Source organism: Dipteris shenzhenensis, chromosome 8, assembly GCF_047967505.1.
Source record: "Dipteris shenzhenensis isolate YYH24624 ecotype China chromosome 8, Dip_SZ_1.0, whole genome shotgun sequence".
Taxonomy (NCBI): domain Eukaryota; kingdom Viridiplantae; phylum Streptophyta; class Polypodiopsida; order Gleicheniales; family Dipteridaceae; genus Dipteris; species Dipteris shenzhenensis.
Window position 1 is genome coordinate 8115592 of NC_141603.1, and position 72089 is coordinate 8187680.

The 72089-nt window shown below is 42.1% G+C and overlaps 1 protein-coding gene across 2 annotated transcripts; it reads left to right on the forward strand.

The window, feature by feature from the left end:
* Window positions 1-3284: 3284 nt before the first annotated feature.
* LOC147899052 (uncharacterized) lies at window positions 3285-35507 on the forward strand. 2 transcript variants are annotated; one of them, XR_015541409.1, is made up of 6 exons: window positions 3285-3467; window positions 31691-32139; window positions 33715-34243; window positions 34374-34597; window positions 34860-35337; window positions 35383-35507. XR_015541409.1 is itself a non-coding variant. In XM_087377986.1 (5 exons), the coding sequence occupies exons 2-5, from the start codon at window positions 31807-31809 to the stop codon at window positions 35229-35231; spliced, it is 1458 nt and encodes a 485-aa protein (XP_087234112.1). In that variant the 5' UTR covers window positions 3285-3467; window positions 31691-31806; the 3' UTR covers window positions 35232-35507. The 2 variants fall into 2 exon arrangements, 1 of the variants encoding a protein (XP_087234112.1); XM_087377986.1 differs by having other exon boundaries at window positions 34860-35507.
* The last annotated feature ends 36582 nt before the right edge of the window (window positions 35508-72089 follow it).

Below are 72089 nucleotides of genomic sequence, written 5' to 3' on the forward strand. Positions count from 1 at the left end.
CCGTGCTTACCCACTAGCTCGCAAATCTACATTCTTAGCTTTTTTTGCTCTCTCTATCTTCCCGATTGCCCATCCTACTACCTATTTAATGCAACTCCTTCTATCCTACCCACCTCATCACTACTTTTGGTGACCTTCCCAATCTCTATCCCTGCTCTCCCTACCTCTATGCTAGATCTATAGTGCCCAAACCTCCTCTGTTTTACCCGCACGCTCTCTTGCCGTGCCTTAGTACTACAACTACTCTGTGCCTCAAACTCTGGCTCCCCGCTGGCCCGCTTACAATCTGCTTGATTTGCCTTCCCTCCACTCACCAGCTCCGTCAGCTCCCATGCTCCTTGTGCCTCTACTCTATTCTAAGCTCCTTTTTCACTACCTACAGCGGACCTTTGCCCACTATATTCTGTTTTGGTTGCAGTACTACGGCTGCGGCGTCGCCCATTGCCCTAGCTATGCGTGCCTCCTGTGATCTCTACCTCGTGCGATCTCATACACCTCTCTAGCTCCATGATTCTCGCCACTTTGGATTCACAAGTGTTTTATTTATACACCCCTCTTCAAAAACCCCTCTTTATACCTTTATTTAAAACAACCCCCCACCCCCCCTTTTTTAATCTAACCCTCCCCCCTTTCTTTTTATCACCACCCCCCCTTTTTTTCCCCCATCTTCAATTTGTTTCTCTTTATCTCCCCTCTTATGTCTATATTTTTATTATTTCCCTTTTTTAATCTGTGTAATTAAACACTCTCATTGTCACTTTTATCTCCCTTATTACCCTACACTTTCCAAATTTTATTCTTAACCCTTCTTAAAATTTTATTTGATTATCCAAAAAAGTTGTTTCTTATAGTCCTTATTCCATCAAAGACCTTACCCCCTCCCCCCCCCCTTTTTTTTCCATTTTTTAAACCTAATATTTTAAATCATTTCATCATCTTTAATTTTTTCTTCTCAGATTACCTTTACTTAGATTTTTTTTTTCTAACCCATTCCTTAACCCTCCTTTCCCCATTATTTCCATTAATTTGTGTTAAAATTCCCCCCTTTTTTTCAAAGGTTCATTATTTTGTCTCCTTAACCTCTAGACTGATCATGCTACGCAAATAATTCTTATATTTACATTTAGCTTGATAAGTGTATGTCCAAGCGTTGATTTTTATTGTGACTCCGATAACAAGGGAGGGGTGTTATGACACCTGTCTTCCCAACTAAAGTTAAAATTGGTTCTCACTATTTTGCTTGTTGGATAGTGGCAGCAGGTACGCAGATTCCCCTCTTCAATAAAAATGATGCTACCAATGACTTATCAAAGCTCAACTCCTCACATTTCCTTTTTAAAAAAATGTTCACCCTCTAGTGATGCTACTTCATTCATAGTGGATTTTCTAATTATTTTAAAGTTTGTCAATAATACATTTCTCATTCCTACTCTAAATTGTCTTCTCTTCACTATGCAAAGGGGTGTTGTAATGTCTTCTACACCCCCCCCCCCCCCCCCACTTGACTAACATGTACACATATGTGTGTGTGTGCGCGTGAGTGCATGCATGTGTGTGTGTGCGCGAGTGCGTGCACTCATGCATGCATGTATATATGTGTGTATGTAGGTATGTGTGTATGCATGTATGCATGTACGCATGTATCTATCTATGTATCTAGCAAAATGCCACAAATGTTTGCTTACTCTCTAGATCATGTTGTTTTGCAACAACATCTTGATTGTTGATCCAATGTCCATCTTTTGAGATCATTGAAAGGAAATCGGTGGGTGTATTTAAAAATAGGCATTGCCGAATTGAAAGTGTATAATTCGAGCCTAGAAGAAGCTTTACCATTAGGTGCATTGCAGAAAGTATAGAGACCCTTAAGAAACCAGAAATGCTCTCAATCACATGAAGAATCACTTAAATGACTGTACATGCCAAGTACTACAAGTGAAGGGTAAAGACAACTCAATTACATAGACAACACATATAACAATGATAACCAATTGGTTGATATAGGGGGAAGTATGCTAACAACCTCAAACACCAGAGAGAACCCAAATGAGAGCCAAAGTTCAAAGCCAAGGAAACATCAGTCAAATAATAGATGTAGCTATTGTGGCCTCTGAAGAGCAATTGTATGTTGGAACCTGGCAAGATGGGTAGGCTATTAAAAAACAAGGTAAAAAAGATGAGTCTTGTAATATATGTTGTAGCTTCAATCATCGATGCTCCAGGCCATGATCATTATGGCTTTCTAGGACAACCTAAGATGTAGCTCATCAAAAAAGATGTGCAAGCAACACTTCTCAATCATTTCATCACCTATGAGGCACTATCTTTGCTCAGATTCATCACGTTATTTTATATGCTGCCCAAAGGTACTTACATGATCAACGTTTGCAGGATATTGAAAATAGTCACAATATCACCTTTGTCATCCTCTACGCTAGGATGTGGAGTTAGATGTGAGATGGTTTGATAATGCTATTCTCCATTACTTGAAATCATTGCTCTCATCCTCTTTATTCTTTTGGTGATTAGAAACCAAGTTGAAAAATAAAACAACAACAACAATCCATAGGTGCATACACATTATACACACAACCATCAAGTAGCTAGAAAAACAAGACCCAAACAACAAGGCATGTAAAGACAACCTAAAAGTGCAAAGACAACCTAAAAGACAATGCGTGTAAAGACAACCTAAAAGTGCAAAAAGATCAAACCGCTTCATGCATTCTAGTTCTTAATGCAAGGCAAAGTAAAAACAATAAAACTTATTGTTGGTTAACCAACTTAACCAATCTTTGACCGAAGTCAATTTTAATATAGATCACTCTTTATTTTCTTAGGAGAAGTCCCAAATGGTGACATCCCCTCGGCTTCTAAAGAGTTGTCCTCAACTGAAAAGCTTCTTGATGCAACTGTAAAACTTGAGGATACTCTAAGAAGAATTCCTCATTTCTACCCACTTGGCATCAAGTGCCGAATAATTCTTGAACTAGACAAGGTATCTACGAATAACTCTTCCTCAGGGACCTTTCTTCTCTGTATGATATACAATTTGTTATGGTTGGAGGATCTCCTCCATCTCTTCCGCCTCAGGTGACTCTTCTTGAAAACTGGTTCTCTGGGATTAAAAATTTCGATAAAAATGCTAGGATTCAAGTTCGATTTTGAGTTAGTAATTAGTTACGCGATCCACGGCCTCAGCAAATCTAGTTTTAAAAAAATAAATAAAAATGAGAAGCTAATACTTTGAGTTGATATCCGGACGCCAAAACATTTTATGCAATAGGGTTGAGGAGGAGTTGGGGTTGTGAGCTTGTAGAGTATTTTGTTCTTGGCGTTGTGCAGCTTCGTGCTCAGATTTTGGCGAAGTTGGGGCTATGGCGTCTCCCCTGCTGCCCTTGCTCAATCACGGCTTTCTTGCAAGGCTTCACCTTGATGCTTGACGACTTCCTGGCCTTCGATTTCAGGTTTGTCTCTCCATTTCCCCTACTCGTCCCCCGTTAGGCCTCGCTTCATTTCTTTCTTGGCTCCCTCGTGTCACTGCTTCTTCCCTATCGCGTTCGCCCTAGCATTTTTGACTCTGTTGCCTCTTAGCCCCTTTCTTCTGTTTTTATCAGAGTACTGCGTGTTGCCTGACAGCAGTCTTTCAGTCAAGCACCAAGAGTTTTTTGTTGAGAAGCAAAACTTGCTTCAGCTTATGTTTTCTGCACAGGTTATTGGATGCCTGGTTCGTTTTTCCGACTTGTAGTTTGTGTTTTCCGCCGCATGCTCGAAAGTAGCTGATGAATATTGATCGCAGTACCTGTACTGTTAGCCCTTTCGGCCAGATACCCTTTTCGCAAATGCACTATCCGTGGTTTAAATTGTTCTCGGAGTCCATGATAGTTTTCATTGTCGAAGACCTTGAAATTTGGCGTTCGTAGTCGTTTCTAGTCTCGGACCTTCTGTCCCTATAGCGTGGTAATCTGGAGCCCTTTTGTTGTTTTGCCGTGTCATATCACTAGTGGGAGGTAATGAAGTGAGATTATAGTCAGCCTAAGAAAATCAGGTGACATGTAGGATTTTCTGCCGAGAACTGAGATTATATGGGCAAAGATTCAATTAGTCTTTGTGTAATTTTTAACCCCAAATTTGTGAACTTGGTGAACATTCACTTGATGTATTTAATATATGGCCCCCATACTGTAGTATAGAGTGGTAATTGTATGCTGAATAACTGGATTCTCTGGGCAAAGATTTAACTAGGTTATTGTGTGCATTTTAAGATCAAGTTTGTGAACTTTTTACGTTTTCGTTAAAGGTGTGGCTGTTATATGAAAGTTTTTTAATTGTCAACTTTCTAACCATAAAAACTTTCTATTGAAAATGTGTCTGCCATTCTAAAGTTATAATAGCCTGGGATTAGATTTTTAGTTTGTGGACTTGGCAAACGTTTTACGTTGTCTTCACTGACAATGAGGCTATTGAAACAAGACTACCCTGCATCTTTTACACCAAAATCCCTGAAACAGCAAGAAATAGAGATACAAGGCAAAAGGAAAGAACACTTTTACTTGGTAAGACAGCTCACGTGGGGCTGCCAGCAAAGATGATGGCCAATCGTATGTTGTCCCAACAACTACAGCTTAAGCTCTTTTTATATAATTCAATTGAGAGGTGGACAATCGTATGCCTCAAATGGAAGAGAGCAGTGAGCAACAGAAGCACAGTGGTGCTACTCAAGAGCCAACTTCATTCTTTGAGAATGAGAATGAGGGAGATCCATTTTCCGCTCATCTCACAATGTTTAAGGGAATCACAGATCAATCTGCTGTAACTGATGAGAGAAAGAGAATTAATTCCTCATTACCATAATTTTGAACTCATTGGACCTTCCTACAGCAGCTTCATTTTTAGCTTTAACATGACAGCCTGATTTGTAACGCAAACAATGCATAGAAATGATTGAGCAGGCAGGTCATGATGCACATGCCCTCTAGCTACAAAACTTGTCTACAAGTCTTAATTGAGCTATAAATGGGAACCTATATTATAATGTAGCCCCCCTTTAATAAAGGAGAATGGGTGTCCACAACTTAAGCTGATTGCCCTAAGATTTTCTAATGCGACAGTCTCCTTTTCTTAAAGAACTGGTATGGACAACCAGAATAGCAAGCCGGTGTTACTTATGATAAATCCAGAAGGCGGTTGTTATAGTTACAGAAGAATAGACATCCAACAGAACTCATGTGACAGCTTCCCACAAAACAAATCAAGGTGTTTTGGTCAGGTCTGCATTTCTTGGAATGCAATGCCTCAGTACCAGTGTGGTAGAGAAGGCTATGAAGGCCATGTGACTCAAGAATTTGCAGGATAACTATCCTTTACAGAAAATTGCACGTCGTGTCATAAATCGTTCCAAAAGTTCGGGATGTTCTTTAAGAATCGAGGCTGGCTGCGAAATAGCCTCATCATCTGAACGTCCCTTCCATTTGACGTAGTATTTTTTTTTCCCCATTTGATGTAGTACTTAACCACTAGTGTCCTTAGGATGTACTCTTTGCCTTGACTCATTCATAGCACAACAATGTTCACCTGAGGTCCCACAAGAAACAAAAAAGATAGAAGTGGCAGGTAGCTCCAACCTATGGGCAAGTGTTCCTACCTTCCAAATTACTTCACCATAGAACATGTGAACAAGTTTTGTGTCGGTGTTTCCCCTCAAAGAAGCATACGTATGCCTATGTTAGGTAAACCTTGTCCTGTTCCTTAAAATCCATTTCCCTTCTCTTTTAGTCAATACATTGCTTAGGCTTTTATCATAATACTATCCTTTGCAAGGTGCAGGACTGCATGCATCCTTCTCTAGCACCTTGATTGACCGTATACTTATCCAAAATAATGGATGGTAACTTTACTGGATAGCCATTTACATGACTTTAAAAGGGGATATTCCAATAGAAGTGTTTTTGGCTGAATTATAATAGACTTTTGCTAGACAATCTCATAGGTGTTTGTCATGTGCATGGTGTACCTAGGGTTGGATAGCAGGTGAACATGGGTTACGGGATAGCATAGGGCTGGATGGCTATTTTTAGCCGAGAGTGCTATATATAGAGATTGATTCATATATAGTGCTCGCTTATATGGAGGGAGCTTTTTATAGCATTATGCTATCTATAGCGGGTTTCCTTCTATATAGAGGGAGGGCCAGTGCTATTGTGTAGTTTGGTTGAGTGCTCCTCAATTGGTGGATGGGGCTTGGACCCAAGAGGGGACTCTGGCCATCTACATGGTGGATCATAGGTGGTGTATCGAAGGTCCTTTTGACGGGCTCAGGTGGTATGGGATGCTTGGGTTAGAGCCTTTGGATGAGTCGAGCTGTAGCCCACGTGCTTGGGGGTGGTCGGGAGGATCGAGGCGCTTGCGCTATGATTTTGGTCGGATTGAGGACGAGATTCTAGGTCAGTGATAGAGTTAGATCTTGCGAGGTCATGTCATTTGGTATCAGAGCTGCCCTTTCACGATAGGTAGAGAGGTGAAGTAGCGCATGAGATTTCCAAGTACGGTTTTGAAGTTGCGCAGGAGATTTCCAAGTATGGTTCTCATATCTGCGTAGGATTTTCCATATTCTCTTTTGTTCAAGACGAACATATGGGGTTGGCAGTCGCGTTGGTAACTAGTGAAATCGTTGGATTTCTTTGACTTGTTGGGATTCTTCAGTGATTCGCCTTTAGAGAAGGAATCTGACGCTGGATTATTGTGTATGAGAATTCGGAATCGTTGCTCAGCTAGTTGTTTGAAGAAGGTACCTAACGTAGCAGATTCGATGAGGTTGATGGTTGATGCGATTGCATGAGCGCTTGGTAAGCTCTTGCGATGGGGATGATAAAAGGAGAGGATTAGGCCATATAGGATTGGAGAAGCCGATCCTAAGAATTGGATGATCCTGTGATAGGAGCAGTTTATTGTGCACAAGTTTATACAGGATATCCGATAGTGGATCTTGTTTTAAGAGATTTCGGATTGTCTATTTCCGTAGTCTTTGGATTACATAGGATGTTATTCCTATGATGGTTGACTATATACATGTCTAGAATCGTCCCGTTGGCTGGATATAGCCAATTGAATTTTTACTGATTATCCTCATGTAGGGGCATTCCAAGGATCGATCAGGGGACCATATCTTTGGTCAGAATTTTGCCCATTGATACTTCCATGAAGATTCTTCCATCATGAGTTATGAAGTGATACCTAATTGTTATGTGATGGAAAGTTTGTCATGTATTTCAACCCAAGAATTTGAATTACGAGGGTATTCCGTTGAGGGATTTTTTGAATACTATGTAATTCAAGAAATTAGGGTTGATAGAAATTGCAACCCAGAAATTGACCTCGAGGGGCTCAATTGATGGGGTTGTTCGAACAATGATTCCTCGATCTCAACCTAAGATTTTTGAGTTCAAGGGTATCAGCATGATGAATATTTTTCGCGAATTCCCAGTTAGAACTCAATAGATAAGGTTGATAGAATCATTTACCGTCAGGTACGGATTTTACCATGCTATGTACGGATATGTCAACGGAACTAACTCTGTGATTCAGGAGTTAATTGATTTCTCGAGAGAATACTCAACGATACGTAACCTTGTTTAGATTGAGAGATTTACTTTCCTTGGGTTGGTTATCAAAGATTGTGGCTTTGCCCTTAGATTCTCTTTGATTTGAATCTCATGGAAAGTATAGCTCACTCAAATTGATAGTCAGAGTATAGTTATTGGCATTGGCTCATCTTCACAAAGAGTTTTTAGGCTTTCTAGTGAACTCAGGTGTGAGTTTTTAGAGGAAGGGGAGTATGTCATTTGCATGGTGTACCTAGGGTTGGATAGCAGGTGAACGTGGGTTACAGGATAGCATAGGGCTGGATGGCTATTTTTAACCGAGATTGCTATATATAGAGATTGATTCATATATAGTGCTCGCTTTATATGGCGGGAGCTATTCATAGCATTATGCTATCATAGGTGTATAGAAGGTCCTCTAGATGAGCTCAGGTGGTATGGGATGCCTGGGTTAGATATGGGCCAATGGATGAGTCGAGCTGTAGCCCACGTGCTCGGGGTGGTCGGGAGGATCGAGGCACCTGTGCTATGATTCTGGTTGGATTGAGGACGAGATTCTAGGTCAGTGATAGGGTCAGATCTTGCGGGGTCGTGTCAGTGTTATTCCAGCCCATATGTCCAGTCATATGGGAGCAGTGCATCTCTTCAAGGACAAGCCTCTTGACTGATGAATGGTGAACCAGATAAATTTTCTTCATGTACCACAGGAAACCGTCTTCAAGGTGAAAGATGGATGCTTATCACTATGAGGATCCTGCAAATTCTGAAATATGAAGGTTGTCTCAGGTTTTTCAAGGTGCTCCTCTTGGATGTCATGTATTCCAATCCTTACAAAGTTCTGTAGTAACATCCTCCTTAAAGAGAGTTATTATAGCTGATCCGGGAGAAAGAACATAGATTTAAGAGGCAATGAAGTAAATACCAAAGACAACTAAGAACTTGGTGGCTTCAGTGACAACTTAGGAGAGCATAAAGTAGATTGTGCTCATGAATCATTTCCATATGGAGTGCTCTCTTCCAATCACCCCCTCCTCTCTTTCCCTTCATTCCCCTTCCCATAAAGTCTCCTTTTCCCTTCCATGCTTTCCTGTTGTAGAATATTACCCCCTGTTCTCCTTTCCCCTGCTCTCTCCTTGTAAGTGTATCTCCTCTCTAGCATGTATCCGCCGCGCTCACCCATGTCTATACCCAATTCTTCTCCTTACTTGCAGTGCTCGTAAACAAGCAACCATCACAAACACCAGAAAGTATGATGCAACGCCATGACGGTCTTCCAAAAATCCTTCACAATTTTGTTGTGGCCACTCGGATACGAATCTTCGCAAATGGCGCCATGAATATCTTATGGAGAATGATTCACCCCCTATTTCTTTTCTTTGTAAGTTGTAGATTTGCAAGCTATGGTGCCAATGTCTCTTTTAGATGTTTTCTGAGGAATTAAGCTCCCCCCCCCCCCCCCCCCCCCCCGCCCCCCCCGCGTCCCTCTTTTTTTCCTCTTTTCTATTTTTCCTCCCACTCCCCCCCCTCTCTCTCTCTCTCTCTCTCTCTCTCTCTCTCTCTCTCTCACTCATCCCCCTCTCAATTTCTCTCCCACCTTTCTCCACTCCATGCATTCTCTCTCATCAAGCTCCCTCCTCACTCTCTCCACGCCCCTCTCCCTTCATTGTGTCTCACCCTTATCCACTCCCTTCATTCTCTCTCCTCGTGCTCCCCCCTCACCCTCTCTATCCCCCTGTTTTCCCCACTGTTGCTCAGCAGCCTCCCCCCCTCCCTCTCTTCACTCTATTGAACCCCCTTGCCTATCATGCTTTTTCTCTTTATCGAGCACTCTTGCCTATCATTACCCGTCTTTTCTCCAATCCTTCGTGGCCCCCTCTCTCAGCCAACACCCCTCCATCCCCTCTCTCTGAGCTGCTGGATTGGGTCTGAGAGAGGCCACATGGGCTGATTAGAGATCACATGCAGCCTGCCATGTAGGCAGCATGCAGAGGTGCTGCAGCAGTGTCTGCAGAGGACAGCGCAGGAGTATGGCTGATGTACACCAGCAGGACAGCATGTACATGCCTGTTTACAGGCTGAAAACAGGTTGCAAGCAGCAGGTGCAGGCGTCCCGGCAGGACAGTCCATGGTGGAATGCAGACATCAGTCAGATCTGGGCTGCAGGTGGACGAGAGAGTCAGAGCCTGCCTTATGGTAGCAAGTCAGCTGTGAGCAGTATCAGAGACTGGGTCGGTCCAGTCTCTGGGTCAGGTCGGGTGCATGTACAGCAGATTGCAGCCATGGTCTTAATGGGGGCATGACCAGTTTGGCTGATCAAGGGCAGGACCAAACTGGGTTGGCCCCAGTCTGGTGGGCTGACAGACAGGTTGGCCAGTCTGTAGAACTGGCGGCCAGCTTAGCAGGCCTCTAGCCCCATCCTTACTGTTGTGCCTCATCTTTCGCTGCACACATGAGCAGCAGAAGGCCAGGAATTAGGATGCGTTGTGCCTCACACAGTAGCTGCAGATGAGTCAAGACAGAGAGCAGGGAGGTCAAGGAACAGTATGATATCAGTATGTCACTATAGATTGCATTTCAGAGCAGCAAGGATGTTTGACGGAGCAGTTCCTGAGAAGCCCATTGAAGTTCCATGAACACGCAGATTGACAGAGTTTTGGAGGTGCTATGACGAAGTAGAAGACAGTTCTGAGGTGAGGGGTTCACATCTAGGAGTACCCGATCTGCTAGATGGTGGCACACTGAGCACACCTTTTGTGTTGGAAAGGTCACCTCCCCATCTGTAAGCCCCCATATGAGGAGAGCATGGGGGAGGGAGACCTAGGGCAGTACCCAACAGGAAATGAGAGAAAGGGGCTGCCACATAGACAGCATCATGGCTGGCATGAGGGCAGCACATCTAGGACTGTTAAGGGCAGGACACAGGGCCAGGAAAGTACGGAGTAGAAGCAAGACAGTCTGGGACAGATTGCGGAGGATCTAGGACATGGAGGCGCACTGTTTGCAGAGGCGCAGACATGGCAGGGAGTGCAGGCTCAGATCTGCAGCAAGGAATGTGACTGTCAGTGGGCAGGTGGCAGGCCTTTTATAGGCTGCATATTTGCCTTGAATGGAGGGCCAAAAGCCCTGGAAGTTTGGGCCATAAAAGGCCTGACTTGTGAGCCCTTTAAGGGCGGTTTTTACAGACTGAGTCGGTTTTTACAGACTGAGTCGGTTTTTACAGACTGGTCGGTTTTTTGGTGCAGGCCTTGGGGCCTATATAAAGAGGCCATTTAGCCTATAGATTGCATTTCAGAGCAGCAAGGATGTTTGACGGAGCAGTTCCTGAGAAGCCCATTGAAGTTCCATGAACACGCAGATTGACAGAGTTTTGGAGGTGCTATGACGAAGTAGAAGACAGTTCTGAGGTGAGGGGTTCACATCTAGGAGTACCCGATCTGCTAGATGGTGGCACACTGAGCACACCTTTTGTATGTGGTTTTGTCCATCTTTGGAGCAATACATGTTTACTGTTTCTACTCTACTGTGCATGGTTCAATATCTGTCTGTATCTATAGCTGTGTGCACAAAAGATAGGATTGCAATTTGAGTTTGGGTTATGTCTCTATACACAAGCTTCCACTGCGTGAGTGTCGGATACAGCAAGCAAGCTTCGTCTGTGTTTCATAACATGGTATCAAAGCCCTGAGGTGGTTCAGGATTGAAATTTGCATCTGGGCTTTGTCTCTATACAAGCTTCCGCTGTAGGAGTGTTGGATATGGCAAGCAAGCCTCATCTGTGTTTCCTAACATGGTATCAGAGCCCTGAGGAAGAACCACAAGTGTGAGGCGCTTAGAGGTGAGAACCTTAGGAAGGAGACCTCAGTTCAAGTCCATGGAAATCATCTCCTTCGTCCAGAAGATAGGTACCTTTGCAAGAAGGAAGGTGACCACAAGTTACACAGGTGTGTCTTAGCAAGGAATTGCTTATTTTTGTGTCAGCTGTATGTCTTTAGTTTATTCCAGGAACTTTAGTTTAAATGTACGTGTATACATACATACATATTATATATACATGTGTGTGTTCTTTAAGGCATCTCACAAAAAAAAAGTGTGTTCTTTAAGGCAATCTCTTAATGATTGTCTACATGCACAGGATACAGATTATCCTACTTTCTTGTTTATCTTCTGATGCTTGTAACTGGCTGTCCCTTTTTGCGGGACTGTTCTTTGTAATATAAGGACAAATGGATTCCACAAAAAAAAAGCGTGCGTGCGTGCACGCATACACATCTGTACATACTTTTATGTGTGTAAAAGGCAGTATCTCATTAAGAAAATAGTACATTCAAAGTTGCTCCAGTAAGGAGCAACTACTACTAAAAAATTAAAAACAGTGAAAGAACACTTCTAACTGGACCGTAGGAAGATCTCCTTGAGCATGCGCATCCTGAAGGGTTTGATACAGGAAGGATTGGAAACAATGATAAACATTCACAAAGGAGTGCCCATACAGCTGAGTGTTACGGGCATGATATAAAGACCACAGAGTCTAGTAACGACACCGACTGAAGAAGTAAACATAGTCTAATGTAGAGGCGTATCTCCCAAACGACCAAAACTGTCTACCAAAAGAAATGCTAAGAAAGCAAGCATGAAGGTAAGTCCCCAATCTAGGAGGAAAAATCTTTGGTAGCTGGGCAAGTCCAAAGCAGATGCAAAACCGTCTCTCAGGGATGGGAACAAGAAGGGCTAGCTGAGGAAGCTATATCTTGGCAGACGTTTGTACACACACACACACACACACACATCTAGCATTCAATCCTAACATGAGTATTTAGACCTCGTACAATAGTAAGTGTAGTTTGAACTTTGCGGAGTTGGTCTCGTTTCAACATGCTGAAATCCTTGCCGTAGTTTAGGTGTTGTATCTATTTGGCTTCAACGCTAACATGGGTTAGACAATGGTTAGTGCCTCTCTCTTTCTCTCTCTCTCTCTCTCTCACACACACACACACACACACATACACATGCGCACACACACACAACAGCTGTCAGCACCCCTCCCCTAGGCTCATCAGGTTGTCGTGTCGCTAGCATGGGTCTGCCATAGCTTGGCCGTTGCTCATTCTATCTTGATCAGTGAGTCGCGCCATCGCCCAACCTTGTTTGCAACTTGAAAAAGAAACCAAGTGCCATCGTCTTAGTTTTGCCATATATCATAAAATTAGCTTAAAACTTCCGTGCAGCTTAGAGCCGTGTTGAGACACCTTGTTTTGCATATCAAAGTTCAAAAGCTCAGAGAGTGTGTTGCAGCTCCCCATTGCAACTGAACTCATCCCTATTGCACAAATCAGCTACATTGTGCAGCTCGACCTATGTTTCTCAAGTCTTCAAACCTTTTTAGAGGTACACAACTCTAGCATTAAAGGTTATGATTGGCAAGAGGGTTAAGTCTTTTGCTTACGTGGTGGTGTCTTCTTTCCCCATGCCTTGTATTAGAATGAACACTAAGGCCCTAAACCTGCAACAATAGATTGTGGGCCTTCTGGAGGAAAACAATCAGCTCAAAACACATATGGAAGAGCTTTAGAAGTGTCTGTTTACCTTGGAGAACCAAATTGATAAGTAGCTCAGCTCTGGCTCAGTAAAAGAAGTGGTACGCCAATACTTGACTAATCCCCCCCCCCTCTTGATTGTCATCTCTAATCTTGACATGCTTGATAATTTGATCTAAAGGATGATGTTGAAACAAGCTAGAGAAACAAGAAAGAGAAGCTAATGCATTGAAGAGCAAGGTAGGGGGATTATCTTAGGATTGGTATCAAGCGGATGTGGCATTTGATGAAAGCTATGAAGAGATAGAGATAGCAATACCAAGCATTGAGTGAAGGTTAAGACAGCTAGAAAGTGTTGGAGATATCATAGCCAAAGAGTGTGATGATGTGATGTGTTGGTGTGTAGTACTAGGTGATCTAGTACTAGTCTATGTGTGTGAGTCATGTGTGAGTGCCACGTGTCATCATGGGACTTATCCCATATGCACTAGGTGCTAGTGTGTGAGTGAGTAGCCTATATAAGGCTTGTACTTCACTTGTCTTGTTATACACTTGATGAATGAATGAAAGCCTTTTATCATGTCTTCATTTGAGCATCATTTCCTCACACCCTAACTCTCTCTCTCTCTCTCTCTCTCTCTCTCTCTCTCTCTCTCCACCATGTTTCTAACATGGTATCAGAGACACCTTCCATAGCTGCTGCCACGTCACCCTCGCCCTAACCCTAATTCTGCTCAAGCTCTCAAGCTGCCGCCTCAGTTTTGCTCCAGCCTCTGCATAGCTTCTCCACAGTTCACCGCCTAGGGTTTCCTCTGCTCCAGCCTCTCCTTTGCTGCCTCCTAGGGTTTCTGCCTCATTTCGCCGCCTTCTTCCTGCCATTTGCATCTGCTTTGAGCCCCTGCTGCCTGCCACCTTGCTGCTGCTGCATATTCGACTGCCTTTGCACCTCCATAGCCTTTTATCTGCTGGTTGGCTCAGTTTTCAAGGCGTTTTTACACATGTGTGCCCCCTCGAGGTCATTTCAGAGCTTTCTGTTGCCAAAAATCAGGGTTTCCAGGCTGCTGCAGAATAAGTCGACCATGTGTGGACATTGGTTGCAGAATTTCGAAGCTTTTGAAGGCTTTTTCGACCTGTTTTGGAGCTCCTATTGCACTTTCGAGTCGTTTTAGGGTTGCTGCTGCAGAACCGCCTCAATATTTCAGAGATTTTCAAGGAACCTACAGCACCGACTTGTGAAGATCTCCCTCACCTCGTGATCTGCTACAGCATTTGGAGCTGTCTTGCTGTATTTTGAGGGTATTCTTGGTGCTTTTTCATTAGGGTTTGCCTTTCTGGACACCCTCTTCCTGCGTTTTGATCAGGGTTTACATTTTGGAGCCTCCAAGGCTCTTCTTCGCATTAGGTGACTCTCCGATCGGCACATTGAGAGTCATGACATGATGTCCCTTGGTAGTTGCTCCTATGGCCTTCATCGACACATCATTCGAGGGCATCCTCACTTGTTCTTCACCGACATACCTCTTCGCATCAGGATGTGCACACTCTTGTGCAGTAGCTACTTTGGGATCATGGGTTCTCTGCCGTTGCTATGCATAAAATGAATGAAAATATTTCTATGTTTGAGTTAAAGGTTCTCTTCCTTGAGTAGTCCCTCTAAAATGAATGTTTGAAGAGTCAATAAGAGGTACTCTACCCTGGGTTGTCCCCCAAAAATGAATGTATTGTCTTTTACTTTGGTTGATGGTATTGACCACCCAGTTCAGAGTAAGGGGGGATGACGAGTGATGGTTTGCCCTTGCCGGTCGCAAGCTGATTGAGAAGTGAGTATCACACGAGAGGTGTTGGATAGTTGGACTTGCTCTTTGTAGTATTGCGGTGGAGGGGGGATCGGTCTACTCTTGCGTGTTGGGTGAATTCTCATGAGAGCCTTGCCTTCACGATAAACATCCCCCTTAGCCTTCTTTATGTTAGAAACATGGTGAAGGGGGAGAGAGAGAGAGAGAGAGACTTAGGGTGTGAGGAAATGATGCTCAAATGAAGAAATGACAAAGGCTCTCATTCATTCATCAAGTGTGTAACAAGACAAGTGAAGTACAAGCCTTATATAGGCTACTCACTCACACACTAGCACCTAATGCATATGGGATAAGTCCCATGATGACACGTGGCACTCACACATGACACACACATAGACTAGTACTAGGTCACCTAGTACTACACACCAACACATTACATCACTACACTCTTTGGCTATGATATCTCCAACACCCCCCTTTAGAGCAAAGAGTGTGACTCTCAGTCTATAACTAATGTATGTAAGTAGGGGTGTTTTTGGGAGTGGATGCCTGCTTAGTGGCTTCGTCACGTTTTTTCTAATGTATCTAGTTTTTTTGGTCTCATAGACTTTCAGTCTCTTAAAGACTATAATAGATACTATAATAGTTAGTAGTTAGGATAGAGAGTGACTTAGGCTTTCTTCTTGCTACTACATGCATGCATACACATACACATACACATACACATACACATACACATATACATATTGTAATGAAGGGGGGTGAAAATGGCAATTTAGAGGACCTTTAGAGGCCTCTTAGGTGGGACTTTACAAGTCCCCATCCACCCCTATTTGTGTATCTTTTGATTTGACATCGAATGCTATCTACTCCCACCTCCTTCCTCCTACGTGCTGCCTACACTCTCTTCCCCACTCTCTCCCTATCTCTCTTCCTCTCACTCCTCTCTCTCTTTCTCTCCCTGTACCCTTATATCTCCTATCTCTCTCTCTCTCTCCTCTTCCTCTTCCTCTTGGGTCTGACACCTTTGCTTCCCCTTTCACCTTCATTTTGATGCCCAAGCCAAAGCCAACATTGCCGAACCAGTGCAACCGTAATAATGACAGAAGACTTAACAAGATTTAAACGGAACACCAGCTCCATAACCGGTGGTGTCTCTCTGATGTAGTGCATAGCCCTCTATTGGCTGGCCATACGATGAAGTACCCTCTCTAAGTGACATGGACGAGCTCTGCCTACGAATAGCTAACGTGAATCAAATGTGCAAGCAGAGGTTCGCTGGTGATTGGACGGGTGACTCGTGACTTCAGCCAAAAGTCAAAGGTGTCGTCTACTAGTCTCTTCCCAGTTGAGTAGCTGACTTCGTCTGGCAATTAATCCCGTGTCTGGTTGCTAGGCGGAGCTAAGCGGTGAGGCTAGGCGAAGGGCTAGGTTGAGCGGAGAGGCTAGACGAGCGTTGACCGGAGACGTGTAGGCCATCTTCTGGTGGTTCTAGTGATGCCCTATAGGCCATGGTATGTGCCTTGTAGGCATAAATGTAGGCACTTGTAGTGTTAGTGCCTTTTAGGTCACATAGGACACTTAGTCCTATGTGACACCTAGGACACTTAGTCCTAGGTCTAGGTACAAGTACCTTGTACTTCTATATTTCATTATCCAAGATTTGACGTGATGACTAACTCATCGACTCTTTGCAACTTGCACTCTCTCTTTGCCTATCGATCCTACAGTGGTATTAGAGCAGGGGTTGACTCGTCTCCTGCTCCTCGTACTCGCACCAGCTCCCTTCAACCTATCTGCTCCTCCATCCGTACAGTCCGTACGACTGTACGGACGACCGTACTCAGCCTGCACACAGGACGTACCTTCGTACATAAAGTTCACGTACCAGCTCTGTACGACGCTTCGTACTGCGTCGCACATCTCTTCGTACATGCGTACGGAAGGTCTAGTACATGTTCCGTACTGCATCCAATACTTGCGTCGTCGTACAGCCTGCTCAGTACTACGTTCTGTACCCACTGCGTATCTGCGCCGCCGTACATCATACTGTGTGATACCTGTTCCGTATAGTGTCTCGTAACTGCTCCTTACTGCTATTGTACACATTCCGTACAGCCGTACGTTGTGCTCCGTACTTGCATTGTACTTGCTTTCGTACAGCCTCCGTATTGTGTACTTGTGCAGTACATTGGATTCCGTACAGCGTACATGCATCCATACAGACACGTACTTGCTTCCTTACACTGCACTCAGTACCTACGTCGTACATTGTACCTACATCGTACTTGTTTTGGGATCCCCGTACAAGTTTGGCATGTGTGAAATCTATATACAGGACATTCTCAAAATTTGAAGTCTTATCAAACTATTTCAACAGTTTGGAAAGCCTATTTCTTGAGGTTTATACTTTGGGACAGTTGCATTTTTGCAGTCACATTGTGGACAGCAAGTCCTAATTTTGCAGTTGCAAGCCTTGAGGCTATTTTTTGGGATTTGGTCTGCAATTTCTTGTTTGATTGCAATACATTGGGTTAGATTGGAGAACATTGAGTCACATTTGCAGAACATTGAGTCAAATTTTCAGACATTGACTCTTTTCTGCAGGACATTGAGTCAGATTTTCATATATTGGGTCACATTTGCAAAAAATCTCAGCAAAATTTGGGGCTTTTCTGCATTTGCCTTCTTTTTGGCCCATTTGCCCTCATTAAATTTGGGGCTTTTGCCAGATTTGCTGTTTTTGTAGTGAACATTGCCTGCCACAGTCACATTTGGGTCAGATATGCATTTGCCCTTTGATTTGGGTCAGAAATTTGCAGATATTTGCTGTCATTTTTGGACAGCCAGCTTTTTGCAGTGATAGCCTTGAGGCTTTTGGGTTTTCAGGTCTTTTTCAGGGTATCACATTTGCTATGGCCTTCGTGAAGGTGATAAGTTGGATGGCACCAACTATCCGATGTGGTCTTCTCTCATGAAACATATTCTTGCTGCAAAGCATTTGTGGAATATTGTTTCTGGGACTGATCTGAGGCCAGCCAATGCTACAGTGGTTGCCTCTACTGCTGGTCCTTCTGCAGGGGGTACTCCTCCTGATGCCTCTTCCTCTAGCACACCTGTTGCTGCTCTTCCAACTCAAGAATAGTCAAGATGGAATGCAAGAGATGCAAATGCACATTCATGCAAGAGAATCATTATTCTACACATCCGGTCTTGTAGGACAGCAAAGGATGCTTGGGATAAATTGGCTTCTCTCTATCAGATTCGCAATGAAGTTCATGTTGCATATTTGAGAAGGCAATTACAGGAAGTCAGTATGAATGAAGGTGACTATGGATGCATACCTAACAAAGGTCAAGGACCTCATGGAACAGCTTGCCAACATTGATGAGGTGGTGCCAAATTCACAGCTTGTCAGTGCCACATTGAATGGACTGCCAGATACATATCAAGGGTTTGCTACAACCCTTCGATTAGTGGCCATGGGTAATCTAGACCACTATTCTTTTGATCAGCTAGTTACTTTGCTTTTGCAGGAAGAGCAAAGTAGAGCTAATAGACAAGCCATTATTCCTGATCATGCATTTGCTTCACAGCAGACAGGAAGAGGCAAGGCTTCCAAGCCTATGGGCAAGCCAAAATCTGCGCATAGCAGCTGCAATTCCTCCCATGCATCTAAAAATACAGCAGATAAGTCAAAGAAGAAAAGATGCAACTATTGTCGCAAGCCTGGACATGACATTTCAGAATGCAGGGAGCGCATTGCTTCAGAGAAAAAGAAAGCAGGATTGACAGTTAATGCCTCTCATGCTATTGAATCCCATGAGCCAGAAGATACTTCACATGCGCATGCTCTTTAGGATGATTGGGCATGGGCTGTCCATTGCTCATTTGATCCCTCCAAAGCTGATGCATTCTTTACTGCTAATGATGTTCAGTCCTGGTACTTTGATAGTGGTGCTTCCAAGCATGTCACATCTTGCAGACAGTTGTTTCATTCTTTAGATGATGCACCTCGAGGGGGGACTGTTACATGTGCTAATAATGCTTCATATGCTGTAAAAGGAGTTGGAGATGTGCAGCTCACATCCATTTCAAGCCATCTTGTCACTCTGACAAATGTTCTTTTTGTGCCTGGCATTGAAGTCAACTTGATTTCAATTTCAGCAATTGCTACTTTAGGTTTCAGAGTGATTTTTGATGGCTACAGATGTCTAGTTTATGATCTTCGTGATGACAATGCCATAGTTCTCACTGGCACTTTGCAAAAAGGGCTTTATCACCTTGATCATCATTCAGCTGCACTTTCTATTGAAGCATTGGCTATTTCAGATTCACAGCTTGCTGAAAGTCATCTTTGGCATGAGAGAATGGGCCATCTCAATTATAGAGCTCTTGCAAAGCTACATTCACAGCAGATGGCAAATGATGTACCTCAGACTCTCACAGTTTCCAAACATGTGTGTGAGGGTTGTCTTTTGGGTAAGATGCATCGATTTCCTTTTCAAAAGAATTGTCCAAAACTCTCACAAAGGAAATTCCAGCTAGTACACAGTGATGTCTGTGGCCCAATGAGGACAACTGCCATTGGGGGGTATAAGTATTTCATGACTCTCATTGATGATTTCACAAGATATTGCTGGGTATATCCTTTAAAGGCCAAATCTGAATTTTTCTTAGGCTTTCAGAGATGGCTGAATATGGTTGAGAATGAATCAGGATGCAAGCTTGTCACCCTCAACACAGATAGGGGGGGAGAGTATATGTCAAAGGAGTTTGATGCATTTCTTTCTTCAGGGGGCATTATTCACTCATGCACTCCTTAGCAGAATCCTGTTTCTGAAAGGAAAAACAGGTCCACAATGGAGATGGCCAGATGCATGCTTAAGGCTAAGTCTTTGCTCAATAAATTTTGGCTTGATGCAGTAATGTGTGCCAACTATGTGCTGAATAGATCACCTACACGGGCATTGAAGACTATTACATCTTATGAAGCATGGAAAGGCAGGAAGCCTTCACTTTCACACATGAGAGTTTTTGGGTCTCTTGCATATGTTCATGTACCATCTCAGCTGAGACATAAGCTTGATGACAAGGCAATCAAATGCATATTTATTGGTTACAGCCAAGAGAGTAGAGGGTATCGGTATCGGTTATATCACCCAAATACTGGGAAGATTATTGTCAGTAGAGATGTAATCTTTGCTGAACATTCAGCTTCTCCTCTTGTGGACTGCAAAGCAAAGCCAGATGTTGACATGTTTGATGCCTTTGAATCTTGGTTACCTCTTCCATCATCAGAAGAGGATTTTGACCAGCAACATGAGCCTCCTGCAGGCCCTCCACTAAGCAATAATCAGCCACAACCTCATGCTGATTTGCAGGTTTCTCTTCCGGCACAAAATGATCCCACTACTCATGATGCAGTCATTGAAGAAAGAGCTGTCAATAGACAGTAAAGACAAGTTTCCAGATGGCTTCTTGATACATTGAGGGACAGCAAACAAGATCAGCCTTGTGCTGCCCGGACAAGATCAGGGAATAGACAGCATGGTCACTTTCTTGAGTTTGCACTCCTTGCTACAGCTTGCAATGAAGAGCCTCTGTGCCATAAAGATGCTTTTGACAGCAAAGAGTGGATGGATGCAATGAGAGCTGAGTTACAATCTATTGCCAAAAATGACACATGGGAATTAGTAGATCTCCCTCCCGGCAAGCAAAGGAAATCTGATGGCAGCATAGATCGATACAAAGCCCGTCTTGTTGCAAAAGGGTATGCCCAACAACAAGGCATTGAATTTGAGGAGACAAATTGCAGCTTTCAAGGCTGATTTGCAGCAGATTTTTGACATGTCAGACATGGGCCGGCTGCATTATTATTTGGGCATTCAGTTTGCTCATGTTGAGGGGGGTATCATGATGTCTCAGTCCAAGTATATTGGACAGCTCCTGGATTGTTTTCAGTTTGAGGATTGCAAGCCAATCTCTACTCCAGTGGACCCTAGCTTCAAATTCTCAGCTCATGATGGGAGCCCACCATGTGATATTACTCTTTATCAGCAGGCTGTTCGATGCCTTATTTATTTATGTCACACCAGATCTGACTTGCAGTATGCAGTATCTCAGCTCAGCAGATTCATGCACATGCCCAATTCACAGCATTGGTAGGCAGTGAAGAGAGTCTTCAGATATCTCAGAGGCACTCAGGATTTAGCCCTCTTCTATGATGATCAAGGTTCACTTACCATGCATGCTTACACGGATAGTGACTGGGCAGGATGTTCAGCTCCGTTTGGAGCCATTTAGACTAATTTTTGAAGCCTCTTCATCGATTGTCCTTTCGAGCTTTGCCATTGACTTTTTTTAGAAAGTGGTTCTACACACTATATCAGGTGCTCACTACAGTAGGGTTTCCCTTGTCTGCATTTGAGCTTCTCTCTTCCGGACAACCACCATGCCACCCAAGCGTGCACCTCGGGATACATTGCATGATAGTGATGAGGCTGCTCAGCATGAGCAATTGCCTTCCACAGTGGGTGCATCCACTGGTGGTACATAGATCCCCACAACTCGGTCTCTTTCTCTTGCATCTCGAGAAGCACTGGCAGTGCAAACAAATTTTTGGATACCCTTGCTTCTATGCTCCATGGGGCTTTCTGCCAGATGGGACAGGAGTTCAGCCAACATTTTACCACAGCCATGGCTATGCAGGATACGGCTCTTGCCCTGATGGGACAGCAGCTCGAGAAAAAGATTGGCCAAGCCATGCAGGACATGGGCAAGCAGCCCACACCCTAGCAAAGGGACCACCGAGACAGTCAGGATGTTTTGTATGCTCCACACAGGGGTTTTATGGTAGATGACTGCCATGCCTATGAGTCTTCTGGACCGTTGCATGTACCCCAGCATGGTGATTATTTAGATTTGGATGATGATGCATTCTTTGTGCCGCAGAGCACCTTCTTGCAGGGTGTCCAGCCATCTCTTGGCTCACAGTTCTCTGCATCTATGTAGGCCGAGCCATCTCTTATGGGTAGACCAATTGGTATGCATCCAGCTAGTGCTCCTTTCACCGCACCAGTGAGTATGTCTGGTTTATATGGCAACGCACACTCCTGAGAGAGAGGCCAATCCTCTTCTCAGCCCTTTGGCATGCCATCATTTCGCATAGATGCATTTGGCAGAGAGACCCAGCCAGGGGTTCATGCACCTATCACTCCGTTAGTGAGCACATACAACTAGACGCAGTTAGTGCATGAGATGGCAGCAGCTACTATGCAGTAGGGGGTTAGTGGTGGGCAGCATGACACTTTTGATGAGATGTTGGCAGATTCCTTGCGTTCATATAAGGCCCTACCTAAGGCCATCAAACTTGAGATGTCCTTCTCTGATTATGTGAACCTCAAGCGTGATGGTGCCCGCACTTCCGGAGGTTACACACACATGAATTATGCAGCCAAGGATATCAAGGACACAAGGGGACACTTGCACACCTAATGAGCTGGCAAGATTATTTTCGGTTCTACCCAAAGTAAGATGAGGACCGCATCATCTTTGCAGGTATGCACATGCAGGACTATGTACATACTTGGTGGCGTTATATGAGGGACTCGCCTCAGAGGCCATCCACATGGAAGGAGTTCAAGGAGTTGATGATCACGACATCTGTATCCTCGCTCATACTGGAGCAATATTTGGCTGAATTCTATGCATTGTCATCGTCCAAGAGTACTTGCAGCGCTTTGGGAGGCTTTCCTTGTTTGTAGAGGACGTATCTGATAGAGGGGAGTTGCTATGTTTCATCTAGGGATTGAGTCCTTCTCTCGTTGCAGATGTGAAGGCACATAACCCTTAAGGCTTAAACAACTGAGCGTGGAGCCCAATTGGCAAAGGTGTTTGAGCCCAAATATGCCAGCAAGTATAAGATGGCAGCGAGCAGCTCATATGGGAATGCAAATGAGGCTGAAAAGAAGCCTAAGGTTAGTGATAGGCATGATAGAAAATCAGCAGCAGTACCATTTCCGAGGTTTCCCATTGTTACAGGCAGCAAGATGCCATGTGCTAAGCCATTGAGGATACATCAGCTTTATGCAAAAGCCAACAAATGCACTTTTATGGTAAAGGAAGTTGAGTACTTGGGGCATATTGTGAGTAGACGTAGCATTCGGGTGGATCCTGCAAAGGTGAAATGCATCAAAGATTCGCCACAACCACAAAATCCCATCCAGTTGAGAGGATTTTAGGTCTTGCTTCCTTCTACAGGTACTTTATTCGCAAATTTGCCAAGAGGACATCTCCTCTTAATGGCCTCTTGAAGAAGGATGCTTTTGGGTGGTCAAAGGAAGCTCAAAGCAGCTTTGAAGACCTGAAATTTGCTCTCACTCATGGACCTGTCTTGGTATGTCCTGATGTTTCGCGTTCTTTCATTGCGGAGGCAGATGCAAGTGGCAAAGGGTTGGGGGCTATTCTGAGGCAAGAACACGGGGTAATAGCCTTTGAAAGCAAGAAGTTTGATGCCACATAACTCAATTACCATGTTTATGATCAGGAGATGCTGGCTATCTTGCATGCTTTAAAGAAATGGCACGACTATCTGTATGGGAGTAAAATTAAGGTGAAAATAGATCATAGGCCACTCAGATGCTTCCTCACCGAGCCAAATTTGTCCTGTAAGTAGAAGAGGTGGTTGGCTGCAGTTCAATCCTACAATTTTGACATTGAGTACAGAAAAGGGAAGGAAAATGTGGTTGTAGATGCCTTGTCCAGGATGTGGGCTTGCAATTTGTTTGCTATCTCTACCATATATCAGGAGTGGATTCATGGCATTCAAAAAGAGTAAATGCAGAATTTAAAGGCAGGTCCCATATTTTCAGATTTGCAGAAGCTTTCTAGTCAGGGTCACCCAGAATTCAAATTGCATAATGGGCCATTGTGGTGCCAGGACATGATTTATTTAGTGCGAGACTCAACATATAGACAGCTGGTTTTGCAAGACATGCACTCCTCTCCCATGGCTGGACATACGGGTGTCACTAAAACATTAAAGTGGACAGAAAGTTACCCGTAGGTCTTTTGTAGCCATTACCCATCCCAGAGGGCAAATGGAGGCACATTGCAATGGATTTCATCACATGATTGCCTTCTACAGAGACATGCACTCCTCTCCCATGGTCACTAAAACATACGAAAGAATCAAGCAAAGCTTTACTTGGGAAAGCATGTGGTTAAGGTTTTGCAAGACATGCACTCCTCTCCCATGGCTGGACATACGGGTGTCACTAAAACATACGAAAGAATCAAGCAAAGCTTTACCTGGGAAGGCATGTGGCTAAAAACTTGGCTGAATGCTTGCCTTGCCAACAGAATAAAGTGGAAAGAAAGTTACCCATAGGTCTTTTGCAGCCATTACCCATCCCAGATGATTGCCTTCTACAGAGAGGGGATGGGACATCATCTTTGTTGTGGTGGAGAGGATGACAAAACAAGCCCATTTCATACCCACTAAGACCCGGTATTCAGCATCACAGGTTGCTTGGCAATTCATTGAGCATGTCTTTAAGCATCATGGTTTTCCTCATGAAATTGTCAGTGACAGAGATGCAAAATTTATGGGTCACTTTTGGCAAGAGTTATTTACAGTAGTGGGTATGTTACTCACACCTAGCACTGCTTACCATCCTGAGACTAATGGACAGACGGAAAGGGTGAACAAATGGGTGGAGGAATATTTGAGGCACTTTTGTCATGATACTCAGAAGTCTTGGGATAAATGGCTGGCACTTGCTGAATTTTGCAACAACAGTACCAAGCATCTCTCCATTGGCATGAGCCCGTTTGAGGCAATGTACGGATGCCTTCTTCAACTGCTGACATGGCTGTGAAAAATCAGCAAGCATGGAATGACTAGAGAGGATGGATGCCCTTCTGCAGTTGGCAAAAAAGAACATGCAAGATGCCCAAGCCAAGTAGAAGAAATATGCGAATGAACGCAGGAGATATTTGTCTTTCAAAGAGGGAGATTATGTGCATTTTTGTCTCCATAAGAACCGTTATGCCTTGCTGAAACGTAATACCAACACAAAGCTTGCTCATAGGTATTACGGTCCTTACAGGAGCATCCACAAGGTTGGAGATGTAGCATATCAGTTGGAGCTACCCAGTACCTCCAAGATCCATGATGTTTTCCATGTGTCTTTGCTGAAATGTGGGACAGTATGTCCATGTTCTTCCTGAGTTGCCACCTATGGATGCAGAGGGCCACATCCTCTATGTTCTAGAGCGCATCGTGGGTTTCAGAGACCATGTACTCCGCAACAAGGTCTATATAGAGTATCTTATCAAGTGGCGGGGACTCCTTGAAGATGAATATTCATGGCAGCTAGAAAGCATTGTCCAGGACCATCCCTATCTCCTACCGGGCTGATTAGTAGTTGCTGTTTGTTGCTCTCTTTTTGGACAGCTATGCTGTAAAATTTTGAGGGCAAAATTCTATTGGAAGGGATGGCTGTAATGAAGGGGAAAAAAATAGGGCAATTTTGAGGATCTTTAGGGGATTCTTAGGTGGAAAATGTGGAGGGACTATATAAGTTCCCATCCACCCCTATTTGTGTACCTTTTGATGTGACATCTAATCCTATCTACTCCCACCTCCTCCTTCCTACGTGCTGCCTACACTCTCTCCCACTCTTTCTTCCTCTCATTCCTTCTCTCTCTCTTCCTCTCCCTCTACCCTTATCCCTCCTATCTCTCTCTCTCCCCTCTTCCTCTTCCCTCTCCTCTTTCCCCTTTCTTGCCATCTCTGGCGCTTCACCAATTCAGCCCCGGCCTCTTTCATTACACAGACATAGACATAGACATAGACATAGACATAGACATAGACATAGACATAGACATAGACATAGACATAGACATAGACATAGACATAGACATAGACATAGACATAGACATAGACATAGACATATATATATATATATATATATAGAGAGAGAGAGAGAGAGAGAGAGAGAGAGAGAGAGAGAGATTTTCGTCCTTGGGAGGCCTCACGGGCCTAGGGGACAAAACACACACACTAAAAAGATGAACACCAAAAATCGGTTATAGACGAAGAGTCTCTTGGGAGTGGGTATAGTTCTCTCAAAGTTATTATAGGTTAACTACAGTCTACTATTAAAGATAATCGGCCTACATTACATCAGTTTAATATTGAGGGTGTTTAGGTTTGGATTTGAAATCTCTGATTATTGCTTTTCCAGCCCTGTAAACAGCCCATTTTCCTTCCTTTAGAGCATCCTTCACTTTAGTCATTTCAGTGGCCTTCAGTTTGAGCTGAGTTGGGGTGAGCTCCTCCGCTATCCATATTTTATTACCTTTCAGGTTATTTGTTTGCTTGAGAATCTTGCTTCTTTTCATCTTGTCATGGAAGCATACTTTGGCTGGTGTCCCTGCAAGAGAGCTATTACAGCTTCAGCTTCCCGGGATTCTTTCCATGATATTTTCCAGCATTTGTATGAATCTTGCATTAACCACCCTCTTTTTCTGTTCTTGTACTTCTACATATACATTGGATGTGTTGATTTTAGTGTCCAATGTTGCTATAATTTCCTGTTTCACTGATTGGAGCTGAGTTGTAACCAAGTCTTGGACTGTAGTCACCATCGGTGGTGTGGGTGCTGCTGTATTGTGTATTTGCAATACTTCGTGAAAGATTTCCTACTTTCCTTGTCCGTCCCAAGCATTTGTTTTCCTCTCTAGAGCTGCAAGTCTAAGCTTGAGCTCATGAATTTCTTGTTGTAAATAATAAATATGCTCTTGTGGGTCTATCATGCTCACCATTCTCTTATTTGTAGATAATTCTTTGCATAAGGGGAAGGTGTCTTTGCAAACATGTAAGGGGGGGGGGGACGCAGGGAGGTGGGGGGAAGGGGCGTGTGGTGAGGAGGACCATAGCAGGAGTGGCGAGTGGGGGAGGAGGGGAAGGGGGAGCTCGAGAGGAGGGGGAGGGCATGGGGAGGGGCTCTCTCTCTCTCTCTCTCTCTCGCTCGCTTCCGTGCATCTAGCCCATTGTTTGTGGCACTTTTGAGCCCATTGCATCTAGCTCTCTCCCTACATCTAGGCCGTTGTTTGTGGCACTTTTGAGACAATTTTCTTTGTTTCTTTTTCTTTTTTCCCACCTGGGTCTACTCTCCCTCTGAAGGTGTCACCGAGGGGGTCTGGGGCTCCTACTGCTCCTATCTAGAAGGTTGTTGGACTCTAGGCTGTTGACTCTGCTTGTCGTGCGGGGGTGGATGGGGAGCCCATCCATGACCACGAGATTGCCTATCTATCTGCAAAGAAGACCCCGTCCTAGTAAACTTTAGATCCCCACTCTTTGATGAAGTTTACCCTCCTTGAGGGTCTCAAGGAGGATCAAATATGGGAGGGACGCTCGGCTCTCAACCACCACTCTGTTCCTGGGTACCCCATCGTCTGCTACCACTAAAGTTGCCAAATTTGGTAGGGACTCCACCAGCACCATCAAATGCTCTACCAATGGAGGGAAGGATGGGTCTATGTTCATTTGGAGGCCCCAAGAAGTAGCATCACCAAGAATCGGGTAACATGGTGTGTCGTGTCCATGTGCTCCATTGTGAAGCCATGGTACCAAGGGAAAAGTTACACTAGATGCGTTGTCACAGCGTACAGGAGAGATTAGATGGATGTGAAAGGTGGTCACAGGCTATAGGAGAGCTCAGATGGATGTGAAAGACTCCTCTTACATAGATGGTGACCTCTTGAATGTGGTCTCCTTCTATTGTCAAGCTCGCCTGGATTGACTCTCTCATTTGTCTCGTTGTGGGAGTGAGGCCCACTATTTTACCCACAATTGGCTTGTCTTGAAGTGATTGGAATGTATGCTACACTTGTTGCTTGTCGGTTGGATAAAGGATATCTAAAAGGCTGTGGGATTAGAAGGTGCTTCCATTTAAGCCCTTCTAGCCAGATAAGTGTCACCACCAAGCTTACTTCCTCCACGGCTTACAAGCTAGTTAACCCGAAGCTATGCGGACAGAAAACGAGGGGTTGAAAAAAGGAAAAAGAAGAAAGAATAAAGGAGGACAATCAGGAAACAATGTTGAAGGATGACAAAGCACATGACAATATAAAAGAAAGGCCTTTGGATAGCTGCTGACACAGGAATGTGTGGATCTCTTCCAGCTGATGCCGGTCCAAAAGGGATTGAGGTAGAGATTGGAGGGGTTGCAGCATCCCCTACCACCAATCACATGACAATATAAAAGGAAGGCCTTTGGATAGCTGTTGACACATGAATGTGTGGATCTCTTCCAGCTGATGCCGGTCCAAAAGGGACCGAGGTAGAGATTGGAGGGGTTGCAGCATCCCCTACCACCAATCAAGTAATAAAGCACCTTCAGAGATGCCTTTGAGCATCTTGAGATGGAGACTAAAACCAGTGGTTCTTCTTTAAGGCACGAGGGTGCACAAGGTCCACGAGCTACTAGGCGGCCTGCAGCACACTACTAAGTCTCCCACGGCGGTGCCTGGAGGCTCCATGGCATTGACAAAGTAGGTCGGCTTGCTTTGGCGGTGCCTATGCAATAGCATGGTGGATGGGAGGGTTGAGAGACCAGGTGGTAGCGCCAAGAGACCACAAGGGGGGTAGAGAAGAAACAGAAGGAGCGGGGGAAGAAGTGATGCGGAGAAGAGGAGGAGGAAGAAGGGTGTGAGGGGGAAGAAGATGGCGTGAGGAGGAAGTGGGGGGGAGGAGGTTGTGCAAGAAGGATGGTGGGGGAGGAAGTGGGGGAGAGGAGGTTGTGCAAGAAGGATGGCGGAGGAGAAGGGAAATGTCAAGGGAGGCAGAGGATGAGGGGGAAGGCAAGCGGGTCAAGGGGGCAGCTTCATGAGCAGGGCAATAGCTACGACAGACCAGCTCTGGCTTTACAAAAGTTATGCTTCTTCTTAGAGGAAAAAGAAAGGGATACTAGAGGTAAAGTAGAGTATAACTCGAGGGAAAGTGGAGGAAAATATAGGAAAATAATAGCTTAGAAAGCATGAACTTTGAAAAGAAAGAAAGGAAAGAGACATACATACCTTGAAAGAAAGGGAGCAAGAGGTATGCTACAAGACTTGGAGGTGGAGAGGATGGAGGAGTGGGAGGTGGGGAGGGAGATTTGTTTGTACGGATGGAAAACAAAGTCAAATGGTGGAGGGAAAAATGGGCAAAACAAGTGAAATAGAGTGTGAGGCATCACGGGAGAGAAAAGCACGAGCAAATTTGGGTTTTTTTAATATGTTGGTATATATCGACAGAAATAGGGTTTGGCATCGGTGCACACCGATGGATAGGGGGTTTGGCAACATACCAACAGAAATAGGTTCAGAAGTTGGTATATATGGAAGAAATTGGGAACTTTTCTAGAATTCATGGATTCTTGGGAATGATTTCTAAATGTATTGGGTCCTTACTTCATTTTGAGTTGTGGTTTTGGAGGTGTGCCACATATGAGACATGATGCATGCCCAACGATGCAAATGGTGTAGAAAATAAGAAAATATGCATGTTCAACCATGCAAATGATATTGGATGACATGATACTTTGCAAGTGCCTTAAAGTGAATAATATTAAGGCATGTGCAAATTATCATACCCATACAACAAATAATAAGATTAAGGATTGTGCAAAGTATGGTATATATGGAAGAAATAGGGAACTTTTCTAGAATTCATGGATTCTTGGGAATGATTTCTAAATGTATTGGGTCTTTACTTCGTTTTGAGTTGTGGTTTTGGAGAGGTGCCACATATGAGACATGATGCATGCCCAACGATGCAAATGGTGTAGAAAATAAGAAAATATGCATGTTCAACCATGCAAATGATATTGGATGACATGATACTTTGCATGGGCCTTAAAGTGAATAATATTAAGGCATGTGCAAATTATCATACCCATACAACAAATAATAAGATTAAGGATTGTGCAAAGTATCACACCCATCCAACAAAGGACCATGCGATAGGACTCACATATACGACGTGGTTGAGAATAAGAAAAATATTCATGTTTAACCATGCGAATGGTATCGTATAGGCATGATACTTTGCATACAAATTAAAGTAAATAATATAAAGGTGTGTGCAAAGTATCATACCCATTGGAAAAAGGCAGTGACGGGAGGAAGTAGATGCTTATTTTTTGATATGAGATGCAGTGGAACACAAGAAAATAAGCATGCCCAACCATGCAAATGGTAACAAAATTCTAAATTTGTATGGTTGAATATATTCTAGTCTTACAAAGGTATCTTCTTTAATTAGGCTTTAACATTGGTCATACCTGCATTTGTCCTTTTAATGACCTCAGCTTTTGTACAAGCCTAAGGTTTGCCCTGCAAAATACCAATCTTTGTAATAGTCGTGCGCTCAATCAATTTAATATTTGTACGCATGAGTGAGTAAGCACTCAAGATCCTCTCACAAGCTCCTGCAGAGCAATCCTCCTGTGCACAAATCGACCAAGTATTTACTATTTTACAACGAATCAAGGGGCAAGCCTCTAAGGCTCAGGCCATATTGTGATACCACATGAGCTCAATGGCAAATGCCAAATGCTCACCTGGTAAAGGATGTGGAGTGCAAAGGCCCGGAGTGCTGTGGCCATATGTCTCGCACTCCCCAATGTGCATTGGACTGCTCCTTATCAAATTTCTTTAGCAGTTAAAGGTACAAGCTTCTTTATCACGTAATATAAATATTAGCATTCCATAATCCGCATACCACACCAACAGAGAGGATTCCCTGGCCTCTGACATCCAAATCCCTTTCTCCTCCCATCTGGCTTTTTTGGCACCTTGGGCCGAGGGGCGGAGCTGGCTGTCTGCGATGCCTCCTCCGGGGCTGCGGAGGGGGGTGCAGGGGAGGGGGCTATAAACAGTGAGGAAAAAGGCTTAGCGTTACAAGTGTTAATAGACACACAGTATTCCACCTATCAAAATTCTCCGGTTCAATTATCCCTCGAGCTAGCTGATGGAGGAGAAAGAAACACAATTTGGCTGCTGCTTCATTTTTGTTTTTGAGCTTCTTGACTGTTCCATGATCTGTACAGGAAAGTTACTGGAAATGCTTGTTCCTTCTGGTCTGCATAAAGTTTAATAATGAAGTTGCTAATACAATGTGTGGTCTGCATAAAGTTCTCTTTACATTTCACTCGAGAAGAATGCAGTTGCAATTCATTGTGGTCTACTTAAAGTTCTCTTTACGTTTAACTCAAGAAGAACACAGCTGCTAATTCATTGTGGTCTGCATCAAGCTCTCTTTACATTTATTTCAAGAAGAATGCAGGCTAACTCAGTGTGGTCTGGGTTTAGTGACAAGTAATGGAACTGAGTGTGGCCAGCCATGAAAGTTTGTTACACTGAAAGTTGTAGAAGTGGTTTCCCTGACATTTGTTACAGCTATTTCATGCCATTCTCTGAAAGTTTCCCTGCATTTGTTGATTTCACCTTTCATCCCGACAGATTGTCACCTTTTCCTTTTCGGATATCTTCTGTGAAGTTACCCAACTGGCATCGAATTCTTTATGTTATGTTGAACTTGGTTGCATGCAGAATCCAGATTGGTGAAATATTCTAACCTCGATTTTGCCATTGAGTCTAGGAATTCTTTTATTCATAAATGGCAGCACATGCTGAACAGCATGCACTTACTGATTAGAGCATCCACAGAGGCTTGACAATTTTGAGGGTTTATTGCTTGCAACAGAACACGGTTCTGTACAGAAGCAGTGGCTCAATGATGTAGCACTACTGGTGCTTCTGCAACACTGGCGGGTCAAGTAGTTCTTCAAAGTTAGGAAACAAGTTTCTTGGATTTCATCAATGGCTGATTCAAAGGATGAGGAAAGAGATGAGGAATGGTTTAAGGAGATCTATGGGAAGGAATATACTGGGCCTCCTAGGCCTGCCAATGAACCACCCGCTCGTGAGAACAACAATGTGAAAAAAAGACCAATCGCAGAGGCAAACTCAAGCGCTGTTGAATCTGATGAGGATGATGAGCCTCGTGATCCTAATGCAGTTCCCACTGACTTTACCAGTAGAGAAGCCAAAGTATGGGAGGCCAAGGCTAAAGCCGTAGAGAGAAACTGGAAGAAAAAAAAAGAAGAGGAGCTCATTTGTCGTATTTGTGGCGAGTATGGCCATTTTTCCCAGGTATGTTTAAAATTTTCAGGTAACTCTCTGATCCTTGCTGGCTGCTTCTCCATTGTTCTGGGTTCAATGTGGTGGCGTAAGGATGAGTGCTATGGCTTCCAGGTGCATTTGGAAGTACTGGTCTACCTTCACATGTGCATCCATCAAATGCAATTTCTGCCATTTGAGAAGGGAATCCTGGAAACTCATCTGCTGTGTCGTAGAAGAGACATATTCAATTACCTATTAGAAGAGTCGTAGACACACTTAGTTCACTTCTGTGAAACCAGATTTTAATTGCAGTGGCCTTGCTTTTCAACCTTCATGAATCATTAATTGTAGATATAGTTGGCTGCTATTCCTTCAGTTATAATTTGTAAGGATCACCGACCATTTTCCTTCTTGAGAGATCTCATTTGTGATTGTTTCCTCTTTCTCTTAGATCATCATGATTTGAAACTTGCACCTTTCTCTTTGTTTGGGGGGGGGAAGTTGCAACTACATTGTTCATTCATAAATATTTTGTTCACAAGGGCATAGCCAATCGTCCAAATTCGCTTGTAATAAATCTGCAGTACTGTCAGGTCTTGTTGATACAACCTGCCCTCCCCCCTGGCACACCCACCCAAACCCTAGTGGAGTTCTCAAATAGCCCTTTTTGCAATAATCTGGACTAGTACTCTGGGTTTATTGGGATTAGGTTTTTCTGGGATCGGAACCAGTGGCAAAGGAACAGCAAAGGTGGAAGAAAGGAACATGAAAATTTGAACGGACAATATGCAGTTATATCCATAGAGAATGAGTTATGATGATGGATCATGGACTGATATGGTTTCCACCTCATGGAATGCATGTACTATGCACAATGGGTATGTTTTGACCCTGTAGGTTGTTGCACAATTACAGAATTCTAAGCTTGGCTGAGGATGTCTATACTAACTGGAAGAGAATCAGGCTTTTGCTAAGCAACAATTTTGAGGAGAAGGTCAAGTACCTTTTTAAACTTTATGAAATAGCTCTTGCACAATGACGACCCGATTCTAAGCATCGACGGAGTTTTCAAAATAAAGAAAATGCTCAAAATTTGTACCAGACCTGATCTTTTGTTTGCGACTGTTGATAGTGATATAACTATGACCTTAGTTTATTTTCCTTATAAACCATGGAAGTAGGCTGTTATGAGCTCAATGCTTCATTTGCATTTACTAGCACGAATGGATTGATCTGGTCTAATTGGAGACGAGTTCTATGATAGTACTCAAACAAGGATGCTTATGTATTCACAATGCTCATAACATAATATTGGAGCTGTCTTGCTCAAGTGGAAGATATGATTGTATGTGCCTCCAACAAGAATTGTGAAGTGTGTCAAAGTCTTCAAGGACTTGAGATATCCATTCAGGACCACTGGTTTAATGCTTATGTGTCTGCTTTTTAAAAAGATTCTCTAGTTGAGGCTTCCTACATAATATTGAGATAAAATTTCCACACTAATAGCATAATAAAGTTGTGCCAGACTTCTTTTAGCCCACTTGAGAAACTAAATAAGGATCTTTACATAATGTGTTCCATTAAAATGTTGTGTGTGTTTGACAGGGTTGCCCTACAACATTGGGAGGTAACCGTAAACAAGGTGAGATAATAGAGAGAATTCCTGTAAAAGACAAGCGCCTAAAGCCAAGAATCATAGGAACAGGTGGTGCAACTATACAGGGAATTGAAAAGGACACAGGATGCCGCCTGAGACTAGAGGACAACTTGACAGCAGGAAATGGATCTTTTTTTGTCCGAATTTCTGGCAACAACCGGATTATGGTTGGAAAGGCTGTAGAGGCTGTGCAGAAAGTCTTGGATCAGGTGCAGGATGATCGGAAGCCTCAAAATTCTCGCAGGCCACAAGGTTCTCACAACCGTGGCTCTAACATGAATCCTTTGATAGCTGCACAAATGCAGCACATTGCGAATCAGAGAATGCAACACAACCCAAATATGCCCCCATACCCTGGACAACCTGATGGTCCATTTGGTGAAGATCAGCACAGTATGGAGCAGATTGCAAGGCGCCAGTGGGAAGTTGGCAATCAGAATGGGTCCTTCCCGATGGGTTCTTATGGGCTGAAAGGAGGTGAGATGTTCTATGGCATCTGTGAGAAGCCAAGGCCTTTCTGATATAACTCTTGTTTCAGTCAGCGTATTATGACTTGATTACATCCTAGGCTTTTGTGTAATTTTTGTTTGGTTTCGTGTGAATAAAGGCTCTCATTACATGGCTCAGAATCAAGATGGTAGAGCAAACCAAGAGAAGGGGGCTGGGAATTCCAAGGACCAAGATCATGCACCTGAAATGGAGTCAGGTTATGAGCAGCAGTCCATGCCGCAAACACTGGAAGCTCTTGAACACAGATTTGTCCAGGAGACAATGGAGCTTACAAAGGAGCTGAATGATGCAGAGGACAAGGAGAATGCTAGGCATCGCGAGGTTCTGACTGCTCTTTGTTATGTAATAAGTTTGCTGATTCACTTTAGACTTTGTAAGGCTTGCCTTCCCATTGCGCTGCCTTATAACTTCATCATGACAGCTTTCTTTTTTAGTGAGCTGATGAGTGCTTTAGCTAGCCACGGCTGTAGTATGTGTATCTATGGGCTTGAAAGATCAAGTCATCACTTTCTTTTCCTTTTTTGCTATTCTTTCATCAGAGTGCTAAAGCTTGAATCTGACACTTCTCTTCTTAATGGTCAAGCGCATAAGAGACATTCAAGAGCAGTACCAGCAAAAGATGGTAACTCTCAGAGCTCAACAGGCTAAGCACAGGGAAGAGTTCTTACGGCATGAGGCTCAGCTCAGACAGCATCAATACCAACAGCAAGCAGGATCAAACTACTACAATTACAACATAGGTGGGCCTGGGCCTGGCTTTAACGGTGGTGCACATGATGTGCTTGGCCATGGTATGGGTTCAGCCGAGAGAAATGAAGGATTTGGAGGCTATTCATATAAGGGTGAATCAGGGTATTACAACTCATCCCATCCTTTCAGCAGGAATCCTGGATATGATGCTGGTATGCTGCATCCAGGAAATCAAGCCTACGATTCAGGTCCATATCGTTATTGAGTTATGATTGTCGGGGACTGTTGTGTTATGAAATGAGAAGGCTGTGTGCTGAAAGAATTCCCCCATCTAGTTAGGAGATGTGTTAGGAGTGTCGTGGATGGCTTTCGTACCATTTATGCCTCTCGTTCTTATGATACTGCAGTTTTGGAAGTGGATGAATGTTAACTTTTACCAGCGTAAAGGTTTCATGTTCCTTGAAATTTTCATTTCAAATCATCGCCCTGAAGGTATCTTAGTTATATTTGAAGGATGCAAGATATGAGGGATTATTTGAGATTTCTATGCTGAAGCTTGTTTTAAATTAAAACCTGTACCTCTGCGAGTCTACAGCAAATGTCAATTTGCTGTCTTTCGTAAATGATCAGGACGTCGCAGCAGCTCCACAGCTGCCTCTTTTTAGCTTTCTATGTTTGAAGTTATCTTTTGTTCTCTGCTCCTTGTTAATATCTCAGAGGGGATCCGGGCTATTTTTTCTGATCATCATGTCTCAGTGCTCTGTACGGTGGTGTGTTGACATGAGCTGCAGCTTGAATGATGGTCAGGAATAGCGTGTTAGAAGATGATTCATTGGGTCAAGTTACCATTTTTATAAAAGAATGTCTGAACTTTCTTGGGATGTGAAGAACTTGTATGGAATTGTTGAACAGATAATAATTGAGGAATGAAATTTTGATTTGTAGAGCTAGTTTCGTATTCATGAAATCTTTGCTCTTTGGTTAAAAAGCTTGTGCAACCAGGTTATTGTGTCTTGATTCAGTGATTGGCAGACCTGAATCTTTGAAACATTGGAACGTTAAGGCCCTTTGCTGCACTGAAGAGTTTCAATGGACTTGTGTTAAAGAGAGTTTATTAATGTCTACGAAAGAGACAGGTTCTATGAGACCAAAAAGAAAACAAATACAATGAACCCCGAGGGTGGAGCCATTAAAATGGGCTCCTCTACTGAAGGTTGATGCCTGTAATGAGAAATAAAAGTAGTAACATCGCGCTATCGCTGCCTGAGAAACCCACTAAGGGGGAGCAAGGAGAATCCCTTGGTCTTCCATGTGTGTGTGTTTGTGAGACATATCTTATGTAATATGTAAGTGAAACTTAAATAATATATATTTATATGTATTTGAATGCTTCATATATTTTAGTCATCTCATAAATAAGAGTATATCTGAGATGGTCCATACATTGTATCTTTCATATACGATATGTACATAAAACTTTTGATAATGTGTGCGTGCGTCTCTCTCTCTCTCTCTCTCTCTCTCTCTCTCTCATGCCCGCCCTCCCACATGTACATAGATATACACAGATATGTTTCTGTGTGTGTGTGTGTGTGTGTGTGTGGGGGGGGGGAGGGCGGGCATGAGAGAGAGAGAGAGAGAGAGAGAGAGAGAGTAGTCACCCTTCACACTTCGAAAATTAATATGTGATCATAATGATACCACCATCTGGTCACCATTTGGGGATCTGATGGAGAAGTCATGCTTAAGAAGAGGTGGGCAATGTGATGCTGATGTGGTGGCATAGAATGTATGATGGGACATTGGTGGTTTCAACAGGTGTGGTTCGTTATGATCTCCTAGCAATGGTCTCCGATTTGGTGCGAGTAATGAAGGAAGGTCCTCTTCTCTAATGTATTCTCACCCCATTGGCGAGTTTGACTTGCCTCTTGCTTTGGTTCGTGGATCCGTTCATATATATATATATATATATAGAGAGAGAGAGAGAGAGAGAGAGAGAGGACCAAATGTTTTATGGGTGTAGCCTCACCCTCGACACATGGAAAAAAAATCCATCATCATAATGATCTGAGGAGGTGTGATGAGAAGTCATGCTTAAGAGGATGTGGGCAATGAGGTTGATGTGGCGGCATAAAACGTAGGATGGGATATTGACGGTTTCAACAGGTGCGGTTCACCATGATCTCCTAGCAATGGCCTTGCGAGCAGCCTACGTTGCTATCAAGCCAATTGGTTCGGTCTCCGATTTGGTGAGTAATGAAGAAAGGTCCTCTTGTCTAATTTGTGTATCAACTCCATTGGCGAGTTTGACTTGCCTATTGCTTTGGTCCGGGGGTTCATTGTCTCCTTAAAACATTGTTGATCAATGTTGTGTGGTTGGAAAAACTCAATAATGGTGCTCTAAGTGGAGTTTGGTTGTATGTCTTAATGTTGTCTTTGTCGTGTAAGTAAATGCTCTGTGTTTCGGATGATCTCATGGATGAAATAGGCAGGCGGCTGAACATGTGTCTAAACTCATCCTTGGAGGAGTGATTGAGACATTTGATCTCATAGTACACTCGGCATTTGAAAGTGGAATGCTCCTCGACTCAGTCTATTGATGATCGCTTTGTGGGTATACCCTCTGCTCCTCCACTCTCAATATGAAATTAGTATGATGAGAGATGCATATTCTTAGGGAGTGGGGAGGTGGATCTCTGTGTACCTTGGTGGGTCAATGAAACCCTATGCTTAAATCCGTAGGCAACGTCTTTGTAAAAACCAAGCTTGTGGGATTAATCGGGTCTTGAATGTAATGTAATAGATTCTCTTGGATGGCCTACTTCACCTTGTGCTATGTGAGAGATCAAAGGGGTCTCAATGTTGTATTGGAAGGGATGTAAATTGTCTCTGTAGAGCTCCAGGTCATCAAACCATCTACATGTACGGTGCATGCTAACACCCTCTACTACTAGTGCCATGGATGAGGATAAAGCTTACCATATCTACTTCACCTTTTGCTATGTGAGTGAGATCAAAGGTGTCTCAGTGTTTTATAGGAAGGGAGGTAAATTGTCTACGTAGAGCCCTAGGTTGTCAAACCATCTACATGTACGGTGCATGCTAACACCCTCTGCTTCAAGTGCCATGGATGAGGAGGATAAAGCTTACCAAGTATGGCTTGTGTTGGAGCCATGCTGCTTAATGCGGTAGAGATATGTGATAACTTGAAATGTTGCATCGAATTGTAGTGGGGATGCCTCTAAACTTAGCCAGAACTATTTGATGTAAGATTGAAGGGCTTATTGCAAATCATCTATGAAAGCATGAGAACTTGAAGCCTCTCGATTCGAAACTAATTTCTCTGTTAGGTTTGGCCCCCAACAAGGGTTGCTATACATACTTGTTGGTCGAAACAAAGAGTCAAAGAGAAGAGTCTTGGTTTGGGGATCCTAGAAGTGAGAGTGAAAATACTGCTGCTTGAGTCTGGCCAATGTGTGTGTCCCTTGCTCAGTCGGGCTTGTAATGTTGGTCGCATCGTGAAGATCGAGTTAAAGAAAAGGACCCCCAAGTACGTGTAGGGTGCAATTGCCTCTATTGGAAACCCATCCAAGGTGAAATGCTCTTTGTCCATGGTTGTCCAAGATGTGTTGAAGATCACGACCTTGGTTTTACCAAGGTTGGCCTTCAAGGCTTGTGTCTCATAGAAGGTACGAAGTGCATGCAAGTGTCACTGGAGATGCTCTGCTAAGGAATAGATTAAGATCACATCATTTGTGTACAGGGGAATTTGGAGCAAGGAGTTGCTTAGAGAGCAACCAACATAACCTAGAGTCTCAAGAAAGGTCTCAAGCTCATTTATGTTGTAAAGGTCGAACAAGGTTGGTGATAACAGACAACCTTGACCGCAATGGTCTTCATCATCTCCTCTGTTTAACCATTTTAGTCAATTTTCCTTGAACTCATCCCAATTAATTTTACATTGAAAGCATAGTATCAAAACTTGGCTGTATAAGTCTAGCATGAGCAACAATTTTTATTGTGATCTCGATAACAAGGGAGGGGTGTTTATGGCACCTGTCTTTCCAACTTAGTTAAAATATGGTTCTTATAAAATTTTTTGTTGGATGGTGGCAAGTACACAAACTCTCCTCTTCAATAAAAGTGATGCTTGCTACGACTTATCAAAGCAAAACTTGTTTGTACAGTCATGCATTCTGAAAACCTTTTTCAATTTTGTGCACCTCTTGGTTTGGTTTGTAATGTTTTGCATCACTTTGCTCTTGCGTGTCCTTTTTCAAAATTGTTTTCATTTCACTATGAAATGGGGTTTCTTGAGTCTTTCACACACACACACACACACACACACACACACACACACACACAATTCCCTTTTCACTTTTATCCATGTAAATTACTTTTCTTTCTTTATACCCCTTTGGAAATGCCTTTTTAACCGCCTTTCCCTTCTCTCTCTCCCAATGTTTTTTTTCCCATACTCTCTCTAACCTGTTCTCCTCTCTTTCTCTTATTCCCCCCAAACTTCCTCCCTTTCCAAACTTGTCTCCTATTCTAGCTCCTCATGTCTTGATGTTCTCCCTATTTTCCTCTAATTTTCATAAAAATTTTCCATTCTCCCTAATTTATTGAAGATTTTTTTCTCCCTTATTTCTTCCAGACTTTACTTAATTTTTGCCTAATTTCCAAACTCTCCCTAATTTTTTCATGTTTCTCCCTAGTCTTTCGATATTTTCTAATATTTCCTTTCTAGATTATTTCTAAAATTTCCTATTTCTTTCTAAATGTTTTTCGCTAGCCTCTCTCTCTCTCTCTCTCTCTCTCTCCCTTTTTTTCTCTGTTTACCCTCTCTCCCCCTTCCTTTCAACCCCCCTGATCTCTCTTCTTCCTTCTCTCTCTTCGTTTCTCCCTCCAACCTCCTCTCGATCTAACTAAACCCCACTTCTCTCTAGTCTACTTTACTACACCAACCCCCTTTTGTAACCCTCAAACTTCTTCTCGATTGGTTGCCTCCCTGATTAAACCCCCTCGCCTCCCTAAGCGAGTGTTCCGTCTATTTAAAGGCTTATCCTCCCATTGTACTTTCTCGCTTACGCTTTCTATCCCTTGCTTCGTACTATTATCCTCTTGCTCCCGTATGACTTTGCATCCTTGCTGCCCAGCATGACCCCGCAGCTCTGTCACTACTTCCTACGACTCTGCTCCCCTTGCAGCTAGCTTTACCGCAATGCCACTACACTCTCAGTATCAAAACTAATTGGCTACCTCGTTACCCGGGTGATCTCTGTGCCTCTCCCCCCGTCCCCTGGCTCACCTCTCTCCCCCCTTTCCCGTTTTCTCTTTTGCCTCAAACCGGTTTTATCTCTCCCTCCATCCCCGTTTGCTTTGTCACCTCGGGCTTTGTCTACGTCCTTTCTCGCTATCTACGCCCGTGTCATCTGTAAAACCTTCCCCCCCCACCAGAGTCCACAGGTGCTTCCTCCCTACTTTTGTTACACATAAACCCCCCCCCCCCCCCCTCCTCCCCTTTTTAAATTCTTTATCCCCCCTCATTTCCTTCACTTACCTTCTTTATTCTTTTTCAAAGGTTTGAATTCCCCTCTCTTAAGGTTTACCCCCCCCCCCCCCCTCCCCCCCTCCCCCACCTTTTTTACATTCTTCAAGTGTTCAAAATCCCCCAATTTTTTCACCCCTTATTAACATTAAAAACTCCTTTCTTCCCCCTTCTTTTTCTCCTTATTTTTAATTTAATTTCTTTCTTTAAATTTCTCTATTTACAATCCTTTGTTTAATTTTCTCAAACTCTGTCTTTAACTTCCTTTGATATTCTTTTAATTCTTTCTTGTAGGAGTAATACTCTTTTTTAATATTCCTTTTTTATTTATATCTTTTTTCTCCTCTTAAATTCCTCTTTCCCCTTACAATTCTTTCTTCTTAGAGCAATACTCCTTTTTTATCTTCCTTTTTTATTTATATCTTTTTTCTCTTAAATTCCTCTGTCCCCTTACAATTATACTCCTAGCCCATTATTCTTTAGCATTGTTCCTTCTCTTTAAAAATTTCCCTCCACATTAAATTTATTTGCATAAATTCATATTTAACTTCCCCCTTTCTTCTTTCAAAATTTTGTATAAATTTCCCTCTATTTTTTAACCCAACTTGTCTTGCTTCCCTATGATTAAACCCCCCTTTCTTATTCACTATAGCTTTATAAGTGTATAGTTAATTGGTAATTTTTATTGTGACCCCGGTAACAAGGGAGGGGTGTTTATCTCTCTCTCTCTCTCACACACACACACACACACACACACACGCGCGCGCGCGCGCACGCACGCACGCACGCACACATGCACACATGCACACATGCATGAATATATACACACATACATACTTTTCTAATAGGCATTTAATTGGAAACGTTTGAGTGAATCATTTCAACAAAACATTTCATTACGCGACTGGTTATTGAGCGCGCACGCGCACACACACATGTACGAACACATGTAGATGTATGCATATATACATGTTTTCTAATAGGCATTTAATTGGAAACATTTGAGTGAATCATTTCAACAAAACATTTCATTGTGACTGGTGTTGAGTAAACACTTCTAATAACATGAGAATGGAATTGGAATTGAAAAGATCTGGCTAGGGACCTAGTGACTAGCGCTTTGACATCTTCGTTGAGAGCATTGTTTGCTTTTAATCTACTATATATAGCAATTGTGCATGCATTGGATGTTTGTAAAGTTAAAAGGGAGAGGACGCTAATTTTATGGTGAGCAAAAGAGGGTCGGCAGCATTGAAAGTCTATCTTAATGAGCAATTTTTAGGGATGATCTTGCTACTTGGTCACTTCATAACCTTTGGGCTTGGATATGCTAATGATTTCATAGCATTGGTGGGGTCTTTAATGAAAGTCAATTTTTGCTAGTATTAAGCAAGCAAGATTGTTATCTATGGAGTCAAGTTGGGGAGTCGGTTTGTTGACTCAAAAGCTTTAAGCTGTTTAATAGGGAAGGAGGTGAGAGACTCATAGCTGATCTAGCACATAATCTTAAAGTTGATTCTAAAGTTTGGTGAAATCTTGAGCGAGTAGACTGTTTTAATGATAAGGTTTGGCCATCTACTCTATTGTTGAAGCTTCCCTCTTAGCTATCATCTTTGTTTGGCTTGTTTTTTTTTTCTAGGGGGGGATTTTGTTAAGCTTGAAAGCGCTGCAACTTTGTTCTTCAATAGGTGTTGTACAGGCTAGGCCCTTGCAAGTTGCTTCATAAGATTCTCTACCTAATTGGTTTAATATTTTTTTGAGGGGGACTATTTAACCAATGGATACTTGTGCAAGAAAAGTCTTACAAAAGGGTTCTCTCGGTGATCAAAATATTTTGAGATCCTTTTGAACTAGCTTCTAAACAGGTTGCAAGGTGTGGCAAGTTCTAGCTAGAGTCTTGGTGTACGTAATCTAGATAGTCATGTACAACCTTGAATTGGAAAACTTGCTTCATATAGTTAGTATCTTGGAGTAGATAATCTAGAGAGTTATTTGCAACCTCCAATAGGAAAAGTTGCTTCATCTATGAAATCAAAGTCATTGTCCATTAGGAGCCTTGGATAAATGAGTGAATAACTTGATGGCACATTTCAATATTTGTTGTGTTGCTTGATAGCTCTAAAGGCTCTCTTGAAAGTTAGTAGCATAAGGGTGCCAAGTGTCATCTCATCTTGTGTATTTAAAACCAGTGGTATAGGGGTGGTAAGTGTCGTCTCATCCCATTCACTGAAAACTTGTCGATGGTTGGTTCTTACGTGTATTTAGTAGGTGGAAAGGATTTGTGAGGGACTTGAGGGAATCCAAGCCAAGGAGACAAGATGAGTTGCCTCTTTGATGATTGTTGTATGCTTTGGGTTTTGGATGCATTGTCAAATTTGATCCTCAGCTTCATATCACACCAAAAATGCAACGTGGATGCTCGTTAAGAAGCTCAACAAGTGTTTGAAAAGAAGGGGCTCATCTCTTAGGGCCACTTAGACAAGTTGCAAAGGAGCAATTGTTGGAACTTGGCTATGCCTTGCATGCCTCACCTTAAAGAATTACTTGTTTGAGAAAATTGACCTTTTTATCCCTTGGGAATGATAAGTCTAATGGGGTCTCTTCTTGCCATCTGGTTGGGGTAATTACATCAATCTTAGGGGTTTATTTGCTAGCTTCACTCAAGTGGAAAAGTCTCTAGGCTCTCAATCTTAAGGGTCTATTTGCTAGCTTCCCTCAAGTGGAAAAGTCTCTAGGCTCTTTGCTTTAGGGCCATACATGCAATTTAGCTACATGTGTCAAATGAGTGCAATTTGTGATGTGTCCCACCAGACCCAAATGGCATATGCTTAAGACCTTCAAGAATTGTTGTCTAGATCATGAAGAAAGAATTTTAAATGTTAGATTACCTCCCAATCTTCTCTTTTTAGTGTGCTTAAGGAGAGTCTCGAGGGCATATGCACCAAATTTGGACCATTTTGGGGCCATTTGAGAGACTTGTTTGAATGAGGGCTATAAAGTTGTTCATGCCTTGGAGTGTTTAAAGGTGCTTCAAAGGATCAATGGCTTTGATGAATGATGAGCTTAACTAATAAAACCTCACGTGAATCTTTGGACTAGTGGTCCCCAAATTACCTCTACCTTTTGCTGAAAAAAAAAACAAATCACCTCTACCTAATGGAGGATTACAATCTAAACACCCCATTGTGTCTATGTCTCATGTCAAATCAAATTTTATGTAACAATAGGCTATGGCAAGCAACACTTGGTTTAGTATGTTTACAAACGCCTAGTCCTTGAAATGCTTCCATCTTGCATAACTAGGAAAGCCATACACCTTGTTGTAATTTGCACAGTTTTTGGGGGAATGCTCAAAACTTTTATAAATATGTTGAGGATTGGAGAAATTGGATACCTTGCATTTATGCAAAACCAACTAAAATTCAAACCCTTGTATACATCTACTATGTGAAAAGAAACCATACCCCTTGCTATTACCTAATTTACTTTTGGGCAATGTTGAAGTATAAAAGCTTTTGATTAATAATTCGAGCAACTTGCTGCATTGCTAAAATGTCTATTTAGCATAATAGCTAGTTACTAGGCTGTCTAATGTCCAAGGATCCAATTCAAGTCCTTGTTCTAATTACATGGAAAAGGAGTCATAGAGGCCAAAATATTTGCACTAGTTGATATACGATTGGTAAGTCAAGATGATGAGATGACCATGCTCGAGGCCCTCAATCTTGTTTTGCACATCAATGGTAGTATTGTCTATCATTTTTTGAGTCAAAACACTCGTGCTCTTGATGGATTTGGAGGCATAATGTTATTTCTCTAGAGCCTCGTGCACACAAATAATAACCCATGGCTTTTGCAACAATGAAGAGGAACACAAAGGTGGCTAAGGGGCATCCTAGACACAACAGTTCCAATAAGGGAAGAAGCCTCGTCCATTTGTTACCCAATAAGAACTTGGCTTGAGCATCAAGCTACTCTCCTTAGATCCAATCTTGGCGAGAAGCTAATCATATCCATATTGTCTTGGTGGCCCTACCCTCCCCTATATATTAAGAGCTCTCCCATCACCTACTTCTCGTTATGCAATGCTCCTCTACTCACACACTAAGTACCCCTCCGTATTCCCCGCTCTGCCTCTGGTCTAACTCCCTCGTTTTACTTCTCTGCCCATGCCTCCATGCTTTACTACCTAGTACCCTCCACGCACTCTCCCGCTCCCCTAAACTAGCGTCTACACGAGTCGCCCCCCACCCGTGTTCTTGCAATCTCTACAGTGCCTTTGCCGCTGCCTGCGCCTCCCCCAAGTGCTTTATATCTCTATAGCCTTCCATGTACCACTGTGGCGCTCGATCTCTGCACCCGTGCTCTATCCTCTTTGCTTCTCTTTTTGCAGTTGCACGCTCGCTGCCTATGTGCTCCAAATGCCTCTCCACTCCTTGCTTTCCCCACCTTGCTACCCATGTACTCTAAAACCTCTCCACTCCTTGCTGGTGTCTTGACGATGACCATCTACACGTGCACGACCTATGTGTGGTTTTCTCCATCACCACAAGCACTCATTAGACTCATAGGTCCCCTTCATGCCTTAATTGCTCATACTCTTTCCCTTTGTATACGGTTTTAATTGAACTCCTTCCCTCTTTTTTCAATTCCACATTATTTTCAATCTCCCCCCCCCCCCTTTTTTTCTTTGAAACTCCTTTCTAAATATTCCTTATAACCCCTTCCCCCCCCCCCCTCCCCACTCTCTCTCACTTTTTAAAATTCCCCCCCCTTACTTTACCCTTCCCCCCTTAGTAAATAAAAAACCTCCTTTCCCCCCCCTTTTTTTTATACCCGTCTTAAAAATGTGGAAATATTCCTTTTTCTTCTTCCTCCCATGTTATCCCCCTTCTTTACTTATTCTTTGCATATATAGATTTACCCCTTAATATTCCTTTATTTTCTAAACATTCATATAAGTCTCTTATTTACTTTTATGCTTCGAATTACTTTTATAATATAGTAAATTTTAGTACTTCTAAATAATTCATAACCTTTTCTAAACCTTTTCAAACCCCCCATTATCCATAATTCCTAATTTTCTCTAAATGGTCTCTCCTAACTTCTTTCTTCTCCCTACCGTCTATTTGCTCATAATACTTTAATTTTTTCCTTATAAGCTTAAATTTCTCAACTTTTTTGGCAATACCCATGTCTACTCTTTCCTCACACCTCCACTCCATTATCCCCATAATTATCTTAGAAAACTTTACACTCATATTTTTACTAACTAGCTTTAAAAGTCAGCGGTCAAGGGTTTATTTTTATTGTGACTTTGATAATAAGGGAGGGGTGTTTGTGATACCTGTCTTCCAAACTAAGGTTTAACTGGTTCTCACCATGTTTTCTTCTTGGATGGTGGCAGGTAGGCAGACTCCCCTTTTCAATAAAAGTGATGCTACCATTGACTTATCAAAGCTCTACTGCTCACATTCCCTCTTTTAGAAAAGATTGTTCATCCTTTCTTTGATGCTACATTTTTTGCGGATATTTATTGCAAAGTGTATCTATTAAACATTTCTCTTTCCTACTCCGAATTTGTCTACTCTTCACTATGGAAAGGGGTGTTGTTAATGTGTACTACACACACACGCTTTCCCTTGCAACTTTGGTCGGTTGCACATAGGACCTTTAAGTCATCAAGGCCGTTATTTGGCTTTTTGACTCCTTGATCTAACTTGGTTTTCCTCTTTTCTAAAAACGTTCTTCTAATCCTTTTCTTGTCCTTGCAGAAATATTCATGGGACGTCACAATCCAATCCATATCTCTCAACAACCCACTCTGACTCTCACTCCTGCCTCCCAAACATTACATTTAGTCATTATGGCCGTCGCCTTTTTGACTCATTTCATTGCTCTTATGAGCAACATTATTTTTCCACTTATCTTTTAAATTTTTACCTTTTTAAGAACTCTTCAAGCTTGAACAATTATTAGAATTGCCCACTTTCCTCTCCTTGCTTGTTATTACTACTACTAAGACCTAAACTTATTCTATTTGCTTCCACACTACTAAGTTCTGACCTACCTTACTCAAGTGCATATTTCCCATCCCTTAAATTTTGCACTTCTCAAATACTTCTTAACCTCTTTGGGTAGACAGTAGGTCATCACACTAGGTGATGACCTACTGTCTCACCTAGTGTGTCGTATTGTACTAGGGCAAAGGTGGGTACACACACACACACACACACACACACACACTTCTCATTTTATCTTTTATCCTTGCAATTTACCTTTCTTTCCTTTATAAATCCTTTGACAACCCCTTTTAAACTATCTCTCCCCCTACCCTTTCCATTTCCCTCTCCCCCCCCCTTTTTGTTTTTCCTAATCTCTCTCTCTACCCCCTCTCTCTCTCTCTCTCTCTCTCTCCCTACCCCCTTCCTCACTCTCTCTCTAAACTCTTCCTAATTATTTTCATATTTATTTCCTAGTATATATTTTCCCCTAATCATTTCCTTTGTATCCTAGGCTTTTTTAAAATTGCAAACCTTCCTAGCTTTCTTCCTAGTATTTCAAAATTCCTAAGCCTACGGCTAACCCCTCCTCCTACATTGTTAAAATTTTCCCTTTTTATTTAAAAAAAATAATTTTATCTTTTCTATTATCCAAGATTTTTGAATTTTTATATTTTTCTCTTCTTGATCCCCTATTTTAATTCCTTTCTAAATTCCTCTAAATTTCTTTATTAAGTTTCCTTTCTTGCTTTTTTCCTTTTCTAATTTAATATTTTAAAAATTCCCCTTCTCCATGTTTATATTCCCATCTTTTTAAGTTTTAAGTTTCGTTCGAACCCCCTTGATCTCATCTACTCCTAACCCCTTTAATTAAAACCCCTAAGCCTATCTACTACCAAAACTACCCGGTAAACCCCCCTTTTTTTCTTCCTAAATTAATTTCCTCTCTTAAAATACTAAAGACCACGCAACCCTTGCCTACCCCTTTTACTCTCCCTCGCTAAGTGGCCCTATCCAATCTCTCGAAATACGGCCCTATCTAAATCCTTGAATTGTGAACTCAACGCCTCGTAATACATCCCCCTAGACCCCTCACCTCCCCCGACTCCCCGACTACCCTACCCTCCCCTATATAATAAGGGCTCTCCCATCACCTACTTCTCGTTATGCAATGCTCCTCTACTCACACACTAAGTACCCCTCCAGATTCCCTGCTGCCTCTAGTCTAACTCCCTCGTTTTACTTCTCAACCTATGCCTCCATGCTTTACTACCTAGTACCCTCCACGCACTCTCCCGCTCCATTAAATTAGCATCTATGCGAGTCGGCCCCCCACCCGTGTTCTTGCAACCTCTACAGTGCCTTGCCGCTGGCTGCACCTCCCCCAAGTGCTTTACATATCTATAGCCTTCCATGTATCACCGCGGTGCTTGATCTCTACACCCGCACTCTATCCTCTCTGCTTCTCTTTTTGCAGTTGCATGCTCGTTGCCCGTGTGCTCCAAATACCTCTCCACTCCTTGCTTTCCCCACCTCGCTACCCATGTACTCTAAAACCTCTCCACTCCTTGCTAGTGTCTTGATGATGACCATCTACACATGCACGACCTACATGTGGTTTTCTCCATCACCACAAGCATTCATTGGACTCACAGGTCCCTTTCATGCCTTAATTGCTCATACTCTTTCCCTTTGTATACGGTTTTAATTAAACGCCTTCCCTCTTTTTTCAATTCCATGTTATTTTCAGTCCCCCCCATCCCCCTTTTTTTCTTTTAAACTCTTTTCTAAATATTCCTTATAACCCCCTTCCCCCCCCCTCCCCCCCCCCCCTCCCCGCTCTCTCTCACTTTTTAATTTCCCCCCCCTTACTTTACCCTTCCCCCCTTAGTAAATAAAAAACCTCCTTCCCCCCCCCCCCTTTTTTTTATATACCCGTCTTAAAATTGTGCAAATATTCATTTTTCTTCTTCCTCCCATGTTATCCCCCTTCTTTACTTATTCTTCACATATTTAGATTTACCCCTTACTATTCCTTTGTTTTCTAAACATTCATATAAGTCTCTTATTTACTTTTATGCTTCTAATTACTTTTACGGTAATAGTAAATTTTAGTACTTCTAAATAATTCATAACCTTTTCTAAACCTTTTCAAACCCCCCGTTATCCATAATTCCTAATTTTCTCTAAATGGTCTCTCCTAACTTCTTCCTTCTCCCTACCATGTATTTGCTCATAATACTTTAATTTTTTCCTTATAAGCTTAAATTTCTCAACTTTTTTGGCAATACCCATGTCTACTCTTTCCTCACACATCCACTCCATTATCCCCATAATTATCTTAAACAACTTTACACTCATATTTTTATGAACTAGCTTTAAAAGTCAGCGGTCAAGGGTTTATTTTTATTGTGACTCTGATAACAAGGGAGGGGTGTTTATGGCACCTGTCTTCCCAACTAATGTTTAACTAGTTCTCACCATGTTTTTCTTATTGGATGGTGGTAGGTAGGCAGACTCCCCTCTTCAATAAAAGTGATGCTGCCATCGACTTATCAAAGCTCTACTGCTCACATTCCCTCTTTTAGAAAAGATTGTTCATCCTTTAATTGATGCTACTTCATTTTTTGTTGATATTTATTGCAAAGTGTATCTATTAAACATTTCTCTTTCCTACTACAAATTTGTCTACTCTTCACTATGGAAAGGGGTGTTGTTAATGTCTATTACACACACACACACACACACACACACACACACACACACACACACACACACACACACACACACACACACACACACACACACACACACACACACACACACACACACACACACACACACACACACACACACACACACACATACATACATACATACATACATACATACATACATACATACATACATCCATATATATATATATATATATATATATATACATATATATATATATACACATATATATGTATATATATATTTTTATATTTATATTTATATACGTGTATATATAGATACACACACACTTGTTTTTTTTGGGAGAGAATTGTTCCTTCTTCAATTAAGCTATCTTATGCCTCGAAAAGTTATGAATTTGTATATATATATATTATTTAATTTTCATATTTATAAATTATTTTATTATAGATATGTGTGTGTGTGTGTGTACATTTATAATTAATTAATTTATAAATGGTAGAGTTCTTCTCCTTGGGTTGTAATTCTAGTTTGCTTGCTTTGATCATCCCGAATTGATAGATTATAATCTTAACAATGAATAAACATGAGCATTTTATAATGTGGTTATTCAAAATACATACTAATCAATAGATATGATGTCATATTGGAAAATACATTTTATCTAGTGTCAACATTACATGCATCAAGAACTTCTACATCAAATCAAACAGCAAAATGGCATTGGATAAGGTGCATTCGATGATGCACAGAGTTGGGCATAAATAGTATTACTTCGTTGCAAAGTTGAATCACATGACAAGACAAAACCAAACATATGTTCACTATACAAAACATCGTTATTTGTGAAATTTGTTATACTTAATTGTGACATGGATAACAATTGCGGAGATGCGTTCTAAAACTCATATGACAAAGTTCATAAAGTTTGATGTGTATAGGGGGCTATTTCTATCATCAATGTTATTTCGATTGATATCTAGATTTTTGGAAATTTTTGTAAATACAATATTAGAAAAAGAAATTTACCATTTGATTGAAAGACCGCATGATAATTTGAAGCATTGTAGTATTATACAAAATGATGCTTAGAATTTGATTTTGTATTGAATTAATTTGTTGAATTAAAGTTCAATAGTGTAGACAATTGGTTTACATTTGTTTTGTAAACATACACACAAAGCTTACGGACTTCATAAAGGTATCCTCTACTAGTCAGTAAGAAAAATGATTTTTTTGAAAAAATCGTAAACAAACTAGAACAAATGCATATGTATGTAGTGTTATGGTTGGCATGCACGTTTGATGTATTTGGGGTATGATACACCTTTCCGGCCCGTTCCCCAGCCGCCCATGAATTCTTAGTCATCATATCAAACCTAGAGTCTCATAAGAAAGTCCAAGAGCTTGATCTAAATACTTTAAAAAATGACCCTAAACCTCTTGTGCTACTGCTGGCTTAGGTGGCAGTAGAAGATTGGTACAAACTATGGCACCTAAATTGCACAAACAAAAAAGCTTTACTCATAAAGTTGGTATTGATTAAAAATCAACTTATAGAGTTGATAATCCAAGAAGAGAAAACCAAAAACATGTCATGATTACAACTTAACAGGTAATGAAATGATTTTTTGATATTCATGATGTAAAATATGTGTCCTTTACATATCCAAGGAAAGAAAGACCATTTGGAGACACACCTCCTTGCCCAGTGGTGGGCACTCATAGCATGATAGCTATGGATGATCTCATGTAGGAAGAAAGAGAGATTATTACACAAAAACACCATACTACACTACCTCTTGATAGCTCACCATTAAAGCCCATTGAAATTCCATATGCCCTTATATTCCTGAGAGACAAATGAAAATAAATATGACATTGATAAATAACAAAGCATGGAAATTTGGTGACTGCTCATTCTTAGCACCAATTTCTATTAACATGTGGGCAATAATGGGTGACTTCCAAAAACAAGGAACAAAATTTAAGGAACACTGCAAAGATTTAGCAAAGGTGCAATGATGAGAACTAAAAACTGACAGCAGGATTAAAATATGAACCATTTCAATGGTGATCAATGTGAATGTCCATATGGCATGTTCTCATGAGTCAAAACTTACAAGGTAGAGAGTGGACAAAAAGAAAAGAAATGTTTGGATGAAACATGGATCTATCTTTATCCACATATAAAATTCCTATGCCCAAAAAGAACAAGATGCAAATCATACATTTTATGGTACAACGAGATGCAAATCATACATTTTATGGTTTGACCATGCAGCATGGTTCTTGTTGAATAATGTAGATTCCTTCATGAAGTGCGCGTCCTTAAAAATCAAAATGTTGACACTAATCATGTGGTTTTCAAAATGATGCAAGACTAATAGTTAAGGCATCGATATATCATCTTTGCATAGTTTTGAGAATACATGCTTGACAAATTTAGTGTGGGTCTTTTGCATCGACCATAGTAGGTCCCTTGGTACATCTTTGTAAGATACTAGTGTTACAACCCCATCAAGTGGACATATGGGAAGTTTCTTGGTTGGAACCATAACTCATGTTCATGCAAGATGCATTTTAGCTATTGATAAGCTAAATTTACATCTTTGGGACAAAAGCATGATTTCCACAATTGTGTTGCTCCTACAAACACATGGTTATCGGCTCCACACTTTTGAAGGGCTGAGCCATTTATTCATTTACACACTTTTTAGATGTGGCATTTGTGAGGAGAATCTTAAAATAAGAGACAAATACTAGTCCTAATGTAAGAAAACAATACAACGTCTGTGCTCAACAGATAACAGGATCTCGTATGCAAGAGAGAAAACAGATAGTATGGAGAATCAAAAATTTGATTACTGTAGAATTGATACAATAGATGGCGCTGCCTCCCAACCGTGCGCTCATGTGAAAGAAGCTTTGATGGTGAGCTGGAAATAGTAGAGGATGGAGGCTAGATGCTAAGGAATCAGGGTTGCTATAGCCAGTGATGAAATGGGCTTCACGGGCTTGCTCTTATATAGCCACCAATCGTAGTCAGTTGGGCTCAATTGGGTGACCGACCCAATCTGCCCAAAATGGTCGACTAGGGGTCAGTCCCACATCGACCACACGATAGAACTTGTGCGCAAAGTAGAGCAACTAACCTACGGTCACTGTTCGGCCCACAGCCATCTAGGATTATCTGGGACTCCAAACGGGCCCCGCAACCCGAGAGTGTGTTGGGATATCTCAAGGTGTATGCCTCTAGCACACCTTATGTTTCTATGTGTGAGTGCCAGAGGCACAGTTAGGTGCCCACAAGCACAGTTAGGTGGTGGAAGAGCCACATAGGATGATTGAGAGAATCTAGGAGCAGATTGAGGAGATGATTGTGGAGCTCTGAAGTCATCAGTGATGTCAGTGAGCATGTATGAGGTGCCTACTTAAGGACCTCACTCTTCTTCATTCTACAAGCAAGTTCTACAAGCAAGTAATGTAAGTATTCTGAGTTTGTGTCCACTCTTTCCTTTCCTTTCAGTTTACCAACATGGTATCAGAGCCCTTTGATCCCCCTTGAGCCCATTTCTGCCACATCATCTTCTTCTTCTTCATCTTCTTCTTCTCCATTTTCCTCTTTCTTCCCAAAATCTTTGAGAGCTTGGTTCTCCACCTACAAACGACCATTGCCCAAACCCTTTGAGCTAGAAACTCCTCTAGTATGGGCGAACTTCCACCTGCAAGCAATTGAAGGAAAAACGTCTGTGGTGGCTGCCATTCCCCAAACAGTGCATTTTTTGCCATTTCTTCTACTGCTCAATACTCCCTGCCTGCTCTGCCATTGCCTGATCCCTCTTAGGAGTAGATGGGCGACCTTAAGACAAAGATTTTGAGCCATTTTTCAGCTCATTTGGTTCAGTAAAACGAGGGAGAAATCATCAAAACTCAGGTTCAACCTATAGCAACTCTCCTGGGCAAAAGTGCGCACCATTTCGTCCAACCTCTGTGCTGGACCCTCTTTGGTATATGAGCTTTCTTTTGCTTTAGAAAGCCCTCTTTTCCTTGCTTTGAAGAGTGAGCTACAAGCCCTCCAAGTTCAGCCTTTTAGTTTTGATAGTTTTGGACAAGTTTTTGAAGATGATGCTACATAAAATGCTACTCTAGCATTTCTGGTTTTTTTGAAACTTTCAATAACTTCAGTACAAGTGTGGCTTCAGTTTTGTTTTGAATTGCTAGACCTGGTTTTGATTGGAAAGTATTCATTTTAGTCACTTCTATGAAGCATGTAAGAAGAAGCATCATTGATTGAATATTGGTCACTAGTCTTTGCTACATCAAGTGCTCATATTTTGGAAGTCTTTCAGTAATTTTTTGCCTTGTAAGAGAGATAGACACTGCCCAATATCTGGGTTAGACCCTCTCATGGCTACCTTATTGAATCTAGAGAAGTTCAATGGAAAGGGCTTCCACACATGGCAGATGAAGGTGAAATTTGCATTGATGAGGGGGAGAACTTATGGGGACTTGTCAAACCTATTCCTATTGCTTCTTCTACGACCTCCAATGCTGGAGAATCCTCAACTCCGACACGACCGGCAAGGGATCAGCTAGAGAAGAAAAAGCATATGGTATCATTGCTCTTGCTTTAGGAGATGATTATATTCACCATATCTCTGAATTGGAGTCTCCTTCAGAAGCTTGGCAGAAGCTTGACATGATTTTTGGTGCTAGCTCTCACATCTCTAAACTATCAATTAAAATCTCTTTCTTTGAATTGAAGATGGCTAGTGGTACTACTTTGGTAGCTCATGTCAACTATATGTGGAGTCTTATGACTCAGCTTGCTTCTATCAACTCTCCTATTACTCTAGATGATGCTATGGTAGTGTTACTTAAGAGTATGCCTGAAGATTATGATCACATAGTTAGCACTTTGAAAAATCTTCCGAATCCTAATCTTGAAGGTATTATCTCTACCCTCCAAGAAGAAGAAAGGAATATGGAGCTCAGGAAAGGCAATGACACTGTTTATGCTATAAAAGTCCAGAAGGGCAAATATACCCCTTGCAATCACTGTGGAAAGACAAATCACCTTTCAAAGGACTGCTTCAAAATTAATCCATGCAAGCACTGTGGCAAGAACAACCATAATGAGAAGTTTTGCAAAGCCAAAGCAAAGACAGAAAATGCAAATCTACTTTCAGTTGATAAGCCTCCACAAGATGAGGCATCCTTTGAAGATTATGCATTTTAAAACATCTTTATGCTCTAGATCTCTCTTTTTATGTCAAGGTACTCAGCCTGGATAGTCCTCCAAAATGAATGAAATAAACTATTGTGTTTTTTGTGTGTTTTGTAAACACCTCTGGTCACCTTACGATGTAGGCCATGTGTATGTTTTGCTCCATGGTACCTCCTGCAGACATTGTATGCATGTACATGCAGGGGAGATAACCATTGGAAGGTCTTTTTGTATCCCTTTTTGTTTACCTTACACACAAGGGAACCCTTGCTAGCATGAGAACCTAGCCATAGATTAATCCTTGACCACCATGAGATGGCAGGAGAAACTATGAGACTAGATGTATCCTTGACATAGCCTGAGGCATTCCCTTGAGGGGGGGTTTGTTGGGATATCTCAAGGTGTATGCCTCTGGCACACCTTATGTTTCTATGTGTGAGTGCTAGAGGCACAGTTAGGTGCCCACAAGCACAGTTAGGTGGTGGAAGAGCCACATAGGATGATTGAGAGAATCTAGGAGTAGATTGAGGAGATGATTGTGGAGCTCTGAAGTCATCAGTGATGTCAGTGAGCATGTATGAGCTGCCTACTTAAGGACCTCACTCTTCTTCATTCTACAAGCAAGTAATGCAAGTATTCTGAGTTTGTGTCCACTCTTTCCTTTCCTTTCAGTTTACCAACAGAGTGGGCTACCCCGAGAAATGCTCCATCTACCCTCAATGTGGTTAGTCATGGGATGCCTTCCCACACTTGCATGTAGCCTAGTTGGTAGTGTGCCAACTCCGTCCAGCCATCAGGCCACACATGGCCCCCATCTGGCAGGACCTACCGGATAACCGAGCTACTCAAATGCCTTCTCCTCATATGGGGGGCTTACAAGTAGAGTTAGCTGGTTCCCGCGTAGTTACATGAGAGTGGAGCATTGATATCTAACACCCCCCCTCAATGTCCACCCGCAAGTGAACTTACTTTTTCGGTCCAATGCCAAGTCGATGAAGATGCCTCTTCAGTAAGTCTCTTCCAAGAGCGTTTGTAAGGATGTCCGTAGCATTCTCTGTATTCAGACAATACACCAAGTCGACCTCTCCATCCATGATGAGCTTGCATACAAAGTGATATTGAATCTCAATGTGTTTTGTGCGAGCGTGGAACACAGGGTTCTTTGCAATCGCCATGCAACTCTGATTGTCACATGATAACTGCGTAGGCTTGTTCTGCACTGCACCCATGTCCCCCAGAATCCTCCTCAACCACACTGCCTCGCAAGAAGCAAAGCATGCTGATTTGTACTCAACCTCGATAGAAGAAAGAGCAATTGTGGGTTGCTTCTTGCTGACCCATGACACTGCTCCAGATCCAAGTGAGAAACAATAACCTATCACTGATCTCCTGCCCAATCCAAGTGAGAAACAGTAACCTATCACTGATCTGGTCAAGATGTTGCCCTTGGTATAGGTGATGCCATAATCAAGTGTGCCTTTGATGTATTTCAGCACCCGCATCCCTGCCCTCCAATCGTTCTCCTGGGGCTTATTGGAAAACCTGCTTAGTACACCAGTTGCAAAGCTGATGTCTAGCCGTGTGTTGCACAAGTAAATCAAACTGCCCACAAGCCTTCTGTACTTCGCTTCGTCCACCAATGGTGATGAATCCTCGTTTGAGAGCTTCACGTCAACCCCCATAGGGGTACCAATTGTCTTGCACTCAGCCATGCCAAATGCCTTCAGTATCTCTCTAGCATACTTCAGCTGTGAAATGAAGATCTGTTTCGGCTCTTGCCAAACTTCAATCCCCAAACAGAAATGCATCAGTCCGAGGTCTGTCATTTCAAACTCTCTTCCTAGCAAATGCTTTGTCTATGAGATCTTCTCTTCATGGTTCCCTGTTATGACAAGGTCATCCACATAAAGGACCACGATCATACACCTGTCTCCTTCTCTGAAGATATACAAATTTGCATCAGATGGGCTCCTCCTAAACCTGTTTTTAGAAAGTAGGCATCAATTCACTGGTACCACGCTTGTGGGGCTTGTTTCAGCCCGTAAAGTGCCTTCTTTAGCTTATAGAATTTACCTTCTAAACCGGGGATCACAAAACCTGGTGGTTGACCAAGTGTTCCTGTGCCCTCAGTTTGCTCTTCTAATCTCTTGGACTGGCGGTGTTCGAATGGTTCCTCCTCAATGGCTAGAGGTTCTCTGCCATCCAAAAGCTGCTTTACCCACTTTGGGAATGGCTTTAGCTGTTGCGGTTCTAGAGGCTCTTCTTCATCTTCTTTATCTTGAATCCTCCCAAGCACCATTGGGGGAGTTCGGTCTGCTATTGGTGGTGGTACTGGATGGATATCCTGGTCCTGGTTGTCTGGGAAGGAAGCATCCTCCTCCAATTGATGCGGTTGTTCTGAGAAGACCACATCGCGACTTACTATTACCTTCTTGGTAATAGGGTTATAGAGATGGTAACCCTTTGCCTCTTCACTGTAGTCCAAGAAAATACACTTTCGGCTCTTTGGTTCCCACTTTGGTTCCCATTTGGTCCTGTTAGCATCAGGGACATGTACAAAACAGTCACATCCAACAACTCTGAAATGTGCAACTGAAGGTTTCTTACCAGAAAAGGCCTGCAGTGGAGTCATCACATTCAGAGCTTTCGTGCAGCTACAATTGAGAATGTAAACTGCAGTGTTACATGCTTCAGCCCAGAAAGTCTTTGGCAAATCTTTCCCTTTCATCATACTCCTGCCCATTTCAAAGATGACATGCATCTTGCATTCTGCTACTCCATTTTGTTGTGATGTATGTGGCGGGGGTTTTTGCCTCTTGATCCCGTGACTTTTGCAATTACTCTCAAATTCAGTTGATGTGAACTCTCCACCTCTGTCCGATCTCAATTTCTTCACCTTCTTCCCCGTTTCTTTCTCGACCATTACATGCCATTCCTTGAACTTACTAAAAGCTTCGTCTTTAGTCTTCAGGAAGTACATCCATATCCTTCTACTGTAGTCGTCGATCAGTGTCATGAAGTAGTAGGAACCACCCAGAGCTTCCGTCTCCATCTTCTCGCAAAGGTCCATGTGAACGAGCTCTAGAGGAGCCTTTGCCCTACTGCCCTCTTTAGGAGAGGGCTGCCGATGCTGCTTGCCCATCATGCAAGCTTCACATACATCGGGCAGATCTGAAATTTCTAGTAGGTCACTTTTATGCATCTCCTTCAAAGAACTAAGGTTTAGATGACCAAACCTCTCATGCCACAACTTAGTGTTCTTCACATCGGCTCGAGCACTGAAAGCTGAGAGTTCATAGATGTTGTTGCACCATGTACCTTTACTAATGACCTTCCCTTGAAGATCCAAAATCTGTGCACCATTCTTATCGAATTAAACTTTGAGGTCCTGATTTGTGATTGCAGAAACGGACAACAAGTTCCTCTTGATATCTAGCACATAAAGAACATCGGACAACTGTTTTACAACTCCATCTGACTTGAGAGCAATCGTACCTTTTCCTTTTGCTGGACATTTTGCATCATTGCCACGATGCACCACTATCAATGATCCAAGGTTCATCCACAGGTAGATGAATTGCCTCTGTGCAAATCTTCTCAATAGCTATGAATAGCTCTACTGGTAGTGCCTGCGTGCTATTGCTGGACTCTTTCTTTACTCCGTTCTTCTCATCTACAATCTTCTTTTGGCACTCATTCTGCTTGTGCCCTGCCTTCCGACTGCATAGCCTCCATCCACCTATCATTACCCTGTGCCTCTTCAAGACACTTGGGTTCATCAGCATGGATCACTTCTGTCATCAAAGCATAGTTGACCAAGTGTTCCTGCGCCCTTCTTTGCTCCTCTAATCTCTTGGACCGGCGGTGTTCGGATGGTTTCTCCTCAATGGTTGGAGGTTCTTTGCCATCCAAAAGCTGCTTTACCCACTTTGGGAATGACTGTTGCCGTTGTGGTTCTGCAGGCTCTTCTTCATCTTCTTTGTCTTGAATCCTCCCAAGCACTGTTGGGGGAGTTCGGTCTGCTGTTGATGGCGGTACTGGATGGATATCCTGGTGCTGGTTGTCTGGGAAGGAAGCATCCTCCTCTAATTAATGCGGCTTTTCTGAGAAGACCACATCACGACTTACAATTACCTTATTGGTAACAGGGTTATAGAGACGGTAACCCTTCACCTCTTCACTGTAGCCTAAGAAAATACAGTTTCGGCTCTTCGGTTCCCATTTGGTCCTGGTAGCATCAGGGACATGCACAAAACAGTCACATCCAAAAACTCTGAAATGTGCAGCTGAAGGTTTCTTATCAGAAAAGGCTTGCAGTGGAGTCATCCCATTCACAGCCTTCATGTAGCTATGATTGAGGATGTAAACTACAATGTTACATGCTTTAGCCCATAAAGTCTTTGGCAAATCTTTCCCTTTCATTATACTTCGGCCCATTTCGCAGATGACGCGCATCTTGCGTTCTGCTACTCCATTTTGCTGTGATGTATGTGGCGGGGGTTTTTGCCTCTTGATTCTGTGACTTTTGCAGTAACTTTCAAATTCAGTTGATGTGAACTCTCTACCTCTGTCTGATCTCATCTTCTTCACCTTTCTCCCCGATTCTTTCTTGACCATTACATGTCATTCCTTGAACCTACTGAAAGCCTCGTCTTTCGTCTTCAGAAAGTATATCCATATCATTCTACTGTAGTCGTCGATCAACATCATGAAGTAGTAGGAACCACCCAAAGCTTCCATCTCCATCTTTCCATAGAGGTCCGTGTGAACGAGCTCTAGAGGAGCCTTTGCCCTACTGCCCTCTTTAGGAAAGGGCTGCCGATGCTGCTTGCCCATCATGCAAGCTTCACATACATCGAGCAGATCTGAAATTTCTAGTAGGTCTGCAATCATTCCACTTTTATGCATCTCCTTTAAAGAACTAAGGTTTAGATGACCAAACCTCTCATGCCACAGCTTAGTGTTCTTCACATCTGCTCGAGCACTGAAAGCTGAGAGTTCATAAATGTTGTTGCACCGTGTACCCTTACCAACGACCTTTCCTTGAAGATCTAGGATCTGTGCACCATCGGACAACTATTTTACAACTCCATCTGACTTGAGAGCAATCGTACCTTTTCCTTTTGCTGGACATTTTGCATCATTGTCGACTGCTACCATGATGTCATTCCCTACCAGCTGTAGAGAGGTATACTAATCCTTTCGACTGGTCATGTGGCGCGATGCACCACTGTCAATGATCCAAGGGATCTGCATGTACATGAACTGCCTCCATGCAAATCTCCTCAATTGCTATGAATAGCTCTATTGGTACTGCTTGTGTGCTATTGCGGGACTCTTTCTTTACTCTGTTCTTCTCCTGTTCTTCTCATCTGCAATCTTCTTTCGGCACTCATTCTGCTTGTGCCCTGCCTTGTTGCAATAGAAGCACTTGATCTTCTTCTTTCTCTTTTTATCATCAGATGAAGATGGGTTACCAGAGTCCTTACCCTTACCTTTCTTTGATCCGGTCCAAAAAGCCGAATCTTCTCCAGTCCTCATCTTTTGATGCATCTTCTCCTCCAAAAGCATCGCGCTAAAATCCTCAAAGTTGAGGGGTGGATTTTTGTTCTGTGTATTCAGCACCGTAACAAGACCGTTGTACTTTGGTAGGAGAATCCGTATGCACCTTCTTACTAGATTCTCGCTGGTGATGGTGATGCCAATCGCAGTCATGTGATCGTGCAGATTCTTCACCCTGGTGATGAACTTCTCTGCTGCTTCAGACTCAGACAACTTCTCGTTCGCGAGTTGAGTCTCCAGATTCTGAATCCGCGTCTGATTCATGGTCTCATATTGATTTTTCAAGACCATCCATGCCTCCTCTGCCGTGGTGACATGTTAAATTAACGCCATGATGGAATCACTAACACTACAGACAATAGAACACAGGGCATCTGCATTTCTTCTTGTCCACGCGAGAATCTCATCCACAGTTGGTACTATTTGTTGTCCTGCATTGGCTGGATCCGGTCTCGAAACCGGCCTCACATCCACCCCAGTAGCAGTGTCCCAAAGCTCATATGCGCTTAGGATGGTCTTCATCTTGAACTTCCAGAGAGGATAGTTAGAGCCATCCAACTTTTCGCTTTTGCCGAATGGTGGGATTCGCAGTCTTGCAGGTTGGGCCATCTCTCACAATCTGCTCGCAAACAGAAACACACTACCAAATCTTCTTGCTAGAGTCCAGGCTTTGATACCATGTAAGAAAATAATACAACGTATGTGTTCAACAGATAACAGGATCTCGTATGCAAGAGAGAAAACAAGATAGTATGGAGAATCAAAAATTTGATTACTCTAGAACTGATACAATAGATGGCGCTGCCTCCCAACCATGCGCTCCTGTGAAAGAAGCTTCGATGGCATGCTGGAAACAGTAGAAGAAAGAGGCTGGATGCTAAGGAATCAGGGTTGCTATAGCTAGTGATGAAATGGGCTTCACAGGCTTGCTCTTATATAGCCACCAGTCATAGTTGGTTAGGCTCAATTGGGTGGCCGACCCAATCTACCCAAAACGATCGACTGGGGTTCGGTCTTGAAATAGGCCACCGACCATACGATAGAACCAGTGCGCAAAACACAGCAACTAACCTACGGTCATCGTTCGGCCCAGCCATCCGAGATCATCTGAGGCTCCAAACGGGCCCCGCAACCCGAGAGTGGGCTGCCCCGAGAAATGCTCCATCTACCCTTAGTGTGGTCAGTCAAGGGATGCCTTCCCACACTTGCATATGGCCTAGTTGGTGGTGTGCCAACTCTATCTAAAGCCGTCCAGCCATCAGGCCACATATGGCTCCCGTCTGGTGTCCAAACCAGGACCTACCGGATAACCGAGCTACTCAAATGCCTTCTCCTCATATGGGAGGCTTACAAGTAGAGTTAGCTGGTTCCCACGTAGTTACACGAGAGTGGAGCATTGATATCTAACATTTGGTACACTAACTTTTTATAAGGTGAAACTCTCAAGCTATAACTACTATATTCCACACCTCATTTATCTATTTTTGAACACCCTTTAATTGAAACAATCTAGGGTTTGATTTGAACCATGAGGAGGCTCTCTTTCACAAACAAAAATCACATAACATGTAGAGTGGTTTGTGGCCCTACAAAGGGAGGGAGAGTATTCGAGAAAATTGCTAATTTTTTTGCTTAGACAATCTTGAGAAAGGCAATCCCTATCAAGCCTTGCCTCTCTTTTGTGGTCTCCTACCTACCTATTACTCCACATGAAAGACCCATGCTTACTAGAATCCACTATCTATAGGCTATCTTTGATGTTCTCCTAGTCTTGAAATTTTGCACCTCTAACAACTTTTCCTTTGCCCAACCATTTGTCCAATTTAATCTCAACCATGTTAAAGTCTTTCAATACAAAGGCATTACCACTTAACATTGATAAGGATTCCTAGTACAAATTCGTCTTTAAGTGTTGATATGGGTGTACATAGGCATGATTGTAAATCAAAATCCTTTCATAGCACACTACAAAGCAACCCATTCTTGATCAACATCTATCCACTCTCTGATTATACCTTCCTTAAAGTGTGAAAGTAAATTGATTGCAAAGACTCACATAGCCTCTACATGCTTACTATAATACAAACTCTCCTTCTATATGTAGTTTTCAATTTGGTTTCTAGCATCCAATTTGTGACCTTGACTTCTTGAAGCACTTAGAAAGGTTGAAGATAGAGAGTTCTCTCTCAACTAATTAGAAATTTCCTCTCCCCTTTGGAGGGGTCAGTGAGGCCACAGACATTGAGAGTGAGAAAATAAATTAGTTTCCTCACCATTTTTCTTTTGCTACTTCTTGGCCCTGGGGTTCAAGCTTCTCACCTGTGTGGCTACCTCCTTAACTTGGGATAGTCTCATCTTGTGGCCATATAATTTTCTTTGCACTATAAATTCCTCTCCTACCATTGGGTTAAGGAGTTCTTCCTTAGACTCATTATCCTCATTCACCTCTGTCACCATCATCTGCATTATGCCATCTTCAAAATTCTTGTACCATCCAAGCTTGACCTCAATATGAGCAAACTCCTTTTGGTGTTCTTGAATCCAATAATCTTTTTTTAATTCTGCCAACATCTCATAAGCTATCTTGGAGATAAAGGATGGCTCATCTTTCCCTGTCTTGTAAGGTCAATCGACTGGGCCAATCCTACTTCATGCTTTGGGAATGGAATGGAAAAGAACCCTCCATTATCTATTTCAAGCAAGCCTACACAAGAGGGCTAGGTGGAAGAAGGCTTGACTAGGATAGAGGCTTGTCCATTTGCAAGAGAAGAGGGTCTTTACTAGGATAGATCTTTGCCCAATTGTAGGATTTTCAACAGGTTTCTTGGGGAATCCATGATCGAGACACAACGAGTTGGTAGGGAGTAGGGGGAATAAGGACAAATCCTTAATATCTTTCTATGAAGAAAATGGGGCTAGGGGAAGATGCAATAGATAGTATAGGTCACTTGAGTGAAGATGTTCATGTCAGGCTTGTCACTTCTATGTAACTGGTAGTCATTGAATCTATCTCTAAGTGATTGGGCATGCTTGCCAATTAGAGGAAGGGGAGGGAGAAGATGGGCTATCCCATATGAGTCAACCTCCATCCTCTTCCTCTTTTTAGAAAGGGAAAAAAAAGATTTCATCATCTTACATAGATCATCAAGATGCAAAGCATTAAAACCAAACACAACAAAGATCCCAATTAAGAGACACACTATCCAAAGAGCATGAGAAATAGCTAGAGAAGCTCGATAAAGCAAAAAATAAACAAGCAGGGCACTAAAAAGAAAACACTCTTTGTCTGTCAATGAAAGAATAGAAGACGAACAATAAACTAGAGTGGAGAAATCAAACCAAATACGTAGAAATTCTAGCTAAAAAGTTATGCCACCCTCTAGCCTAGAGAAAAAACCAACAAACTAGAGTGGAATAGAATAGAAGACAAAAAACAAACTAGAGTTGAGAAACCAAACCCAATATATAGAAATTCTAGCTAGAAAGCTATGCCACCCTCTAGCATAGAGAAAAAACCAACCAATTTTAAATATTCCATGATGAGAGTCTTGTAGATGAATGTGCCAATGATAAGTAGAAGCAAGAGATTTCAAAAGGTTCAAGTGATGAATTGTAATACATAGAGCAAAGCAAGTTGGAGCGACCCAAGAAGAAAGCAGCAAGGAAGGAAAGGGTAGGTACAGATGGCCATGAATAGAGAAGGAAGAAAAAAAGGACAAAGGAGATAGTAGCAGAAAGAGAGAGAAACATGATCCCAAACTTCTTGGCAGGAAGAGAAAGTCACAATAGCAAAAAGATGAGAGACCTGACCTTAAATTTCTTGGTAGGAAAACCAAAGGATTTACTAATTTTTAAAAACTTAGTGGCTCCAGTATTTTTTGCACAAGAAACCAATAATTAGAAATCAAAGGAAAGAGTAGCCATTACTAAATTGAAAACCTATTCTATGGTACTAGCCTAACCAGGGGCTAGTTGGTATGACACATATGTGATAGCATAAGTGTCCATGGCTGAATTTGCTGAAAGAAAGTAAGCATTATTGAAATCTTTCCGAACAATGTATGAAGGCTAAGGTTTAGCACATTCAGCCCTCCATTTCTCCTTGGAGAACATACTTTATCCATTCTCAACAACCTCAGTGCCTTGACTGAAGACTTAGTTTTCCAAAGTAGCTCCATAGCTTCAGACATATATGCTAAAATGTCTTGAGCAGTCCAGTTTATTAGAGGCAAATAACATTGAACATAGGCCATGACAATGGATTGCACTATCTGAAGTCTAACATGTAGAGGCCACGTAGAAATCTTCCAGTAATGCAGCTTAGCATGAAGCTTTTGAAATATCCATTTTAGCTGCTACTTTTGAGTAATCAGCCAGCCAATAGGATAACCCAAATGTCTGATTATTGCCTGTGGCTCCATGATTTGACCTGGCCAAAGAATAGCATGCCAATCACATTGTTTCAAAGGTAAAAGTTTGGATTTTTCAAAATTAACATGGACGTGCTGCCAAGGCAAACAGAGAAAGAGAATCCATCAAATTTTGAAGCTCTTGTGGATTGTTCTGAGGCACAAAAAAGGAATCATTTGCATAAGCTTGAGCCACAAATGGGGATGCTCCTGGAAGTTGAAGGCCTCTTAAATGTCCCTCTCTAGTGTGATGATCAAGATACAAGAGAAGGGGATGAGTGGCAATGGCATAGAGCAATGCACTGAGTGGACATCCTTGTCTAATGGATCTTCCCAATGTCCATGAGTCAGACAAATGATTACCAAGCATGCATTGAGCATATGAATCCTTATATAGCTAGTAAAGTGCATTCACTATCTTGGGTCCAAAGCCCATTCTTATCATGGTTTGTGCAATAAAATCCCATTGAACACTATCAAAAGCCTTAGCTATGTCCACCTGTAGAATGAGGACATCCTGTTCAGTGTATTTTGCTTACTCAATAGCAATCATCGCATTTGGAATGTTATCATATATTTGCCTTCAAGCACAAAACCATATTGATGTGGATGCAAGCCATCATGAAGTATGTCATATATCCTATAGACTAGCATTTTGGCAACCAACTTGTATATCATAGGCATGAGAATTATGGGTCTCCAGTCAGATAGATGCTCACATAGACTCTTCTTGGGAATCAACTTGAGCAGCCCATGTTTCCATGAATTTGGCATCAAATTGCTGGCCCAAGCTTCATTAATCAGCCCAAGTATGACATGTTTGAGATCATCCCAGAAGGCTATGTAAAATTCAGCTGTAAGACCATCCCAGCCAAGGGATTTCCCTTTTCCAAGATGGAACAATGCATAATCTAATTCCTCTTCTGAAAAAGGTTGCTCCAAAGAAAGAGCATCATCCATAGGTAAAATAGCATTGACATGTGTGTTGCAACAATGCTTCCCTGGCATGAATAACTTCCTGTGAAGGGATAGTAGGGGATGCAAACATTTTTTGAAAGTGATCATGACACTCATGCTGAAGCTTTGAAAAGGATTGAGTCCACGAGCCATCGAGTTTTCTCTCTCAAATAGGAATTCTTTCGACGATGTGCATGTAAGCCTTGAAAGAAGGATTTAGAAGAGCAGCTTTTGTCCATTAGTGGCTTCATTCTAGCTTTGACTTGCCATTTATTGAGTTTCCTTTTGTCATTAGCTTGCAATAGAAATTGAGAATGTAAAAGGGATTCCTTTTGAGTGTCAGACAATGGCTAAACATGTGATAATTCAGTCAAGGATTGAATTTCCTGTTTTTCATGTGTTACCTTGCACCTCCAATCAGCCATGCTGAATTCGAGATACAAAACTATCCTAGGCAAAAGACATATCATAATGAGCATGTTCCTACAGTGGGGCAATTGCATCCTTTATCATTTGTTTGAATATGTCATGCTCCAGATAAGCTTGATTGATATGTTTCAAGTGGATAGTCTATGGAGGCATATCATCCCGGGGCATTCCAAAATTCATAGTCAACCAAAGAGGAGCATGATCTGAAAGACAAAGAGAATGATCCAATGTGATATGGAGTGTAAAATCCATGAATTGCTAAGCATTAATCAAATACCATGTGTCTAACCTGGCCTAGTAATTATGGAAAGCATTGTGATGATAGGTGAATCCTGGCTGATTATGTTGCAATATCAACTAGATGTCCTCTACCTTTGTATATACTATAAAGTCATCCCATTTGTTTTTTTCCACTTGAAGCATGTGAGATGTAGCTATAGTATTATCTTGTGGAAAAGGAGAGTTATTGAAATCTCCCCCCAGGAAGGCAAAAGATCTCCATGGATATGAAGCAATAGAATCCCACATGGCTGCCCTTGTGGTAGAGTTCTGAGAGGCATATATAGCAGCAAATTCATACACTTCCCCATGAATGTAAACTTGTACAACCATCCATCTACCCTGTCGATCATTGAAGGCAATGAGTGGCTACAAATGATGTTTTACCAGTATGCATAAACCCAAAAAATCAGTAGCTCCAGAATAGTATATGTCATAGCCTCTAAAAAAAGCAACCTCTCCTGCCAAGGAGTGTTGATTATGCTCTTGCAAACACATAATGTCAGGCTGGTTTTTCAACAAATAACTCCAAAATAGCCTCCACTTTGAGCTATTGTAGATGCCCTGTATATTATATGTAACACACTTAATTGTAATAAGCATGTAAAAGTGTAAGAGTAAAAGAATATACAAATGTACAAGTGCAAAGAGGAAGAGGCTATGCCTCTGCTATCATAGGTTGCATTTCATTATCCAGCATGGAGAGAGCAGTCTGATCCGCATCACCTGTATCACATATGGGAATGCCATTTTTCAACACCCCAACCCAGTTGCCAAAAACAGGAGGAGTGGCTAATGTAGCAACTTGACCAGGTGAAGGAGAAGAGGCATCCCAATGCCAAGATTGGAGAGGCCTCTGCCTCAAAGATATAACTTTTTTAGGTTGCTAAAAACCATCCTGATCCATCTCTTTCATCTTCTCTTTGCCTTTATCTTTCTATTTGTCTCTTAAGTGCTGCATTTGATCCACAACTTTCTTGGCTAAATTTTTCTCCCCCCCCTTGGGAGGCACACTATCATTCTTGTCCTTATTTGGCACCAACTGGGGTGGCACTACATTTGGTGGAGGCCTATGTAAAACAGTATTACACTCAGAGGCCAAGTGCCCAAATTTATGACATGCAAAGCATGCTCCTGCAAAAGCTCCCCACTTGAGCTCAAAGTATTTCTGACCCAATTGCACCCCCTCAACCTCCACTGCTATGGTAGGAATGGTTGGTTTATCAGTGTCCTAGAGAACAAGAACCTGTTTCGATTTTCTGCAGGGCACAATGGACAAATAACTTGTCCCAGTGAAGTGGCCAAACCTGGTAATTCTTGCCTCATATAATCAGGGAAGTTAACAACTTTTACCCATACTGGGCAATGATGCCTAATAAGACTCTGGTAGTCTTTATTAGGAGACCATGGCATGGCATGAACCATCCACCTTCCATAGAACAAGGGGGAAAATTCCAAAAGTCTCTGCTTCTACACTACTTTGCCTCCATGGGATTTTATGAAGTACACACACACACACACACACACACACACACACACACACACACACACACACACACACACACACACACACACACACACACACACACACACACACACACACACACACACACACACAAAACTTTTTAAATTAATTTCTTCTTTAATTAATTTACTCGTTCTTTAAATGCAACTTTAGTCTATTGGTATATTTCCTTTAAAGCCGAGTTAATGCATTTTTTATTAGTGCCTTCCTTTGTGAAATAATTACTCTTTTATACACTAGAATCTGGAGGAATGTTCTTGTTCCTAGGTAAAGCGATAATAAGCCAGGGAAAAATGCATTACCTATCTACCCAAATTAAGATATATTGTTCTAACATATGGTTTATTTGGATGGTGGAAGGTAAGTGGACCTTGACCTTGGAGCATGGACTACCTGACTGATTCGACACTTATCTTCTCATTTTTTGTAACCCTACCAAGGTATGGTTCTAATAATACATTTGAAATTAAACTTAAGAGTTCTTCAAGTATTTATTCTCCATATCAGAATTATTTCTAGTTAATGTTATTATGTTATTCCATGACTGCTGAATCGATTGTATAAGTTCATTTATTGATGGGATTGTTAAATCTACACACACACACACACACACGTGCATGCCTATGTGTGTGTCTTTATTCAAACCACGTGTTATATGACTATTTATGTAAGTGTATATATGCAAGCAAATGTTTGGATATCACATACATCCATACATGCTTTAGTGTATGTATGCTCATGGAAGTGTATACGTGTACACCTATATGTATGGGTGTGTGTGTTCCTGTGTGCACACATGCACGTGTCTATGTATGTTTGAGTGTGTATGACTCCATGCATGTCGATTACATCCACTCTCATGCAAAAAGTAGGTGTGCACACACACACACACACACACACACATCATGCACGTTTCTCTAAAAAGGGTGATTCAATTTTAGTATCGTTAATTTAAAAGCTCAACATAAGTTCTATTCTCTTATATCTCCTTACTTGTGAGATGTAATGTGGCACATAGAGGGAAATGCCACATGGCACCCCTCCTTCGAACCTCTAGTACTAAAAGGAGGCATTATCTTGGAGATGAACATGTTAAAAGGTGGGAATAGTTGACACATCAGTAGGCTACTTATAGAGAGTTTGAGGTATTTGCTTTCCAAACCCTCAAGCATCGTCTCAAGCATTTCAACCATAGTTTATGCATCTCTAGCATAACATCAGCTCAATCCGCAATGCTTGGCCCAATGCTTGGCCACTAACATTGGCATAAACATAATTTCCTAATTCAGAGGTAGAAACTTCCACTTTAACTCGTGAATAGTAAGCAACACATTCTACAAGTTTGTTGTCCTCACTTGCTAGATTTTGGTGGAGACAATGATTAGAGAAATTGTAGCCACCACCGAACTAAGCATCCAATAATAGCAAAGACATCGTACCCTTCATCGAGCTTTTTCTTATTATCACTTGTGTCATCACTTTCAATTTTGTGCATGAAATATCTGCAAACTTACATTTCACATAGCAAAGGGAAAGACAAAAATAGTTGCTGACAGACATGCATGCATGCGTGGCACGCGCGTGTGCATGCACGCACGTGCGCACACACACACACACACACACACAGAGAAGTGTGTGTGTGTGTGTGTGTGTGTGTGTGTGTGTGTGTATGCCACATGCATGGATGAGTCATGGAAGATGGTGCAAATTATTGTGGAAGATGGTGCAAATTTGGATTCTTAATGGTCCGCCGAGCAAGCATACTCCATGCATCCTTCAATAGTCCAAAAGTTCTCTCCATAGTAATGCGATTGTAATTGTAATCTCTAAGCTTTGGGGCTCCTCCCAGCTTAATCACATTGAAAGGGTATCATCCACAAAGGAAGTAATGGAAAACCTCCATCCCCAAATATGTACTCGCTAAAGCTATGAATCCCTCTCTCCACAAGAGGACCTACCGATCACTCCCCATCTTGACACTTGCGACAGAAACCTATGTTTAGGAGTACCTGTTTAGGTCCACAGTTGCGATATGTATAGGGGCGATGGGTTGACGTGGAAGATTTGTTGCTTGTGAATACATGTGAGGAGGATATGAAATAGACGCATTGCCAATCACGTGCGCGACATTGAGTTGCATACTAGGGGCATGCAAAGGAGAGGGATTAAAAAAAGAATGGTGGGAGGAATGTTGGGAGTGAGGTTGTTGTGATACGCCATCTTTAATTTGCATACAAAAAGATTAAGGGCATAAATAAGTACATAGATTAATTGATAACTCAATTATAAACATCTCTCTCTCTCTCTCTCTCTCTCTCTCTCTCTCTCTCTCTCTCTCTCTCTCTATGGGAGCCAACTCAATATTGATAATGTCACTACCCTCATCCAAAATCTAGGGTATGGGGGGACAAGAACCATATATAATATGCATGGATTTCCTACAAAAGTTTTAAATATGCGAGGGAAAAAATGACAACTGCTAGTCCTCCCTACCACAAAGCATAAGGTTTATACTTCAAAAAATATGAAAATTTTAAGATTTGCACATATTTTTCATAATATGTGAGACCTAAGGGGGCCCCAAGGCCTTCCTCTTGCATGGCATGGTGTGGGTCTTTGGATGAGGGGGCTATAAAATATAAAAACCCAAATCCTTTCAAAATGATGTAGCTTTTTAGCGTAGAACACAATCATGCTAATTTGACTAACTTTTACTCATTGCATATTTTTAAATTCATCTCATACTCAAAAATTTCATAGGTATTCTTAGTAAAGGGAGTTGGTGCCCCAAGTCTCTCTCTCTCTCTCTCTCTCTCATATGCAAGAACATAAAGACTCGGTGGGGTTACCTAACAAAATTTTAGTGTACCACGTGCATTCAAAAGGAGGGGTATTTTAATTCCACTTTTGGAAAAATTTTAACAGGTTTACAATAACTGGAGGGGGTTTTCACTTCAACTGAAGAAAAAAATCCGTTAGTTCATAAGTAAAGGGGGGTTGTTTTATCTAAACATAACCACATATTCACAATACAGTATAAATCACATCATGTAAAACTAGCTGATGGCCAAGAAACATGTGATCGAAAGAACACCACGTAATTAGAAAAAACACAATCGCAAAAGACACCAACGTATAGAAACACATAATCGTGAATGCCGAAGAGCAATGCTAAAGTGATCAATCAGTGGTGGACAAATAGGATATATAGCAATGCACGACTCCAAAATTAGTTTATTGCGTGAGAACTGTAAGTAGTGAAACAAAATTAAGCTCGAATAAATTCTTGCCAAAAAGGAAATCTTGGGCCATTGAATCCCAAGGGATAAAGGAGAAAATAGCAAGTATATATGGCAACAAAAGCTTCTCTGAAACACACCCGAATAGGTTTGCTCACCACAAATTCAAAGATCATTTCATATTGGCAAAATCATAATGACATGCAACTTGGTATTAAATCCCCAATACGTATCTCAATAGAGCATTCACTAAATGTGCCCTGGCATCCTTTTAGACCTTAGAGTATCCTCATTTGTGAAAGCTTGAGAGATCAAAATGCTCAGCGAGAGATCATTTGTGAATTGTGGAGAGATCTCGTGAACTCTCTTGAGGCAAGAATAGGTGATTGTGCAGGACACTCGGGATGGCGATGGTAAAGCATGCGATGGCAAAAGCTGGTGATGGTGAATGAAGAAGAGCAACACAAAAGTGATAGAAAGGATTGAAAGAAAAATGGCTAACATCCACCGACTTACATGTCGACTGGAAACCATGATGAAGATGTTGAGATCAATGAAGACTAATACTATAGAAAGAAAGTGGACAACTTGAAGAAGGGCAGGTCTGAAGCTAATTCAACTTCAATCACGTAGGAATCATTGCAATCATTCTAATGTTGCAAAATGATGGATTGATAAAAAAGAATGTTATGTGATAAAAAACATGAACTCTCTTGAGGCAAAAGATGGCGATCGTGCAGAACGACACTTGCGATGACAATGGAAAAGGCTGGTGATGGCAATCACCAACGAAGAAGAGCAATGCAAAAAGGATTGAAAGAAGAATGGCACACATCCAAGATGAAGCCAACTAATGTGACAATGTAATCCATGATGGAAAATAGTGATAGCAACAGAATGTACCAGATCAAAGAGGACTCTATGCGGGCAAAGCAGAAGAAGGCAGAAAAGCAAGAAGCAAGTGAAATGAGAAGACCAAAAGATAGGAAGGAGGGGCTTTCTATAGTGGCAGGATGCAAGGCATTGGCAGGAAATAGTTTACACGTGGGAATTTCTACAAGAGGCTAGATGAGTCGTCAATTTTAACAATGAATGCTATGTTGTGCTGGCTTACAAAATCCTGGGCTAGAATTTGTAGAATACAGGTACCTAGGCTAGCGCCCACATTTTTGCCACGTTTAGCATTTCCCACCCATGGGGCTACAAAAATATTATGCTAGTAAGACTCCCCCAATGCTACTGG

Coding starts and splice junctions, on each gene's coding strand:
- LOC147899052 (XM_087377986.1), top strand. CDS start 31,807: ATGGCTGATTCAAAGGATGAGGAAAGAGATGAGGAATGGTTTAAGGAG. Junction 34,244..34,373: donor TTCTTATGGGCTGAAAGGAG/GTGAGATGTTCT, acceptor GTGTGAATAAAG/GCTCTCATTACATGGCTCAG. Junction 34,598..34,859: donor AGAATGCTAGGCATCGCGAG/GTTCTGACTGCT, acceptor TTAATGGTCAAG/CGCATAAGAGACATTCAAGA.